Below are 62,578 nucleotides of genomic sequence, written 5' to 3' on the forward strand. Positions count from 1 at the left end.
GCGACCTCTTCCGGACGTTTTTATTTTTTATTTATTTTTGGTTGGCTTAATATGCTTTAATGATACTTATTATAAACTCTGGGTCTTTTATCTTTAAGTTTGTATATGATTTTTGTGAATTAAATGACTGTACAACGTTTTGTTGCACATTCCCGTTGATGATTGTGAAATCTAAGCGTTTTACTGAAAAGTACCCAAGTTCTAAAGGTTACTAGCAGTCTTAAAGATTTCTAGGAAAATGAAATACCAGTAATTCAATATGCCCAAATTCAGAGAACTCATACTAAAAAAATAATTATTTTATTTGGCTAATGTAACAATGTTTTTTTCTTCCTTTTGCGAAGTCTATTTTTCCGCGTGCTGACGTCTATCGACAAACTCAAAGTAATCAAGGATTCTTAAAAATCACGATCTACATTTTCGATCGTTTATATCACATTTTAATAAGTATAAAACAGGTTTTGATATCATGTATTTTTTATTGAATAAAAACCTTTATATACAATTTTATCAGTTAAAGCATTTGTGACAGAACTTTAGGACCGACTAAGTATGTACTGATATTTCGTTAAACGGAGAATACTATGATTCGGGCACGTCCACGACAACGCTCGTGAGATTGCATCGATGTTATTGACCCTCAGTGATATGCTTTAAAAACCAGTCCGTACAAGAACAATTCCAGAACAATCTGATTCAATTAATGAGGGTTTTCTACTTGTAAATATTTTTTTCCGCCAAGCGGCGATCCTGAGGTCTTTCTGACCGTAAACTTAACTTACTAAATAAATGTTGATTTGATATACGCAAATATGTGTCTGAGTAATACTTGAACAGCCCCCAAATAATAATAATTCGTTCTCCGCTACGGCTCCTGTAAATATATGTAAACTATCCCATTTGGCCATTACCATCCACCGATTATTTCTGATCCAGTTATACTAGACTAATCCTATTTTTTTAAATAACTGGCACTCTTTTGGTCTTAAATGAAAGTTAGTGAAATTTTCTACATTTTTATTTTACAATTTATGTAATAGCCTGAGTTGTTTTGCTGATATCTGTCTCAAAATATTAGCAAAACGAATATTTTCATAGAAAGGGGAAAAATGCTCTTTATTTGACGCTTCATATCTCAAAAAATATTTGACGGACATTGATAAAAAAGATGTTAAACTGTTTGGAATTTAATGCGCTTTCAACATTACACAGCAACTTTTGACCAAAAATGCATAGTTTTTTAATAAAACGACAAAAACCAAAGAAAGTATGATTTTTTTACTTTTTTTTTTAAATTACGAAGTTAGCACACCATTTTTTTGCTTGCAAAATATAGTCCTACATTCCCCCAAGGACCCCAAATAACATACCAAAAATGCAGCTTTACATCACACTTTGTTTTTTTATTTCTCTTTTTGACCAGTGTAAATTAAATACTGTGTATTTTTTGTGTGTTGTGCTGTAAAACTAATTTAAATCAAATAAAATACTTATTTACTCAGATATACCAGCATTTTATAAAAAATATTAATTTAAAAAATTGTTAACAATGCATACATTGCAAAAAAAACCTCTATGAAAACACCTAATTTGACGCTATTCTCAACGTTAGTACAGTCGACTACAAAGAGATGTATCCACTTTTTCACCTTTTTGCATTTAAGTGGATACCTACCTACATCTCTTTGTAGTTGACTGTACCTGCAAAGGAAAAACCTGAGTCACTGATAATCACAAAAATATATTTAAAAAAACTTACCGAAAATTTTGTATGTAATATTCATAATTATTTTATTGGCTAGTAATTACGTATTTTATATTTATTTATTAAAGCTGCGCCCGCCGTCGACCTTTGGGTTTTCATTTTGTTTTCCTGTTTTATATACATATGTTACGCTAGGAAGTAAATAAAAATAACCTAGTGCATTTTTTCTTATTTACAATATTATTTCAGTAAAGTTTAGGTATCGGGGATAAAATAATGATAACGAATGCACAAGAATAATAAATATAATTAAGTATTACTGTCCGAATGGTTATGGTGTTTTCTTAATCTCCAGCACATTGAATTGTTCGCATACCTGTTAATAGTCTTTATAAGTATTAGGTATTTACTAAGATTTATTAGTATTTATTTAAAAATTATTCTGTTGTGTACAAATTGTATATATTATAATGAATGTGTGTTAAATATACTGATACCTGTATAGTTTTAGGAATAAGTTATACATTGGCATGCTGTCTTGAGATAGCGGATAAAGGTGGAACAATTATTAACCTAATTTTAAGACCTATACTAACCCTTTTTCTGCAAATAAATCATTGAAATTGAAATAGGTATTTACTAGTATTAGGTATTTACTAGTATTTAGACCCTATGATAATATTTATGATCGTAATGTAAGTTTTGACTGTTTACTAATTTAACGGTCGTCAAAATTTTATTATTTTGTTTCATTTGATAATGAAGAGATACATTTTTTTAAGAAAAAAAATACGTTGTGTTAATTGTAGGTACGTTTGACCATTGGCCTACTAAAGCTTCTATGACTAAACGATGACTGGAATGCATGGCCACATGCGCACCTGCAAAATGGCTTGGACAATTAAACAATTGGGATCTTACAGCATAAGTAGATGTGAAGAAAAAAGATTTTCCGTTTCAGATAATGAAATGACAACAATAGTCGTTTTGCGAAACGTTCGCACGCCGAGGACGCGAGTGGGGCGATATTTTATATAGGGGACCGGCGTGTGCCGGCGCAGCCTTAGCGACGACATGCCGCTGTTGGTGTCCTCACGATGCACCTCCTCGTGATACTCGCGTGTCTCGCCGCCGCGACTGCCACCAACTCCACCAAAGATGAAACTACTGAATTACCAACCACTACTACTACTTCTACTCCTACCAAAGAAATTTTAAAGGCTAGCGAAACGGCTGATCCTTCGAAAGTTGAAATTGTCAAGCAAATTAGACGACTGAATGATGATGGCTCTTATACTATAGGGTACGAAGCCGATGATGGTACATTTAAAATTGAAAGTAGAGATGTTCGCGGAAACGTGAAAGGGACGTTCGGGTATATAGATCAGGATGGTGAAATTAAGCGTGTGACATATTCCTCGTCGAGTGATACGCCTACGCCTGTTCCTGTGACAACAAGTACGACGCCAAGTGTTCCTACAATGATTGTTCGAATGAACAAAACAGTGTCTTCAACCACACGAAGACCGTTAGCGACCGTTGTTTACCCAACTCGGAGCAGTTATACTACCAGAGGAACAGTGATTCAACCTATACCAAAACGGAGATTGCCTATCACTTCATCGCGATCTAGTGTTGATGAGACTACGGATAAGCAAAAACCTGAGGAAACTACTAGCAGCATTTTAAATCTTTACAAGCCTAAAACGGAAGATAGTAAAACAAGGACGCAAGTGTTGAAACCTAATTCGGATGTGAAGGACGATCTTGTGACGAAACAAACGACTACTAAATTACCCTCAACTGTGAAACCGGTTTACGAAAACACCAACGAAAAGGAAAACGTGGATCCTTTTAAGGCTAACACTATCAGGCGAGAGTTGACTGGAACCAGTCCAAATCCTCACATGATTAATTTGCAGCAATCAGCTGGCGACGATTCCACTGATGTCTATGGAAGTCATTTGTCATTAGGAACTGCTCGGCCGCTATTTACTACAACGACACCTCGACCTAGACTTATACCAATTCATTCGTTAGTGGCAGCACGACAAAAGATACAAGAGCAGTACCAAGAATTGCCGGAACAAGAAACGACAATAGAAGCAAGTACTGGACGTGTATTTGACCAGCAAAATGTAGTGACATCTAATCCAGTGCCAGTGGTACATATACCCCAGAGGGAAGATGACAGGATTTATCAACCTATTTACCGAAGACCAGAAGCAACAGTGCAATTTCGTACGAGAGAATATTTGAGAGACAATCCGGGATCGCCGGTACCCATTGGAAACCAGCGGCCCTTTCTCCAATACGAGTACCAGAACAAAATACTGGACCCACAGTTTGTGAAAGATACCACTACCCATGCTCAGATCAAGGGGACTGCGCCTGAGGCAGTCACAGCTTCGCCTTATGACGTACGACCTGTCACTAGAATAATTCCGATAGCAGTTGACGAAAGAGGTATTCCAATCCAGCAGTATCAACCCCAACAGCCAAGATACATAAACCCTTACAGACCTCCACAGCCTCCTATCTACCAGCAACGGTACGAACCTATTATCGATGAAATGAACTCGATATCTGCTCCCGTAAGTACCAGAGATCTTAAAAAGTTACTCCAAATTCTGATATACAGGCAGAATAGATTGCAAACTTTGATGGATCAAGTTGTTGCACCGGGTCCCCCGTACCAGCCACTATTCAGGCAAGAACAACCGCAATACGATTATAGATATCAAAACGCCCGTCAATACCAAGAAGACGATAGGTATGACTATAGGTACGATCAGCAAAAATATAGACAGCAGGAGGTATATTCAAATCAAGTAGCAAGTTACGAGAACCCTCAATACGAGAGCCAGCGATTCGTCCCAAGGCGACGATTATACACTAGCACTAGACCTTACGATGCTGATGGAAGTTCTTCAAACAGAGTGGAAGAGGCTCCAGAGTATCTCCCACCAGATATTAGGGAAGCTCTACTTTTGAAAATGCTTATGCTTGCGATTAGTCCTGACTTCATGCCGACGCCGGCGCCCGCAACAGAATTAACAACTGCAGCTCCAACTAGGAAACAAGTAAGAAACGTTCAGATACTAGGCGAAGAGGGTTCTATGGATAGTATGAAGCGATCCATGAGACATTAAGGGACATATTCATAATTTAGCTTAGGTAAATTACAGGCAAGAAATAAACCACACATCGGAAGGTGGTTTGAAGTTGAAGGTATTTTTAGTTTAATTTATGGAGTGGTCGTAATACTCAGTTATTGTAAATATTTCTAATTTTTGTATTAAATTGAATTTTCTTATTAATAGTGTTTAATTTATATATTTATATCTCTTCAAACAGCTACTTGCCTCCAATTTACTTAGATAGGTATGTTTACCTGTTATTATTTTGTGCATTATATTGCATGTATCATAACGTCGTCATTTAAATCACTATACAAACTCGTAGGCGTAAAAAACACCCAGTTGTGACAAAGACTTATGATAAGAGTGGTCCAATTTTAAATTTAAATGGAACCATTGTTTCAACGTCTCAGTCACACACGCCTATAATATGAGGACATACTAAAAATGCATTAACATTGCTACATTTTGAATAATAATTCTGTGGCAAATTTCATCTTAAAAAACTCTAATTTTACAAAGATTCGAGGCAACATTTATCGTTATGCAATTAAACATCAATTTCAACAACCTTACCACTGTTCCATTTTATAAGTATAACTGTAACGTAAAGCATTTGGCTCTCAACTAGGTTACCCATTGACATCATAGTCGTAATCTGTTTAAGTGCTATTACATGCTTTTCTGCATCTTCACCTAATTATAGTCTATTCGCTATTGTCCATAAAACGGTTCAACTCTTTGTGAGAACTATTATATTACCATCTCGCCGTGATTTAACATTCATCATATGATTTTACAACGAGCTATAACTATAACCATAACTGTGGTCTACCTATTAGGCAACTTGTAATAAGTAGGTACTACTTATTTAGTTCGATTAGTAGGTAGTTAATTATTATTAGATACATAACTTACATAATAAGTATGTCAATTAAAAACATGCTGAAAAAAATGGTTGTTTTAGGTAGATTGATGGAGGTTTTCATCATCATTCTTAATCCATATCAATATACCACTGCAGTCCTCAGGGTAATTTTACAAAACAGAAAAAAGTACTTAATTATTTAGGTTTAAAAAATCAGCCAAGTGCGTGTCGGACCAAGCATATAAGTATGAGTCATTCCGTAGCTGTCGATAGTGTCAATCGATATCAGCTTATTAGTTACAGATCGAGTTAGGTACCTACGTGTTAACTAGTATGCCATATTTAGTCCTCTCAAAACCATCAAAAGTTATGCGATTCTAAATAACCATAAGCGGTAAACTTAGCGGGATCGCAGTATAACCAAATAATATGTAAGACATAATTATTTAGTAATTATTATTTTTTTACTTTTTAATGGATCCGTCAATCGTATTGAAGTGCTTATCAAGCTTTATGTTCTAATTTTTTTTCATATTTATTGATCTCGCTGTTGAAAAGTTAGAGGGGGAGGGGCACATTTTAACAGCTTCGAGAGCGATTTTCTCCAAAAATATACTGAATAAAATAAATACGGAGCCCTAAAAAGATAAAATACATGTTGGTAAACCTAGGCTAGTAGGTATATTTAAACGTTATGAGGTAACAGTGTCGCCAAGCGTGTCAGTGTCCAAGGCCCGCAACAGATGAAATGGGGCACAATTGAGAAGCCTTCACGGCGGGGAGACTTGATAATAGGGGAATTAAATGGACGACTTTGTTCTTGTTGAAGTACTTTACCCAGTGCGTACGAATCACCATTAAAATTGTGTGGAGTAGTAGGTACTACATACCTAGTAGGTATATGTTGCTAACCTAATGGTAATAGATACTCGTAGTTATTTGTTTTACAAAAGGGAGCAAAGTTGTTGTTTAACCGCACGTGCCAATATTGATACCCGAGCAAGCGAAAGATTCCAATATTGAAACGCGAGCGTAGCGAGTACATCCGCTGCGACTTTGAGGAGCAGTCCTACCCGTCATAGGAATCATCATTTGACGCGTCTGGTAATATAGTCTGGTACAGTCTGGTTAGTCGATAGCGTAGACGTCACGGAATCACGGAAAATGACATTCATTGTATGGAAAAAGAGTACAGCGCCTCCAAATGGTTAACTATCATAATTCAAAAATTACATACATTTTCTAGTAAAGTACCTATTCCAAAACATAAATCTCACTGTAGAGGTTCTGTCAAATTATCCAGTTGTGGTTATCAGCTGTTACAAACAAATTCCTCCGATAGTCTGTTTTACATTTATATAATTACTCCATCTCCATTCCGATCGAAATTGGCCACCGTCCTTTGGGAATTCTTTAAAACATTTCAATGGACCTAAACATAGGCAAGTGCAATTAAAAAGTCGTAGCTGGTCTTAATTAATTGTTTTGGTGTTTAACCTTGGCGTCGTGTAAGAATATTTAAACAATAGCTATTGTTATCTAAATGGATTTGTAATCCTAGTTGTTAAAAATATTTATTGGTTTAAAAAATAATGAATATGTATTCTAATAGCACTATTATGTAAATAATTAATAAATAAAAAAATAAAAAATCCATCTTATTTTTATAAACCTTTGCTCGACGCCATCACAATATTTGAGTGTTTTAGACTAGCGTTTTAATCGAATGTAGGGAAAAATACCGCGCGTATAAAGTTCGTCAAAACCATAAGAACTAGGAAAATGAAAAGACAAAAACGATATCATACGATATTACAGCGCGCGTGATAAAAATATGCTTCTTTGAAATTCCCAACATGAGATGATAACAATCGACGAAGTGATATTTTTGAAATCAGTTCATCTGAAAGCCGTAGATTTTGATGCTTGTGTTTTTTAGAAGGAATAAAATTTCCGAAAGGGTAAAAAACATGTAGGTAAAGCCGCTAAATACGCAGCCAGTTACTGTATTTAATGCAACTCTTGCATCAAAGTTATATTTAGGTAAAAAAAACATGCAGGTAAGGCCGCTAAATACGCAGCCAGTTACTGTATTTTATGCAACTCTTGCATCAAAGTTATATTTAGGTAAAAAAACATGCAGGTAAGGCCGCTAAATACGCAGCCAGTTACTGTATTTTATGCAACTCTTGCATCAAAGTTATATTTAGGTAAAAAAACATGCAGGTAAGGCCGCACATAGGGGTATTTCACTAAAAAAGCTGGCCATTACTAGATACAAATAAGAAAAAATAAATAGTTATTTGTTATACAAGGGGGCAAAGTTGTATTTTAACGCCGAGTGCGGAATTGAAAAACGAGCAAGTGAAAGGATTCTATAGTTGAACCACGAGCGAAGCGTGTGGTTCGAAAATAGAATCCTGAACTTGCGAGTTTTTTAACACACGAGAAGTAAAATACATTTGCACCCGAGTGTAACACAAAACTTTTCGCCTCACTATAGCGAGGAAACTACAACGCAAAAAATGCGTTTATCACTGCTTCCAGTAGTTCCACAGGTGGTAAATCATCTTTATTACTAGATTAACCTACTTTTATCAATTTTAAAGCAGTTAATTTGACTTTATTCAAGGTCAAATTACTTTACCCACTAGTGGATAAAATGCGTTTTTACCCGCTGATATTAAAGGACAAAACACGTGTTTCCGAGCTAGTGAGGGGAAAAATAAATTAAAATAGCATATTCGGATTGACACAATGGAACTACTTATAAAAATGTTTATAAATGATTTCGGCCAGATTTTTTTGTCAAATACCTCTATGTGGGCCGCTAAATACGCAGCTAGTTACTGTATTTTATGCAACTCTTGCATCAAAGTTATATTTAGGTAAAAAAACATGCAGGTAAGGCCGCTAAATACGCATCCAGTTACTGTATTTTATACAACTCTTGCATCAAAGTTATATTATTTGTGCCGTTTGTATATCCGAGGTCTTATATAGAGAGTACGTCGTAGACGTCGCATCGGACCGATAGATGGCGCCATCGTTCGTTGTAAGTCGCTCCGGCGTCACACCGCCGCGATGTTGGTAGTCCCGTTTTCCCCACCTGCAACATAAGGCTCCAACGCGCCCCGACCCGCCACCAGCCACCCTCATTGTTTCGTCGAACGCCGAAGTGACCGGTTGTCGCGTATTCCGTTCGAACATTTTTACAGCATGGTGTCTCGAAATTAATCTTTTAGTTTCTATTTCCTTGTTACTCCTGGTCAAACCAGAGTTATTCGTGTTTTTATTTAAAAAGTGGCTTATAACGTTTCGGAATTATGAAATTTTTCAATTTCAATTTTCACCGTCAATTCTTTCTCCCTTTTAATTTACGCTCGTTCGTCTTGAATAATGAGATATATTATGCCTCGCTAGCGATCATTATTCGTCTTTCGGGGTTCTCACGATAGAAATGAACGAGCGGTGCTTTATGATTCTACCCACTTTTTTGTAAGAAAGTTCCATGCTGCAAAAATCGTTACCGTTAATCAGTTTTCTTTTTAAACTATTCGCATTTCCGAGACTAAAGTAGGAAGTGTTATCCGCGTATTAAAAGTTTCGCGCGAGAATATAAGCGGTAACGTAGGTAAGTTGCTCCGCCGGGGACCACGTGCTCCGGGGACCACGTGCTTCGCGACCGCGGGCTGCGCGACCTGCGGGCTGCGGCGGCGGCGGCGGGCGCGGTGGAGGAATACCGCGCTCCAAGGAGGTTTGAATTTCTCCGACGAATGGGTGAGCAGATTCATATTATTTTAGAAAGAACATGTTCGGTTTCCGATTCGGTGCGGAGGCCCCAAGCCACGTGTCGGCGCCGGAACTTACTGTAGCGCTGCGATAGCGCCACTGACCGCGGCAGTGTTGTCCGCCGCGTCGGCGCCGCCGAAGTTGCGTAGAAGTTGCCTCCTCGTTAACGATGGCCATCTCTGCGGTGCCGCCGAACAACGTTGTGGCCGCCACATAGGCGTCGCGTGCGACGCTGTAAGTATGTCTGCTGCTGCCCCGACGCGAGCGCCGTGCCGTTAGTGATCTGTCGTCAATACGCAGGCTACCAGCGCGGCCACCTTATGCCCCCGCCACAACGCCGCGAGCCTGCTGAAGCTGTCCACCAATATCGTTGGCCGCCACGCTTATGCTGGCGCCTCGATGGTGATGCAGAGCGTTCGTCTGCCGTGACAACGCCGCGATCCTGCTGAAGCTGTCCACCAGTATCGCTGGCCGCCACGCTTATGCTGGCGCCTCGATGGTGATGCAGAGCGTGCGTCTGCCTTGACAACGCCGAGAGCCTGCTGAAGCTGTCCACCAATATCGCTGGCCGCCACGCTTATGCTGGCGCCTCGATGGTGATGCAGAGCGTTCGTCTGCCATGACAACGCCGCGATCCTGCTGAAGCTGTCCACCAGTATCGCTGGCCGCCACGCTTATGCTGGCGCCTCGATGGTGATGCAGAGCGTGCGTCTGCCTTGACAACGCCGCGAGCCTGCTGAAGCTGTCCACCAATATCGCTGGCCGCCACGCTTATGCTGGCGCCTCGATGGTGATGCAGAGCGTTCGTCTGCCGTGACAACGCCGCGATCCTGCTGACTGTCCACCAGTATCGCTGGCCGCCACGGTTATGCTGGCGCCTCGATGGTAATGCAGAGCGTGCGTCAGCCCTGACAACGCCGCGATCCTGCTGTAGCTGTCCACCAGTATCGCTGGCCGCCACGCTTATGCTGGCGCCTCGATGGTGATGCAGCGAGCTCATCTGCCGTGACAACGCCGCGATCCTGCTGAAGCTGTCCACCAGTATCGCTGGCCGCCACGCTTATGCTGGCGCCTCGATGGTGATGCAGCGCGCTCATCTGCCGTGAAAACGCCGCGACCCTGCTGAAGCTGTCCACCAGTATCGCTGGCCGCCACGCTTATGCTGGCGCCTCGATGGTGATGCAGAGCGTTCGTCTGCCGTGACAAGCCTCAGTGGTGATGCGGAGCGTAATACTGTTAACCGCTGCACAGGCGTCGCAATCCTTCTGCTGCGTCTGCCGTGACATCGCCGCAAGCTACTTGAAGTTTTCCACCGGTGTCGTCGGCCGACACGCTGATGCTGGCGCCTTGATGTCGCCTCGATCGCACGAGGTAAGATTGCAGACGCGGCGACCTTCATCGCGCCACCGAGCGCAATACTGCGGCTGCCGCGAAGGCGTCGCTAATTTTCCTGCCGCGTCTGCCGTGACGACGCCGCGAACTCTGTTGATGCTGTTCACCGATGTAGCTGACTGTCATGCTGGCGCCGGTGCCTCCCGCGCTGACGGCGGCGACCTCGAGAGGGCCACCGAGCACGATACTGCGTGACGCGACAGGGGCATTGAAGACGCCTTTCGAGCTGACGACGGCCGTCTCAATCTCACCGCCGAACGTAACATCGTCTGCTGCAGTGACAAGCTGGTAAGATTGCTGATGTGGTCCCTTGGTACTGCTAGCCGCCACGCTGATAACGCCCGTCGCGCCTAAGATGTCACGCTCACCGCGAGCACTGTCTTCCCCTACAATGGTGCCACGACCATATCCGGGCTCCGTCTGCTACGGTATCGTTGCAGACTCTGTTGCTGACCAGGCTGATACTGCCCTCCAATGTGACGCCGGGCGCCGCTATCAGCTGACATCCCGTACACTATGGTATCCACTCTTCTCTTTCCAGTTCCCGTGAAGTACTTCGACAGTATTTACACTCTATTTTGACCAATGACTCCTCCGTCGCCGAAGTGAGAACAGATAAATTCTAAAGATGCTACGTCCTAACGTGGCTTGGCCACCCATAGTTGAACGAGGTAAGACGTCAATAACCGGACGAGGAGCCGCACTGCTGCGAGGGTGTCCTGACGATGTTCGCGAGCTATCTAATCGGAGAGGCGCCTCGCGAGACGACCCTGTGATTCCTGTACGTCGCTCATTGTGTAGGTCAAAGGTTTGCGGAATAAAAAAAAAAAAAAACTCTTTCAGAATGTCCAGATCTGAATTCGAGCCAGCGTGCTGCATCCTGAGCGTGCGTCTGTTTACCGGGCGGACACCAAAACCGATCGGTAATCTGGCCGCGGGGGTTCCAAGTACACGACGATTTCCCGGAGGCTTGTGGCGCCCCCTGTCCATTCGAGAGATTAACTTATTCGCCGAGCCTCTAATAAACAAATTGGGAAAAATAAACCCGCTTCGCCTTAGTGAACTTGAGATTCCAGCTCAAAGCGAAAGGGGCCAGGAACTCAGGAGGACTTCAGTAGTTATCATCTGGCTCGACTATACTGAATTAATATAGTGCTTGATTCGATCGTAGAACCTGATTTCATCAATTTCACAACTTTCGTAGTCTACAGAGGGAGGTTGGTTTCCAGCATTACCTCGTACAGCTGCCGATAGCTGTGCCAATCGCTCCTGTTTTGCTTGCATTTGCAGCCCGATAAGACCTTCAATAATCGGAATATTGTACAAAGTAAAGCTCTTCCGATGGAAAATAATCTTCAACAGGCGGTGGCGCTGGCGACTGAAGTGACATGCAGCCGGATTAAGGTTCGCATAGCACTATATGCTATGCACAGTTCGGTTGTATGTTATGTTATGCTGTACGATGGCAGGACTACATCTCTTCTGTTACGAGTAACTATGACAGTAACTGCTGACTCCAACAGACTGTCGTACGAGGTCAGTATGCACCCCCTGGGAGCCAAGTAAGTGACCTTCGGTGACCTCGCCTTCTTCTGCTTCGCCCGTCATCGTACCTCTTCGTCTGCGAGAGCCCTGCATTACGCCGTACAACGGTACGTATTAAGCCCCCGCCACACATAAAGCGCATTCCGCTTCGCTAACGCTACGCTATCAGCGCGCTGAATGCGCGCGCATTCCACTCGCGTCCCGCGCGCTTTGCGCTCGCAATCCGCGCTCGTTAGTTCCCGCTAGTGCCCACTGGGCGCAACGCCAGCGTTTGTGCGGTGCACCGCCATTATTGCGCTCCGCCTACGCTCTCAAAGCGCGCATGTGTGGCGGTGTTTTAATTCACCCCTTGACCTGCTACCACGACGTGTTCAGCAACCACCAGCAATGCGACACGGACGTCACCTCTCAGTCTACACTGTCGACCTTCATTGCACGAAGTAGAAATCCGTCGCATCGGGTTTTGGATTAGGTAATGGATTACCCTAAGAGTCAATGACTGACTTGAAGAAATAGACTGATACCTCCGTCCAGTGTAGTAGCAATCGACAGCGCTCGTACTTTTCATCTTCTAGGCTAGTTTTACCGAGCAATCAGTATCCTCAAATGCCCTCACTAAAAAGAGTTCAGAGTTCAGGAGTCTCGCTTGTAACCGCGCTCGCTTGACGCGAAATAGTCTGATCGAAAATACCAGTATCGTAACAAATAGCCCTCGGGCGCGTGAGTGATGACCTTTTTCTGTGTTTGATATGGACGTAAGACGTTGGACTTTAAATAGTCATATCAAAGCTAATATTGATTTAGATAATTTTTACGAAGGGTTGACAAAAGCAGTATCAATTACGTTACCCTGCTACAGTACAGATAGTTACACTACTTTTACAGTTAATTTCCACACTTTGTGTCTGAAATTGGGTTTATAATAACCTGATAAAATAACGTGTCTGTTAATAATAAAAGTGTATCTAAGGTTTTTGTATCTTGTTCAAGTCAGCCTCGCCTACAATGTATGATAATGTCATGTTATATTTTGCTACAATGGGGTTGGCTTGTCGAAATATTTTTCAGGTGACCATCATAGCTTGGCCTGTCCATCCCAAGATAAGCGTATTTTTTTTTAATTTTCAGACGATTTCGCCTTGTTCCAGCCCTTTCAGTCAGATATTATAGAACAAAACAATATTTTCTCTGACTATTACTAACTGCCTATATTTACTATTTAGTATCTGCACAGGGTGAATTCGCCAATGTCAGTGTTGTCTTTCACAGGTGAGGAGAATGTTCGGTATAAATAAGTAATGTTTGTATTTTTAGGGAGAACTTAAAAACAAACCAAGGAAAAGCTTTGACGGCTTGGTGGCGCCACCGGATGGCTTTCAAATTAGGAATATGGGTTAGTATGACTATTGTAAATGGTAATATAAAATAACAATACTTGTTAATTATATGCATATTTAGCCAAAGCATGTAATATGAGTGAAGAATGTGATACACACATCATCTCCGACGCATAATACTTGCACAATACCCCTGGGAATATGTGTGTAACCGGTGGAATTGTGGCTGGCTCCCACGGCCTTACTGCTAAAAACAACAATGGTGGTGCGTTATTAAGGATCCGTTGTGAAATACGAGTGTGTGGCGTGCTAATGCTGCTTGATGAGGTTCCGGGCTATGACACCTGGCGTGTAAATTTTTGTAATTGCCTACCTTTGCAGGTGCTAAAATAATTAAGTCATGCGATTGGATGAATTGGCAGGAAACAGCGTAGGACCGAGAATTTACTTAGCTCTGTCTTGAGTCGATGGCCAAGTCTCATTTCAAGTCGCTGAGCCAACAAAGTACCTACCTAAGTAAGTTTGGATAAAATGGGAAGTGATGATTTACTAGAGTGACCGATTACCCGGGAGTGTATGTTTATGGGAGTTTACGGTGAAGTCAAAGGCAAACTTTTATCTTTCAAATTTTACTTTTGTATTTTTAACCGCTGCCCAAATGTCAAGGAAGGGGGTTCTCAATTCGTGTGTATTTTTTATATGTTTGTTACTCGATATCTCCGTCGTTACTGGACCAATTTTGTTTTTTTTTTGTGTAGGTTCTCACACTTTGAAAGTGAAATGTTTCAGGTTTTCTCAAGACGTGGATTCTGACTTTAATAATAATAGATACTAATGGAATTTATGTAGATTAGATATAATATAATATAAAACATCAGTTTGTTTTGGATTAGATATCTACATAAATATATTTCATGCAATAGAACTAAAGTCAGAAAACGCCCGATAGTAACAAATCGTTCCATCCAACTTTCAATTGTCTTATACAATATCTTATAAGTAACTTTAAACGAGTCAATCTCGTCCTATGTACGTATGTTGGTTTCTAGGGATACTAATAAAAATAATTTGGAATGTACTACTCACTATTCAGTACTAACTTCAGGGGGGTTACCATGACGTGCTAAAGCCGTTCAGTTTAGGTTGAGAGAGAGGGACGGAGCTATGTAACTGCTATAGCTGTGTCCCTTTCTCTCAACCTAAAGTGAACGTCTTTAGTACGTCATGGTAACCCCCCCTGCTCTATCAAATGGTACCCCACTAATTTACCCAATTCCTGAACCTCTTGTATCCGAATCTGATTGTAATGTATACGATTGATTACTGGCTGAAAAGTATTGTGGGAATTTCTTTTATTTCTCGTATTGTTTTTCGTCAACTATTACATCTGGATGCGATATGGATGGGATTTGTTAGAGTCAAAACTGTCAAAAGCGACGTTTATCCAACAAAAGATAAGAAAACTTAATTTTAGTAATCATAATTAATTACAGCTTCAACTCCATGGGTTCAAATAAAAGCAAACTTAAATTTTCAATTTTTTATATTGTTTTACAAAACTTTTCCTATTATTTACAAAATTATCTTAGCCTAATAGGATCCGAAGGTGATATCATGAAGAGGGGCAGCGCCTCCCTGTGGCAAAGCGTATTCTTTGAGGAGCTGATCCAGCATGGAGAAGGGTTGGCTTTGACTACGGGGTTGTTGGAACTGGTTGTTGTACCTGGGCTCGGCGGGGGCGGGGAAGTCCTGGGAGTACTCGACCTGGGGCTTGGGGGCGAAGGCCTGGAACTGGGGAGCCGGTCGGAAGTCCGGCTGTCTCTGGGGCTGCGGCCGCGGGGGTTGCGCCTGCGGGGCGGGGTTGAAGAAGCTGTCGCGGTCGATGGGGGCGGGCGCCGCGCCGGCGAAGAATGCGGGCTGAAATTAACATACAATTTATTGAATCTGGAGAAAATAAAATTACCCAAATACACATTACAGAAAGCGCTAACGGGCATAAGGCACTGGTCCCACCGCGAGCTAGTAAACTATGAGCTATCGGCTACAAAAACGAACAAAAGATAAGAATTCCCGCGTAAATAAAAGAGACACGGCGATGTTTATAGTTACTCGCCCAGCGGTGAGCTATCAATATCGCCGTGTCTCTTTTATTTGCACGGGAGTGCTTATCTTTTGTTCGTTTTTATAGCCGATAGCTCATAGTTTACTAGCTCGCGGTGGGACCAGTGCCTTAAGTACCTTCATACCTATTTCAAATGCTGTTTCAGTAGGATTTAATAAAAATGTTTTCAATTCTGAAAAACATCTAATCAGAAAAGCTATCAGTTGCAAGTTCTTTCAATTGAAAACATCAGTTACCTACAATATACCTTTAACTTTGTTTATAAATCTTGGGTAGGTATGTTACATGAACACATTCTTAAGTATATGTATATTATGTTACGAGTAAATAGTTTCCATGGCAGCAAACACAATTTTTAACTTGGGCGTTAACTCTTGAAACCTTAGGCCGTTTTCACATTATCCGATCCGATATCGGATGTCGGAAAGATTTCAATGGAAAAAATCCAAAATGGTGCCTGTAACCGTTACGTCCCATACGTTACAGTGTAACGTATGGGACATCGGTCCGACATCCGATATCGGATCGGATAATGTGAAAACGCACTTACGCTTACGCTTAGGATTGAATTATATAATCCTGTGAGTAGTTCAGTGTAAATGAATTGTTTGACCAGAAATATAAGGCCTGAAACTAAATCCGAAAAAATATTACTAAAAAATGGGCATAATGTGGTGTGCGAATTCAAAATCTTCGCTGGTCTCAGGTCTTCGTATTGATGGTGAAATAATAAGCGGACTGTAGTTTGGTGCTGGTTTTAATCCAAATTGTGAAAAGACAAAGAAAAGTGGTACAGTGAATGTCGTTGGAGGCGGAATAACCGTAAGTTTTTAAAAAGCTCTAAAAAGCTGTCAGATTTGAATTTTGAATATTGCCATTCGTAAATAGTGATTTTAGTTATACATTCCAATGAATATTTTACTTAAAAAATAGTCAAGTAGTATGTGAATGAATTAAAACATTACCAATAACATGAAATTAAAAATTGAATAAATTAATACTGAAGATTTATAAAATGCATAATGTCGACTCGAACAATACTGAATATTTTAGTCAAAGAATATACAAATTGAAATGTCAACAGATACATGATTATTAATTAAAATTAAATTGAATTATTATTATTAAATTGATAAAAATTGGAAAAATTGATTTTAATTATAGAAAATAAATGCGTTAACCTAAACGAAGAAAGGATCGAAAACCAGGGTGGTTTTCGAACGTTTCGTAACATGCTCCCGGCCTCAAGGGTGAGCAATTTGATTGTTGACAGGCAGAGGGCAGATGTTGTTGAAAGCCCTGCGGATGACTCCTTTCTTTGTTTTTATATCCGCCACCCGTGCGATGCCATCACTGCCAGGAATAACTCGGACGACTCGACCAAGTTGCCAGAGAAGGGGAGGCAGAGTTCTGTCTTTGACAACAACCAGAGCACCTTCCTGAAGCTCTCCCGTGGATTCGTGCCATTTTGTCTTCTGTTGAAGCCAAAGGACATACTCAGTGGAGAAGCGATGCCAAAACTGCTGCTTGAGTAGCTCGACGCGTTTCCAGCGCTGAAGCGATGAGATGTTGGTTGCCGTAATCTGTGGATGTGGTACGAACTGTGTGGATCGCCCATCAGGAAGTGGGAAGGACTTGGACTTTTGGACTGATAAGCTTACTTTTGGCGACGTAGGCGCTGACTGCTGTGACCTATATTGTTGTTGAGACTCTGTATTGTTATTGGGGCTCTGGCTTATACTGTTGCTGCTGCGGCTCTGTTCTGTACTGTTACTACTGAGGCGCGCTGTACGCGACTTGCGGGCATAACGTGGGCGTGGATTCATCATAGTATTAATTAGGGATGTCACGAATGTCGCATGTGTCACATTCGCGAATGCGAATGCGAATATTCAGAATGCGAATGTGCGAATGCGAATGCGAATGCGAATATCGCTGAATTTCATAAAAAATCAAAATAAAAACCAAGCAATCACCAACAACCCGCTAGGTAAAAAATTTAAAATGCTTACTATTGGTCAAAATGCCGAGTACGAACTTCACGCCGTACGAATTTGACCTATCGGCGCATGCGCGAGTCGACAGGCGACAAGTAGCAATTGGAGCGGCCGGTGCGGGCGAGGAACAAGCTGCGACTTGCACACATTCGCATTCGCAAAACATTCGCATCGTTTGAAGCGAATGCGAATGTCAATGCAAGAATGCGAATCATTCGCATATGCGAATGCGAATGCAAATATTCGTAACATCCCTAGTATTAATATATGGAACGTAATAAGTTTACTTTTGGCGGCGCGGGCGCGGACTGCGTTGTTGAGGCTCTGGCCTGCACTGCTGCTGAGGCTCCGGCCTGTACTGTTTTTGCGGCTCTGGGTACGTAGCCGAATGGCACAAACGCTCACGAAACGAAACGCTCGTAGATATCTATCTCTATCGCTCTTGCGTATTGGCGCGACAGAGCCAGACCACCTTTCGCGGCGTTTCTTTTTCGTTTCGCGTCGCAGAAATGCCATTCGGCTACGTCACCTGGTCAGTACTGTTGCTGCTGGGGCGCTCGGTACGCGACATGTGGACGTTCATCATAGTCTTACTATATGGAAGATAAGCTTACTTTTGGCGGCGCGGGCGCGGACTGCTGTGGCCTGTATTGTTGTTGAGGCTCTGGCCTGTACTGCTGCTGAGGCTCCGGCCTGTACTGCTGTTGCGGCTCTGGTCTGTACTGCTGCTGCTGAGGCGCCCGGTACGCGGGCTGCTGGCGCGGCGCGGGGCGGGGTGCGGGCCGCGGGGCGGGCGCGGGCTCCTCATAGTCGTAGTCTACGGACTGCGCGGAATTGCGGCCTCCCTAGAAAAGTAAAGTTTAATATTTTAATTTCTCATTCTCCGAAACTGGGATTTCGATTTTGATATGGTGGGTCGGATTAATAGAGCAGGCTCCAAGAGGATGTTCGTTTGCAAAAATAGCGCACCTCATTCTGACTTCTGATATATATTGTATAGGTCCCAGACATCATATAAACAGATGTTGCCAAGCAGTTTTGTGGTCCCCGTCCCCCCACCCCGCCAATTAAAAATTGCATACAAACAAAAAAAAAATTTCATTAAATCATGCCGTGTAGGGTATCAAAAGAAAGGGCTTATTGAGTAGTTTACGAATATATAGCATACTATAACATTTCTTACACTTTCTCTAAGAATTTTTTTGAAAATTTACGAAAATGCTTCATTTTGGAGTTCACTTTAAACCACTGTAGATTAAGAACTCATGAGTATATTTTTATAATTATTATTTTAAGTAACTAACAAGAGTCCAATGCCTACGAACCAATAGTTCGTACAGTGATCTTGTGAGAACACTGACATTTGGTGCAGTGGAATTGCTGATGATAGTCAGAACCGAACTCCTCAAATCTGAACGGCACGCTTATAGTGACTTTGGTATTTTTATAAGAACAGCATGCACTTTCGTCCAGAACAGTGACATTTGGTGCAGTGGAACTGCTGATGATGGCCAGAACCAAACTCCTCAAATCTGAACGGCACACTTATAGTGACTTTGCCATTTTTAAAAGAACAGCATGCGCTTACGTCTAGAACAGTGACATTTGGTACAGTGGAACTGCTGATGATGGTCAGAACCGAACTCCTTAAATCTGAACGGCACGCTTATAGTGACTTTGGTATTTTTATAAGAACAGCATGCACTTACGTCCAGAACAGTGACATTTGGTGCAGTGGAACTGCTGATGATAGTCAGAACCGAACTCCTCAAATCTGAACGGCACACTCATAGTGACTTTGGTATTTTTGTAAGAAAAGCATGCATTTAAGTTCAGAACAGTGACATTTATTTAGTTATGTTTGTTAAGCATATTGAGTTTTCAAGTCAAAGTTTGTCAAGCTTCGATTTCTTATAATATAATCGGATTCATGAGGAATTGAGGAAACTCCTCAAACCCTAACGTTATACGTATATTCATTTGTGTTGCCATCTAATAATTAAATCATTAAAAGCAGTTTTAAAAAATACTTCCACATTTCTACATAATCTAACATTCGCAAGTAGCTTTCACCAGAACCCGAAAGGCGACGGTTTTTAGGGTTCCGTAGTCAACTAGGAACCCTTATAGTTTCGCCATGTCTGTCTGTCCGTCCGTCCGTCCGTCCGTCCGTCCGTCCGTCCGTCCGTCCGTCCGTCCGTCCGTCCGTCCGTCCGTCCGTCCGTCCGCGGATAATCTCAGTAACCGTAAGCACTAGAAAGCTGAAATTTGGTACCAATATGTATATCAATAACGCCAACAAAGTGCAAAAATAAAAAACGGAAAAAAACGTTTTATTAGGGTACCCCCCCCTACATGTAAAGTGGGGGCTGGTATTTTTTTTTATTCCAACCCCAACGTGTGATATATTGTTGGATAGGTATTTAAAAATGAATATGGGTTTACTAAGATCGTTTTTTGATAATATTAATATTTTCGGAAATAATCGCTCCTAAAGGAAAAAAAAGTGCGTCCCCCCCCCTCTAATTTTTGAACCATATGTTTAAAAAATATGAAAAAAATCACAAAAGCAGAACTTTATAAAGACTTTCTAGGAAAATTATTTTGAACTTGATAGGTTCAGTAGTTTTTGAGCAAAATAAGGAAAACTACGGAACCCTACACCGAGCGTGGCCCGACACGCTCTTGGCCGGTTTTTTTTTCTTAAAAACTATGATAACCTACACGGCATGATTTGAGGAAATATTTTTTTTTGTTTGTATGCAATTTTTAATTGGCGGGGTGGGGGGACGGGGACCACTAAACTGCTTGGCAACATCTGTTTATAGGATATCTGGGACCTATACAATATATATCAGAAGTCAGAATGAGGTGCGCTATTTTTAACCGTCGCCTCAAATCTCTCAAGAAGGACGGTTCTCAAGTCGTTTGTATGTTTTTTTTTATGTTATGTAGTTATGTTTGTTAAGCATATTGAGTTTTCAAGTCAAAGTTTGTCAAGCTACGATTTCTTATAATCGGATTCATGAGGAATTGAGGAAACTCCTCAAACCTTAACGTTATACGTATATTCATTTGTGTTGCCATCTAATAATTAAAGCATTAAAAGCAGTTTTAAAAAATACCTACACATTTCTACATAATCCAACATTCGCAAGTAGCTTTCACCAGAACCCGAAAGGCGATGGTTTTTTTTTCTTAAAAATTATTGCAAACGAACATCCTCTTGGAGCCTCATCTAGAATATCACTAGTTTTGTACTCTGACTGCGATTGCTGAGTCAGTGGTAGTACCTGTAATGTACCTGTAATTTCGGTGACAAGTCAACATGGGTAAGTGGCGTCACCGTGATTTCCTCTCCCGCAGGCTGGAATACGTACATGTTTGTGATGTTTGTATCCTCATTCAGACTGCTGAATCAGTTAGTAAGTACGTGTTTCGTTGGGGAGGTTTCTTAAGACTCCGTGTACAATTTTTTGTACCTGTCCAAAAACCTAAATTTGAGCTCTTAAGATTCATTGACAGTTATAAATTCAAAAACAATAGAAATGCTGCTGGGTCTTAGGAGGCTTAGGGTTGTAAATAGAAAAAAAACCAAATGTTTTTTTTTTCAGAATTATGAAAAAAAACATGAAAAAAAACCAAGCACCATGGTTTTTTTTTCGAAATATGTTTTTTTTTCAGGTGAACAAATAACACGACTATAACGGTTTTTCGTGATTTGTAACGTTTCAATAACAATAACGTACATTTTAATTCGATAAACATTCAATATACAAACATTTATTGGGGAATCCCCGATGCAGCGTGGAGCGTGGAGTGGCGGTGGTGTTGCCAATAGTAAATAGCGATAACTACTAACTACAGATTGTCTAAATGTTAGTTTTATAAAACCAGAAATTAAAGTTACTAAATTAAATTTGTTTAATAATTAACATAAAGTCTAAAAAACCGTATAAAAGTTTTAACTGTTCTGCAAATTTTGATATTTCGACTTTTAGGAAAAAAACATACTCCAGAAAAAAACTGTATTTTTTCACGGTTTATTTCATGTTTTTTTCAAGCCAAAAAAAAACCGTTTTTTTTTCAACCCTAAGGAGGCTATTACGATTGCTGAAACAATGGTAGGTACCTGTGACTTTAGGGGTCGGTCACGAGTAGACTCGTCGACAAGGGTGGGCGGCGCCACGGTGATGCCCTCTCCCGCGGGCTGGAACCCGTACTTGTTCGCGCCGTACTCAATCACGCGCAGCTGGAACCGGATAAAAAAATGTTTAATATGTTTTCGTTGGTGTAAAAAAAAAATATTAGTTAATTGATTAAAACGGCTATTTAAATATTTCAATTAGTAGGTAACTAGGAAAAAATATCGATAATTTAACCTTTGATTAAAGTAAACTTTAATCAAAGAATTTAACTGAACGGATATACATATGAACACATAATTTGACGTAGTTTAGGAAAAAGGATCCAACCCACAAAAAAGTCCATTGAAATAAATGACTTGTCGTATTGACAGAAAATTTAAAATAAAATGTCAATTTTGTGTAGGTTACATCAGCCCGTCGTCACTCCATTCCATAGTATGATAATATCATCAAGCAATGATTCCCAACATTACGACACAAAAAAAATGCTATCAAATCAAAATGACATCTATTATTAATAGTACTAAGTCCATTATATTTTGGTAGCAAAAATACATAGATAATAGAGTTTCATATTTCCTTAGTCTATGGCCTGACCTACGTGTTTTTTTTTCAAAACGTCAAGTCGTCAGCGTCAAATTTGTCGTAACTTGTTTGAATTTTGTAAGTTAAGTAAATAATAAAATAACTAAAGTTATTATTAAAATTTCGGGCAAACCAATAAGAAAGTGTGAAATTTGTGATGGTGGCTTGTTTTTGCCTAGCTTTGCACTGGATATATGCAGGTCGGTAACTAGTATTTTATTATATTTTCGTTTCGAGTTGCTAACAATTACCTACTCATTCAATCAATTTAAATAGTACTTATCATGTACAGTCTACGATTTAAGCGAAAACATTCTGTAAATAAGTTTTTTCGTAAACAAAGAAATAACCTAAAATACCAATAGAGTGTGACCAACTTATCGATAATATCTTTATTTCAGATGACGATTATGGGTAATTTTAACAGGTAACGAAGAATCGGCATATTTATCCATCTCCTGTATGAAGATAATGTTGGGCAAAGGTTTTCAAGGCTTTTTGCAGTAAATATTAACTTTCCCTGGTAAACATGCAAGAAACACGAAGATTGAAGCAACAAATACTGGCTTATAACAAAACTCTTAATTAGGAGGCAGTGCAAAATATGAACGTCAGGCAAACGCCTCAAAATTAGTTCAACTGAGAAGTGCTGTAAAGTAGTTGAAAAATTACTTCATGTAAAAGAAAAGTGATAGTATATTTTGCTTTTGTTTTATTCATTTTATACAGGGGCGTATTAAAGGCGGCAGGCTCTTTTTAGAATAGCGAAGCAGCGTTTTTTCTTAAATTTCATACTTTATCGTCACTTAACGGGGCGGTAATCCTGACTGGCTCAGGATGCCAACGCCAAATCCTTGAAATACGCCTCTGACAGCCATCCCAGACATTTTTTTAAATATATGTGACAAAGGCGTTACAGGGCCTCGGGTCGATGGTAGCCCAGGACTCGCAGTAGGAACCCGTTCCTCGGGTATATTTTCATCAGAGTTCATATTGGTGAAATACACACGTGGGCGATGAAATAATAACACGTCGTGATAAAGAATGATAGACTGTATTGTGCACTAATGATCAAACACCAAAATAACAAGCGATTGCTTTAATTCGACTGGATTTACAAAACCACAACAAAGAAACGCAGTGATCCCAGAGATGACGTCACGTGGACGACCGCACTGTTTGTCTGTCAGAATCATAATGGCCGCTCCGGCCGTACTACCCTACTGAATACCAGTTTTTAGGTACGCAACGCCATCTCTGATTCCACTCAGGCAAAACTACCTGACGTTTCTTTCTTCAAATAGTCAACTGAGAACCCATCGATCTACTTAAGCTAAGTGTATTGCGTCTGTAGTTGTTTGACGCCTGTCTGATAGATGGCAGCACTCCGACATATGTATAAATACTATAAATTTACTGTTAAGTCGCCAGACTGCAAAATATCGCAAATTTATCGATATCGATAAATATTAGGGACTGGGTTGGTCGAGCCCTAGCGATTTTTTCTTTGTGTTGGTAGCAGTGACATGACCTCACGACCGTCGAAAAAACGCCTGCATAAATCGATTCGAGGGTTGTTCGAGAGTGCCGACTCTTAAAACGTAGTGATTCAATGCTCTTTGGGTTACATTACATTACATTAAAATTCCTGTAATATGTTAATTTACAATTTTGCCTAACAATTACTGCCGTTAGCAGCAGCTTAAAATACTTACTTATATACGAGTACTAACATGGCATGAAATTTTAAAGTAGTCCATTCTATTTTTAGATGTTAGTTTAACATAGGTAATAATTTACCTTGCCCGTGTCATCCTTGTATCCATATTTGCCCTTCACCTCTCCGTTCTGAGTTTTGGTCTCGATTTTGAAGGAACCGTCGGCGGCTTCATACCCATATGTGTACGACCCGTCCTCGTTGTGCCTGTAATTTTATATAAAATCATGTAAATAGTCATATTTATATAGGTACTTAGAGATTATTCGTTAATCTTATTTAAGTTTCGTTATTTTTGAGAAAATTCCTAAAGTTAAATCATGGATCTCAGATTCCGCAATTATATGTAGTATTGTAGATATAATTACGAAATCTGAGATGTACCTAACAAATTTAACAATTTTATTTATTTTTGATTTTTATGACCGTGAATGATTTTGAATTTCATAATGTACTTTTTTGCGCTTTAACATAATTTTCGGTATTAAGTTAAGCTACTGTGGCCACTCAATTGCTGGTCGGTTCCAGGATCGCAAGACTACCATGGAGGACTGAACTTGGGGGTGATAAGACTGATAATGATAATCATTATATCGCGCGAAGTGCGCTGGCTTAGGGACAACGCTAGGATCAACTGCATGGGTCTGGCCGCAGGTGTACGCCACTCACCTGTTGAACCGTTTCAGGATAGTCACGAGCGTAAAGGTCTTGGTCACTCTTGGTTGTCACGACTCGATGAATGGCGGCGCGCTCGTAGTCCACCAACAAGCATGGAGATGAGGAAACGAACTCTGCGCTCATGCACAACGCCGGGATCTATAGGTAAGTATATTCCACTCACCTGATGATCTGCTTTAGGATAGGCAGCTAGACACGGGCGTGGAGGTCTGCTTGGGCTCGGAGGACAAAGAAAGCGAAGCGCGTGCGCTTGTCCAAGATCAACGCATTCATGCACTTCACGAGAATCTACAGGTAGATGATATGAGGTGCCGGTGTAGGCCACTCACCTGTTGATCTGCTTCAGGATAGGCACGGGCGTGGAGGTCTGCTTGGGCTCGGAGGCGATGTAGCGCGGCGCGCGCTCGTCCGCGAACTGCGCGCTCGCGGCGCACGCGCACAACGCCAGCATCGACTGCAAAATGTAACGTACACATTACATTCGTTTCATATGAAACTAATTTACAAATTCAGTATTTTGACATATACATTTTTCTTGTTTTCTTTGATTGTTGCAGAAATAGCTACCATAAGGCAACTAGACAGTATGTTGCAAAACTAAAAAGTAAAATGATTCATCAAAACGTATATACACACTGTAAGTGGTCGTTTAGTTACCAAACAAAGCATAATGTTTTTCAATAACCGAAAATTGGTTAAATAACGAAACAATACCAAACACTGTGTTGTAACGGCTATCGTTCAATATAGTATTGTGTAAGGAAGGGGCCTTGACACTGTGCCGCTGCAGCAAAAACTCTAAATATGAAATAAAAGTAAAAAGTGTTGTGGTTTGAACCACGAGATCTAGCGATCTTATAGTATGATTTCGTTTGAAATATAATTTACATGACGATTTTAAGTACCTGTAGCTAATACATATATTTATACTAAAGCTCTAGCTGTAGATAATGTACTAAAACTTACCTACTAGCTATAGCTTAGATTCCATTGATTTTATTTTCTTTTAGACTTTTTTGCGTTATTGGTGCTCTAAGTCAACTAAAAACTTTATCATATTAACACGAGGATTGAAAATTATTTGTGATTTGAAAAATATTTGGTAACGTTTATTAAAATATAAAAATATTATTGTTATCATTTAAACTCATATTATTATCAAACACTAAAATACGACACAGCTAAAATACTATAAATTAATTAAATTACACTGGTTACTTAAACTGGTTTTCGGTAGTGAAAAAAATAAATGTCACTGCCGGGTTCTCTAAATGTTAAGGAATATTTTGTTTACTTACAAAGGTACTGTTTGATATTTTAAGGGCGGAACTCATTCACTCAATTATTGCGATTACAAATAAATTAAAATGGGTATGTCATATCAGCGCAGCGCATTTAAGTCACTTTATTGCGAATTGTGTTATCAAAACATAATATTTAAAAAATATTATAATTACAAACACAAGATTAAATATAAGATATTTATATGTATATTTAATCTTGTTACTTGCGCTCAATCTCAACTACCTAACTATAAACTACTATAAATACTAACTTAACATAAAACCTTGTTATTCTTACTAAATTTAGCGTATTTCCGGTCGAGATAGCAAAAAGATTATAAGCGTCGGTAATGACATGAATTAACAAGTATCTTTAGTTCTTATTAAATCTGATTACTTTTGTTTAACAAATTGGACCTACAAAATGTACTGTCAGATGAATATTATTTTCCTTACATAAAAGGAAAGTTAGCCAGATAAATAATGTAAGAAATATATATTTGATTCGATCAGACAGACAAAGGGCAGGCCCGCGAGGTCGCGCACCGGTCCACATTCACTGCCGGACTCGGCAAAATGTGACGCTCCAGGCATAAAAGGTCTTTACGCTTCATCCGCTTGAAGGACGAATTCCTATTGGAACTTGATATGAACACACCCTTATTGCAGTTAAAACATAAGATCCCTTTTATGAAGGACACCCACAAATGACATTTATAAATAAAAGTGACATAACTCAAACAACAATACAATTCAATATCATTCTTATCACTACGCGATTAAGAGTGAAAAGGAAGTAGATAGCTCAATGACTATATGAAAATGAATATATTAAGTATAGGCATCTTGGTAGACATGTAATAAAATACAACCTGAAGATACTTACAGGTGCAGGTAATTGGATAAGGCAATATGTCACTAAAACCGAATACAGTAACAAAATACGAAACGAGGTAATTATTGTTTGACAGGAAATCTTTGTGCCTTGACCACTTTAAATTTATATTAAGATGTAAATTTTGTAAGAATATTTTTTATATTTTTATTGTCAAACCGATCCTTACAACATCGTTCTATTACCAAATATTAGTAAGTATAAAAGCTTTTACAATGGGTTTTGTTAATATATGCAACCGTATTTGAAAACAATAAGTAAGGCTAAGATAAGTATATTGTGGGCCAAGATAGCCACGGAATGGGAGCCCCATGAGTCGAACAGAGGATCCGGCAGACCTCGCCGGCGATGGCGGGATAACTTGGACTCCTTTTTGACAGACTGGCCAGTTTTAGCTCAAGATCGAGAAGAATGGAGAAAGAAGGGGGAGGCCTTTGCCCAGCAGTGGGACACAATAGGCTCATAATAATAATAAGATAAGTATAAGAAATACTACACAGATATCCGGGCGGCCTGTAATAGTATCAATACTATCAATATACAATTATACACTAGACAAGTAACATTAAAAACAAAACAATATGTATAAGTAACTTCCTAGTATGAATAGCGGTGCAACAAGCAATTAAATTAATAAATTGCTAACAAAGAAACTGGTTCACCGTGGAGACCTTATCACTGCGACTTTCATTTTTATGTCTAAACGCACTCGGAACTGAACATTTTGATATTCGATCTATTTAGCGGTTAATATTGACAAACTGTAACATTATATTATATAATACACGTATTAGTTACAGTCTGTAAAGTAAACTCAGAGCTTTTGCACTTGGATTATTAGTACCTATTTGTTTTTAATTAAAAAATATAAAATTATACGAGAAAGATTGATACAAAAAGTTGTACAGTTATTCTTCAAAATATGATATCTTATTCAAATGGAATGCACCAAAACCTGAACTTCCTATCAGTCGTTCGTTACACCGTAGGTAAGTAGGTACGGTGCCGGCAACAAGTTGTTAGTCACGACCGGAGTATGAAATCTTGCTAATACACTGATAGCGTATTGACGGGAAACCTAACCAATTGGCAAACCGCACCAGAAAAACTACAAATCCGTATCCAAAACTTCCCCATTTGGCTTGCAATTTTGAAATAGACAACCCCGGCTAAGAAATAAATAAGAGCGATAGGCGACAAACCAACTCTATGTAACGCATAGTACACATCTATTAGGACATTATTCCAAAGTAATAAGAGCTAGTTTCCTACAACAGATTTGTCCTTTTGAAGTGGAGCAGGTATTTTAAGGTTTAGATAACTGCCCACGTGCTGGTATTGCACTGAATGTATTCGCAAGTTTTTAACCTAGATTATGGTTCGATTCGTTTTTAATTTATTTATAACTTAGGTACATACACTCATTTAATTTATTAAGTATATTTAGCTACACTATATGGAATGTAAAATTAACACTTTAAGAGTTTTAAATAATACTGTTTACAGTAACATTGAACAATTGTTTTCCGAAATGAACCAATTATAAGTAAAGATTTATAATGTGTACAATTAATTAGTACTCACTTTTCACTAACATAAACAAAAGGTCAATTAATTATATTTAAATTAATTAGCGCAATCACTTGAAACTGTCAATCACAATCAATCAATACAATCGATGTCCCATCCTTATCCCCTAAAAATTAAAAACAAAATGTAGAACGGAGTGAACGTACCAATCGCACTAGAGCCGCCATCTTGCAAATACTGTCCGAATGGCGGCAAGTTGCTTATATACGGAGTGCGGGGCGGCCTTTCACCGAGTTACATATTTTTAGAGGGTGAGAATAAGAGGACATCTCTGATTTATGGTTAGATATGCTTTTTTCATGCGGTTAGGCATACTTATCAAATTGATAACTGCTATAAGGTTTATACAAAATACGTAGATTAATTCCATTATAAAGACAATGTTTACTATCAAATCATGTAATCAATTTACCTATTTAATCACAAAGTAATAGATTATTAAACCTCTTACTTAAAGCAGAAAAGTTGATATTTTACAACAATTTTATGAAATAGATAAATAAAGAATATTATGAATAAAACCATGAAAATTATTCTAGCGGTCTCAATAAGGGTGAGAGGCACCCGGAGACTCATAAGGGCCTTCGAATGTGAGGACGGAGCAGGGATCCTGTTCTAAAGAAGGATTCCGAAGAAACGGCCTTAATAGTCCCATAGCAAGGCGAATAAGTCTTCATCATGGCATCATGGCAATCATAGGTTCCCTTAACTGTTCCTCTGTCAAAGTAAACATCGTCCACGTGCCATACACACCGGCCCACAGAAAATGCACCAAAACGAGAATTGGAATATGGTCTTGAAAAGCGTGAGCAAAATTGTCTTTTCACCGACGGCCACATTGTCACTTATTGCTGGGATTGTTTCAGTTTTTGATTTCATCATTTTATATTGTTTTGTTTAAATATTGAATTTACTTGGACTATGAAATGTAATATTTTAGTAAACCATGAAAATGTTTGATCAGTTTAGAACTCCCCGTACTTCGAAGATAGCCTCTGAAACTCTATTTCAGGAATTTTACGAAAATAATAACGTGGTTTTAACTGAAATTAATTTAAATGACTTTGCGTTTAGTTTTGATTTTTATTAAAAACCCTACCTAGTTTTCACGTTTTGGATAACAAGTTTTTACTAGTGAATGCAATTTTTAAACAAAGTGTTATGAGTAGGGTATGCAAACCGGTTAACCGGTTAACCGAAAAACCGGTTAACCGAGACTTTTCGGCCTCGGTTAAAAACCGGTTTTCATAGTCTCTAACCGGTTAATAACCGAAACTATATTTATTTCCCAAAATGACCAAATTAGGCATAAAAAAGGGTCAAAAGTGCATAATTCTTCAATGTTTTGTAACAATAAAGATTTATTTATTACTTTTCATTGACAACATTACGCACCTGCACTGAATTTCTTAAAGTAGTCATAGTATGATCATGATTTGGTAATCTAACTAAACGTGAAGATTAAACAATAGTCCCGAGTCCACTCAAATATACATTTTATACAGTAAAGTCCGGTTAGTATTAAGACTCCGCATGCATATATCTAACGTCCAACCGCTTACAATAACGGAATAACGGAAGCACAGGTATTTGTTTGGTTTTCATATGTGATATTATGAAAGTACATCCGTTTATTACGACTCCGGTTTTAACGACCAACCGCATTTTACGACGTAATTTAACGCAAAATCCGTCCATCAAGTCCGGTTACAACGACAAGCGACAACGTTTTTACTAGTAAATTGAGGAACCAAAGCTATTTCCGCCCCAAGCCCGGCCCCCTGTCTTGCCTACAAGTAGCAAGATGAGATTGTGTTGTGGCCATGTGACTTTTTGGAGCATTGATTTTAATAATTTTAACAATTGGTTCGCCTGGGGTCTAATCTTATAAGCTCTAAATAAAACCCACTTTTTATTTTTCGATTGCGTATAAACTAATTTTACTTAATAAAAAAAATCGATTGTCATATTAATTATTTACGTAAATCGAGGTTCAAGGAATGCAACTATTTATTATTACGATATACGACAGTAATTTGCCGGTGATGAGCAAGCACGCATACTAGAAATGACATATCTTTAAACCGAAATGAATTTCGTTTTGTACGACATCCCTTGGGCGTCGTTATAACCGAACTCTTCTGTGTATTTCAAATTATATTTTTAAAATAAAGGGAAATGAAGATCTTGGTTTTCTTACGTTAATTTCTTGTATGTATTACTAGTGGCTCTGGGAGCTGTAGACCTCCGCGACATGCTTAGAAAGCGCAAAACTGACAAATACTTAAAGTGATTATCACAGTAAATTATACACTAAACTTGCCTCCTTTATGGCCTTCTATTTTACAAAATTCAATTTGCTTCATCAGATCAAAATTATAAACAACATTTAATTTAATATTAACCGTCGCCTCATATCTCTCCGGTTTTTAAGAACCGGTTTTTGCACGGTTATCAAGTCGTCTGTATGTTTTTTTAACCGCCGCCTCATATCTCTCAAGAAGGACGGTTATCAAGTCGTCTGTATGTTTTTTTAACCGTCGCCTCATATCTCTTAAGAAGGACGGTTATCAAGTCGTCTGTATGTTTTTTTTTTATTTATTTTTTTATGTTTGTTCCTCGATATCTCCGTCGTTACTGGACCGATTTTGAAATTATTTTTTTGATTGAATGTATATGCATACAGATTGGTCCCATTTTTCTCAGAACCCAGTTCTGATGATGGGATCCTGGAGAAATCGAGGGAACTTCTCGAATCTGAAAGGCATACATATGGTGATTTTTGTCTTTTTAAAGGAACAGCATGCATTTAGGTACGGAACAGTGACATTTGGTGCAGTGGAACTGCTGATGATGGCCAGAACGGAACTCTTCAAATCTGAACGGCACGCTTATAGTGACTTAGGCATTTTTATAAGAACAGCATGCACTTTCGTCCAGAACAGTGATATTTGGTGCAGTGGAATTGCTGATGATGGTCAGAACCGGACTCCTCAAATCTGAACGGCACGCTTATAGTGACTTTGGTATTTTTATAAGAACAGCATGCACTTTCGTCCAGAACAGTGACATTTGGTGCAGTGGAACTGCTGATGATGGCCAGAACCAAACTCCTCAAATATGAACGGCACGCTTATAGTGACTTTGCCATTTTTATAAGAACAGCATGCGCTTACGTCTAGAACAGTGACATTTGGTACAGTGGAACTGCTGATGATGGTCAGAACCGAAGTCCTCAAATCTGAACGGCACACTCATAGTGACTTTGGTATTTTTGTAAGAAAAGCATGCATTTAAGTTCGAACAGTGACATTTATTTAGTTATGTTTGTTAAGCATATTGAGTTTTCAAGTCAAAGTTTGTCAAGCTTCGATTTCTTATAATATAATCTGATTCATGAGGAATTGAGGAAACTCCTCAAACCTTAACGTTATACGTATATTCATTTGTGTTGCCATCTAATAATTAAAGCATTAAAAGCAGTTTTAAAAAATACCTCCACATTTCTACATAATCCAACATTCGCAAGTAGCTTTCACCAAAACCCGAAAGGCGACGGTTTTTTTTTTCTTAAAAATTATTTTTTTTTGTTTTTTTTTTTATTTTTATGTTTGTTCCTCGATATCTCCGTCGTTACTGGACCGATTTTGAAAATTTTTTTTTTGATTGAATGTATATGCATATAGATTGGTCCCATTTTTCTCAGAACCCAGTTCTGATGATGGGATCCTGGACAAAATCGAGGGAACTCCTCGAATCTGAAAGGCATACATATGGTGATTTTTGTGTTTTTAAAGGAACAGCATGCATTTAGGTACGGAACAGTGACATTTGGTGCAGTGGAACTGCTGATGATGGCCAGAACGGAACTCTTCAAATCTGAACGGCACGCTTCTAGTGACTTTGGTATTTTTATAAGAACAGCATGCACTTACGTCCAGAACAGTGACATTTGGTGCAGTGGAACTGCTGGTAATAGTCAGAACCGAACTCCTCAAATCTGAACGGCACACTCATAGTGACTTTGGTATTTTTGTAAGAAAAGCATGCATTTAAGTTCAGAACAGTGACATTTATTTAGTTATGTTTGTTAACCCATTCAGGGCCAGCAACTCAGCCTATGAGTCATGGTGGAACAGTTCCGCAGGGCCGATGACTCGCATGTGAGTCCTGAATAAATTCTGATTTAAACATAAACAAAACGTAATATAACGTAATAATGTAAGTATAGTTTGAGCTAACAACCATTTTCATAAGGTAATAATGAAAAAATATTCAAGTTTGGTTTACTATAAGTGTAATATAGTCAATATTCTGAAATTCGAGATACAGTATACGTGTTCCAAGCAAATGGATGAATCCACATTTCAAAAATATTATTAATATATATATGCCTGAAGTTATAGACCCGACTCAAGGTATGGGTCACCGTGGCCTGGCGCTACTTGTAAAATCTACACATATTTTCATAGCACGCAAAAATAAACTTTATTGCATTGTTTTAAAGCTTATTTCATGACGAAATTCGTTGCAAATTGTACCATTTTACAACGGATAACTGTTTGGATGGCAGCAAGCAACATTTCTAAGAACCAAACTTATTACCATGCTATATTTTTTGTTTCATTACAAAAACAGGGCGGCTTAAACAGTCACAAACTAAATAGTAATTATTGTATTATCATAAAAGTGTGTGACAAATATTTACAAGACAAGTTTTTTTCTAAACATTTGCGTGGTGTTTATAACAGTTTTTAAGTGCTCTATTGTTTCTATTATAATGACGTTTATCAAAACAAAGATCATGACAGGCCACATGTAAGATTATCGGTGACACTTGGCCAATAAACAAAGAATGCACCTGAGCGGCGGCGGATTAAGCGGTCGTCTCATCTTTCACGTGGTATTTTTGACAAAAACTCAAGAAATTAAATATTAGGATGTATTTTAGAGTAATATGGGAAATTCTATTTAGTCATGATTTATTCGTTGGCGACTTTATACTCGTCGCAGTGCTCTTCAGTGATTTCGTATTTTGTGATTTTTGTGACCTTGGCTATGGATGACTAGAAATATACATAATCACGCGCTAAGTTGCGGAATTTCATTATAAATATTTTTTAAATACTTTTCTGAACCGTATTATTAATTAATTATATGAGAATAACAGCATCCTCTTGACAATCATATATTTCTGGTCAGACTATAAAATGTTAATTCTTACAAATAGCAACAAATTAGTAAATACATTTATTTTGAATATAAACAGAAAACAGTTGGTTCGTAAAAATGTTGCATAAGATTGTTCAGCTAGCCGGATTCATAAGCGGCAATTTATTTTGCGTTCGCGCCAGGCCAGAGACCCATGAGCTGAGTCACGCGTTTTAGCTAAAAACGGTTTGTATGGTGGCCCGGCGTGATGTGTACGCTCGACAGTCCTTGGCCATGAATGGGTTAAGCATATTGAGTTTTCAAGTCAAAGTTTGTCAAGCTTCGATTTCTTATAATATAATCGGATTCATGAGGAATTGAGGAAACTCCTCAAACCTTAACGTTATACGTATATTCATTTGTGTTGCCATCTAATAATTAAAGCATTAAAAGCAGTTTAAAAAAATACTTACACATTTCTACATAATCCAACATTCGCAAGTAGCTTTCACCAGAACCCGAAAGGCGACGGTTTTTTTTTTCATAAAATTATTTAATTATTGTTTATTTAACATGTAACCCTAGGGTTATTTATAGGTATTTTATTATTATATAGGTATCTTTAGACATTAAAACACCGTATATAATATTATCACACAAAACACGAGTTTAATTATATTTAATTACAACAATTTTCGGACATAAATCAACCCACCAATCTCAAAAATATCACCATCAGTGAGTGTTTAAAATCGTCATAATATTAAGTAAACCTACAGTAGAAATTAACTTATGCAAATTACGTAGCTTTAAAGTGACATTTAAATGTCGCACTTCTGAGTGTTATGACGTCTTACAACATTGTATCATCCCTGACCCCAGACAATATACATGAAGTTAGATCAACGATAACGCTACGCTAGTAGCATCACTGCGTCTGCGCATCATCGCAGCTCTACGAGTGCTACGACCACTACGCCGTAGCATCGTAGCTAGCGGTTGCTAATTTATTATTATCGGATAATTAGTTATGACGGGTAGTATCAGTAATCGATTAATTAACAAACGTTTTACATAACTTATTATGTCGGCCACAAAAATATCTCGGATATTTCGATTTCAAAAACCTATATCTACTAAAATATCTCAGTCTATGCTTATCGCACCGCTGTCAAGTGTGATTAATTTAAATATACTCTAATTATCTAGGTATATGTGCCATAACATGCTTTACGTTCTTACTTGTATTATAATTACGTAAATAGGTAAAAATATAATATAAATTTGCTAATTGCGATCATGCAAATAAAATGACCAAGGTTTTGAGCATTACCAGTTTTAGATACATTTACCTACTTTAAAAAACAATGCCAATCTTAAAAGCCACGGTAATGCAGTTTAGGGTGTTATTTTTGTTTTGTGATGGCCTGCATACAAACTCAAGTGCAATGCGTTTCGGCGTGGACAGAATATATTGTTAGGTTTCCACACTTACCTCACTCTCTTTACACAGGTCACCTAGGTACTGTAGGTATGTAAGGCACCGTTTACGAAACATCTTGAAATCTAGGTTATTCTAATTTAGTTTGGTTCCTGGCCTGTTAACAATGATGTAATCTTATTTTTAACCGCCGCCTCAAATCTCTCAAGGAAGGAAGGTTTTCAATTCGTCTGTATGTTTTTTTTTTTATTTTTTTAAGTTTGTTCCACGATATCTCCGTCGTTGCTGGACCGATTTTGAATTTTTTTTTTTTGATTGAATGTATATGCATACAGATTGGTCCCATTTTCCTCAGAACCCAGTTCTGATGATGGGATCCTGGAGAAATCGAGGGAACTCCTCAAATCTGAAAGGCACACATATGGTGATTTTTGTGTTTTTTAAGGAACATCATGCATTTACGTATGGAATAGTGACATTTGGTGCAGTGGAACTGCTGATGATGGCCAGAACGGAACTCCTCAAATCTGAACGGCACGTTCATAGTGACTTTGGTATTTTTATAAGAACAGCATGCACTTACGTCCAGAACAGTGACATTGGGTGCAGTGGAACTGCTGATGATGGTCAGAACCGAACTCCTCAAATCTGAACGGCACACTTATAGTGACTTTGGTGTTTTTATAGGAACAGCATGCACTTACGTCCAGAACAGTGACATTTGGTGCAGTGGAACTGCTGATGATGGTCAGAACCGAACTCCTCAAATCTGAACGGCACACTTATAGTGACTTTGGTATTTTTGTAGGAACAGCATGCACTTACCTTCAGAACAGTGATATTTGGTGCAGTGGAACTGCTGATGATGGTCAGAACGAAACTCCTCAAATCTGAACGGCACGCTTATAGTGACTTTGGTATTTTTATAAGAACAGCGTGAACTTACGTCCAGAATAGTGGCATTTGGTGCAGTGGAACTGCTGATGATGGTCAGAACCGAACTCCTCAAATCTGAACGGCACACTTATAGTGACTTTGATATTTTTATAAGAACAGCATGCACTTACGTCCAGAACAGTGACATTTGGTGCAGTAGAACTGCTGATGAAGATCAGATCGGAACTCCTTAAATCTGAACGGCACACTTATAGTAACTTTGGTATTTTTATAAGAATAGCATGCATTTAAGTTCAGAACAGTGACATTTATTTACTTATGTTTGTTAAGAATATTGAGTTTTCAAGTAAAATTTTGTCAAGCTTCGATTTCTTATAATCGGATTTATGAGATATTGTTGAGGAAACTCCTCAAACATTAATGATATACGTATATTCATTTGTGTTCCCGTCAAATAATAAAGTATTAAAAGCAGTTTTAAAAAATATCTACACATTTCTACATAATCCAACATTCGCAAGTAGCTTTCACCAGAATTTCTTAAAAATTATTCTGCCATGAAATTAGGACACAGTAAAATAGGGATTAGTCAAATACCTAGACCAAAATTACAAATGTTTTCGGTATATTTTTGGCACATCTAATGAGTTGACAATAAACGCCAGTGTGTAACTTAAACATCAAATTAGTGACCGTCAAATATTGTACCCTAATCTTAAAGACAATGCTACGACCGGTCTGGCGCAGTCGGTAGTGACCCTGCCTGCTGCGCCGCGGTCCCGGGTTCGAATCCCGGTAAGGGCATTTATTTGTGTGATGAGCACAGATATTTTTTCCCGAGTCATGGATGTTTTCTATGTATATAAGTATTTATATATTATATATATCGTTGTCTGAGTACCCACAACACAAGCCTTCTTGAGCTTACCGTGGGTCTCAGTCAATCTGTGTAAGAATGTCCTATAATATTTATTTATTTATTTATAATGCTCTCAATGGCAATTTGTATAGAAAATTTCCCATGAAAATTTCCAGTAATTTAGGGAAATATTGACAATGTTGCAGACAACTTGCATATTGCTAATAAGGATCAATATTGTATTTGGTGATAGGTCAGAAGCATTTCGAAATGTATTATTTATCATGGGATTGCGTATCGATAATCAGCAAGAGCTTCACAACGTACATATATGCATATGGCAGACCAAATTAAATCATCGGTGGCCAACCATAAACTTATGAAATGAAAATGAAATGAAATTTTTTATTGCAGGCGTAATCCCATAGACTTATGTCGTTCTACATATGTATAGAATATAGATGGACAATATACCTACTCGTACTTGAATGCAAAAAATATAGCTAAGTACCTACACTACATAAAATTTCTTATTGCATCAATAACAAAAACTGACAAGTTGAACCCCTTTATATCCTTGACTTGATTTGACAACCGGTCTAGCATAGCGGGTGAACCAGTCAGTGAAGCCAAAGGTACTAGATTCGTATCCTGACAAGGGCATTTATTAGATGAACACAGTTATTTGTTCCTGGGTCATGGATGTTTTCTTTGTGTATTTATTTACGTATGTTTACGTTTTTACAAAGTTGTGTGAGCACCTACAACACAAGTAGGTGTGTAAGAATAAGTAGTGTAAGAATGTCCCTATTATATTTATTTATTTCATTTTATGCAATAGAACATGTTATGTTAGCTCACTAACCAGACAGAATTTTTAAGGTCGCCTACAATACAGCATTCCTCCTCTGCAGAACAGATAGGCACGCTAGCTCACTGCCTTTGTATTAAGTTGAAGGTAAACTCATAAACTTGATTTTAGTTTAGAAATTAGCTCTGACTCACAGATCTGAATAGTAATCGTAAACGAAACACGAATTACCTGAGTGTAATTGTCTGTCGAAATAAAATTACTCACTCTAAAATTTTAAAGCGTAAAAGCTCGTCTAAACTTAATGAAAACTCTAATCGTAAACAAAACACGATATTATATATATATATATTTATTTGGTATGTATAGTTATATGTATGTATATGTATTTGTAAATTATATCTTATGTTTACTTTATTTAGTAATTTCCTTTGTTTTGATTCTACTGTTGAAATTGTAGCACTCACAGTCTCTAGCCTTGAGGTTGACTTAGAGAATGCCTTAAAGCATTAAGTCCGCCTTTTGTACTGCAAGATTTTCTTTTGTGCAATAAAGATTAAATAAATAAATAAATAAATAAATATATTTATTTAGCTATTTTAAAACACGAAGATGATTAATAGATCCATTGAATTAATTTAGCTTGTGACACGGCCTTCGCCGTAATTTCTCGCGATCTAGATGTCACAGTTGGCAGCCCTTGCGGCCTTGGCAGGGCGATGTGCGATTAGGAAACCGTTATGTCATGTCATGAGACTCGGAGATTGTGTGTGACCACTTCATTTGTTTAAATAATTACCTTAGTTATGTAGGGGTGGCTTAGGTGAATTTAAACAGAGATAAGTTGAAACAACGGCAATTTACGCTTTTTATCATTTTGTGACTAGGACGCACATCGAAGGAACAGGGGAATGAACGTCGTGGCTAAATATCGATTTTTCCAGCTCAATAATATAGTTATAGTATTATATACTTAGATGTCTAATCAGCTTTTATTTTTTATAACCATTATATCACTAGGAAACATAGTTTTCCTCTCCACCCTGTCTTTAGGGATACGGCCGGGGTCTTTGGATATAAGTATGTTAACCTTAACAAGCTAGCGCAAATAAAATTACGACGTCAAAAGTTTTTTCCTTGTATTTCGCATACCCTATTATTGATTGACCTATATTATTTTTTAAAAGAATTGATGACTCGAGCTCGGAGTAGGCGACATAAAAACATCGCTGTCGTAAAACGTCGCAAGTCAATTTAAAACTTAACTTTACGCGATAAACCTCTTACAATGACCAAATTTAAAATCATTGTTATTCTTACTCTTATTATAATCTGGTGTACTCGTGGTGCATTCATCACATTATACCTACGAGTATAAAACTTAAAAACATCTCTCAGACTGACCGCAGCAGAATGCGTCCTAAGAATACAGTATTGGGGTGTCATGTCGGTCGGAGACAAGGTCCCGGCCCGCACGCGCTTCCGCGAAAGCCTGCGCCTGCGCTTGCACTTGTCTACAGACCTGGCCCCGTAGCCGAATGGCATTTCTCCGACGCCAAACGAAAGCGATACGCCGCTGGCTCTGTCGCGCCAATACGCAAGCGCGATAGAGATAGATATCTACTAGCGCTTCGTTTCGTGAGCATTTCGTGAGCGATTGGCCACCCTGGTGCGTAGCCGAATGGCACAAACGCTCACGATACGAAACGCTAGTAGATATCTATCACTATCGCTCTTGCGTATTGGCGCGACAGAGCCAGACTACGTTTCGTTTTCGTTTCGCGTCGGAGAAATGCCATTTGGCTACGGGGCCTGATATATATCAAGCGTTGAATCACGTGCAGTCGTGCAATGTACATGGCTATTGTAAAGCTACAATAGGTAAGACATTATATAAGTAGGTAAACATTTAGGTAGTTTCATACCAAGACCACATTGAGTTATACGATTGTCGATTTGTTTTGTACAATACATACATACATACAATAACGCCTGTTTCCCAGAGGGGTAGGCACAATATAATAGTAGTAGCATAGCCACCGTTTCCCAGAGGTTAACTTCGTTAATCGTAGGCACAATATAATAGTAGTAATCCGTTAACACGTTTTACCGGCAAATCATAGGATTTGCCGTACTTCGGGCTTTTATAGTAGCGTTCAGAACGTGTTTTTCGCAACGCAGATGGCGCCTGTGCCCTACTAGATTAACGATTAACGGACTCGGAGAAATTTAACGGAAGTTAACGAGTCCGTTAACATTTTTTCAAGTTAACTTAAAAGTTAATCCGTTAATCGAAATGTTAACTTCGTTAATTAACGATTAACGGATTAACGAGTTAATGCCCAGCTATGAGTAGTAGTAGGTTGTACAATATAATAGTTATTTCAAAAATGTTCACCACACCAACACGAACAAAATACTGACTATAAAACATGAAACTTAAATTTCATCAATTAATTCAATATTTATGATTCAAAATCATCATTTATATATAAGTAAAATCTGTATATCGCTTAAGACATCAAGTTAAAATTTGTATGAAATTACTTTGCACTCTTGTGGATAAAATGCTATTTTGCTATCTGTTTTCGAATAGCAAAGTGAGCCTTTATATATTCGCTGTCAACCGGTTAGTCTTGGTACGGTGCGAGAAAGGGTAGCTAGAAGCTATTTCCTTTCGAGATACAAACAAATTATGATTTGATTTGACTTAACTACTTACTGACTTAAATACTGTAAGTATCAAATTTTATTACAAACACTCAAATATATATCGTCACAAAAATATGTATCGTCTTTTGTAAATATAAAATATACCTAAGTATATGAAAAAATTGATTAAAAATTTATTCACTATGGAACTAGGTATTCACTGTATTAAATATATATTTATAATAAATGGCAAATCTTTATTGTCCCGGCTTGATTAAGTAACCTTAAAAACAAAATGTCTCCTGCAGTCTCTAGATAGCACCATTCCTCTATAAAGCGGCAGGCTATAAGTGCTGCGACTGCTGCGCATGCGCAAGTCGCCGCAGCAGCCACGAAAGCCGTCCTTGACGCGACCTAGCCTCAACTAGAAAACTAATTGAGCTTGTAGATATAATTACCAGATAGCATTGCAGCTTAATATTCTAGTTTATTCAAACATACCGGATATACTCTGCTAAAACCATGGGTCCCGTTTTATGTGTGTATAAATCTCAAGAGTATCTTATTTCCCTGTAGTAAAGGTCTTCAGTTATGAACCTATAAATCGAAATAATTAAAAAGGTAACAAACCGGTTCGGCAAAATGGTGGCACTTGCCTTAAACTGTCGCTCGAATTCCGACCTTGCGCGACTCTACACTTGACATTTCAATAGACGGCTTTATACAAACATAGACAATTGTTAATGATAATGAAAATATTATTTAAATTAAGTGTAATTTTGCCTTTATATCTATAAGAAGAGCCTTAATAATTTGGCATTTCTGCGACGCGAAGCGACGCGAAGGAGCAAAACGAAAAGCCGCGAAAGGTAGTCTGGCTCTGTCGCGCCAATACGCAAGAGCGATAGAGATATATAGTGCGTTGATGCGATCGATCAATTACATTTTATCTAATTTTTATTTAATTTTAAAATTTCTTCTTGGTTACTTCTCGCATGCACTATCCAATTAAGGCCACCCACTCACAAGCGGACGCGCCTGCGGCGCTTCCGTTCATCAGACAATACATGTTGCCCTTTATTTACGATCGTTTCCTTTTACCCAAATATGTCAAGCAAGATTACCCCAGTCATTGACATGACACGCGTTTTTTTCAGGAACTTGCGGATTAAAGGTCGTGAGGGTAGTTAGTAATTACTAATTACACTTTATTTCAGATATGTAGGTACTTTAATAATTTTATCATTATAACAAAAAAGTATTTATTTACCCCGGACCTAGTGAGTATTATATTCTTTTCCCCTCACTAGCTCGGAAACACGTGTTTTGTCCTTTAATACCAGTGGGTAAAAACGCATTTTATCCACTAGTGGGTATATATAAAGTAATTTGACCTTGAATAAAGTCAAATTAACTGCTTTAAAATTGATAAAAGTAGGTGAATCTAGTAATAAAGATGATTTACCACCTGTGGAACTACTGGAAGCAGTGATAAACGCATTTTTTGCGTTGTAGTTTCCTCGCTATAGCAAACACTATAGTGAGGGGCAAAGTTTTGTGTTACACTTGGATGCAAATGTATTTTACTTCTCGTGTGTTTCCACAATTCCACACTCGGCGTTAAAATACAATTGTATAACAAATAACTATTTGTACACAGAGAACAAACATTCGACTGAATTGAGTACTTTTCGTCTTTTTTAGGGTTCCGTACCTCAAAAAGGAAAAACGGAACCCTTATAGGATCACTCGTGCGTCTGTCTGTCCGTCTGTCACAGCCAATTTTCTCCAAAACTACTGAACCGATTCATTTGAAATTTGGCACACATATGTTATTTGGCAGACATATAATGTTAACCTGTGACCCAAAGACACGATATTTAAATTAAGAAAATTTAATTATAGGGGCCACGTTTGGGGGGGGGGGGGTAAACGTGAAAATTAAAAATCAACTGAAAATTGAAAATTAAAAACTGTATTGTGTTACATATCAAATGCAAGATCTTTTTATAAGTATTTCTAAGAACCCTTATCATCCGTCCGTCCATCTACTTATGACCATCAGCGATTTTTTTCTCGGAGAAGTAATTCTCTGAAGCTGCTCATTTGCATTTGGATTCATAAATTGGTAATTTATTTTTGCCATAGTGGTCTAGCGAAAGGTCTATCAAAAGTAATTCGAATATTTCGGAAAGATATGATTGTATTTTCAAAATTTTACTTTTGTCCTTTTTTCATATTGTCCATGTCCATAGCAGCATTGGGGACTATACCAAATTCAACCGGCCGATCAAATACCGCATTGTAATGAAAATCGCATGCAAGATCTCATACTCGCTAAATTAGCCCTTAATTTAGCCGAATTACATTTTTATCTGAAACAATATCTATGACATTGCATAACATTTAGTTTCACTGTTCCTCAATCGGAAAAGAAAACAACAAATACACGTAACATTTATTTAATCGATATTTACAATCGGCACGCGTCTCGTCGGCCATTTTGCGTCATGCGCAAACGCAGCGTAGAATAATTGATTGTTTATTGGTTATTTCATAAGAAAGCGTTGCAATGGGAATGTTAGCTTGTTACAATATGCTATAATATATGTGCTAATAACAATAAAAGTTAATGACAAGCCTGGTTTACATGCATGAGAATAAATTAAATACACGGATAAAGATTCTCCCGTTAGTTATACAACATAAAGCAATTATCTTTGAAATGTAGTTAATTGCTGGCTAAGAAACAGATGTAAAAATGCTTGTTTGCTCACTCCTTTTTGGTGTAAATAGAATAATAACAAAATGAATAATAAAGTAAAGTGAATAATAAAATTGTATCGCTTAACTTCAAACTTGTGGGTAAATCCATTCTGCTTTAAGGTTGAATATATTTATATAAAAATATAATATGATCTGAAAGATAATCAACTTTATAGCAGAATGGATTTACCCAATTTTGAAGTTAAGCGACACAATTTAGGTTCTTAATTTGAAGCGTGCAATAATTTAATTAGTGTGTGAGTGTAAGCTGAGTGTTGGAACTGATGAGTTAGGTTGCATCTATATTCAACGCTACCCTCTACATTTTACGTTTGTAATACAAAATATAATTGATTACTTTACATTAGATACAATTAATAATTAAATTAAAACTAAAATTACGTCTAACTCATTATAATTGACTAGCACTAAATATACAAAAATACAAAAAATACGTTCATTTCGCTTTGGGTAGGTGTAACATCTTATAACCTATAGGTAGTGTACAAATACAGCGTTCATTTACATTTATACATATACGAGAACGAGGCATCTGACCAGTACTCTAGTCTAGAGTCTCTAATATTTATGTTCTCGTAAGTGTGTGAACGTGCCTGTACCTAGAATGATAATTTCGATTACTCACAAACCAACCAAGTTTAATTGATGACCCTTTCTTCATGAATAGAGAGTGAGATGATCACATGTCTAATATAATTTACATTTAAATTTGATTTTTAAAATAGGTAGGAAAGAACATTACTCATGAGTGAAAAACAGCAGTGATTATAAATAAATATATTATTTTCAATAGTTCACTTAACCCTTCCGAGCTTCCTCTGAAATATTTTGTGACAAACGCTTTTAATACCGGAACATGTGTTTACTCTGTCGTGCTTCACATATTATGACGTAATTAATTATCTAAATTACCTATTTGTACAGACGCGTCATTTCAGATGTAGTGTATTTACAACCGTTCTCGAAATCTATGTAAACAAACCAGCCTAACAACCTGCCAAACTTGACTATTAGGATGCACTATTAGGATATCTCCTACGAAAATTAACCAGTGAAGTCAATAGTGTAAGATCCCGTGTTAGGGTCGAAGTTCTGCGCCGGGTGTCCTGTGAAAGGGTTGTAGTTCTGTGGCTGATAGTTCTGGTAGTTTTGCGGTTGCTGGTACTGCTGCTGGTACTGTGGTTGGTACTGGTTGTACTGGGGTTGTGAAGTGACCTGGTAAGAGAACTGGGGCTGCTGGTGGAAGATTTGGTTCTGCTGCCTTTCCTGAGGGAATGCTTGGGGAGCCTGGTTGAAAAGACTGGTCTGCTGGGTGAAAAGTGGACCCGAGCGGAAAGAAGATGGCTGTTGAGGTTGGTACTGCTGTTGCTGCTGGTATTGCTGAGGCTGCTGATAAGTCTGCTGCTGGTATTGAGGTTCGGGCTGGGACGGCTTCAGGAATTGCCTGATAGCGCTTGGGCGGGATTGGGAGCGGCCATTATACTTCGGGTCTTCGTAAATTTTCGGGTCTTCTCGGTACTGTCCGTCGTCCTCCTGGCCGTCGGTGAGGGCGTTGTGGGACGACGGGTCGTTCAACGTTGGCGGGGGCACCATGATTCCGGTTCCTGAAATTGAAGACAAAAGGTGTGTTTTAAATAAGATATTTTTACGTAATCATTTGAAAGCCAGTTCATTTGATTATCTAAGAATTAAATTGAACATTTTATTTACAATAAATTATACCTATCGACAATTTTACAAATAACCTTCACGGTCTAAATATTTGAGCTTCCTTTTGGATGAGTAATTAGTTTTGCAATGTCTTATATATTGAATGAATCACAAGAATCACACTACCGATGCGAAATTGCATCAAAGTAAAGCACAAGCATCCTGTAACGGCTGCAACTAGTATTAAGTAAGATCTTTTTGTGCGGATATAAACTCCATTACTATCTCGTTAATTTGTAAAGTTTCATAGTATTTTAACACCTTTTGTGTGCAAGGTAAAAGTTATTAACTTGATTAAATCACGATGGGATCACCGGGCGTGAGATTTTTTAATTGGTTAATTTGAAACTTCTAGGTAGATTCGTGATAATCTTAAAAAAAAACTTTTTTTTCCGTCTTAGGAGGCAAACTAGCAGACGGATTGCTTGGTATCCCTTAGGACGACGAGCGTAGCGAGTCTGTTACGAAAACCGAAAAAAAAAATCTAATTTTTTTTGTACGTCGTCCGATTTTGACAAAACATGCTTCAATTGAAAGGTATTGATTTATGTAACTTAAAAAAAAATATTGAAAAAAATTGGGAAAAAAATTTAAGATTTAAAAAAAAACTAAAATTTTCGTATCACACTGAATAACTGCAAAAAACGGTAGACACGATGTATAATATCTATATATGAATTTTTGAAATTAAAGACAAATAGATTCATGATTATAAACTAAAAACCGAATCAAAATCGGATCAGTAGTTTTTAAGATACGAGTTGTTAAAGTTGGCTTAGTTTGTTTATATGGTCGCTTATAAATTCCTTAGCTAGAAAGTCAGAAACATTATATTTTTCTTACAGTTAGAAGTATGCATTGGTAATAGACATCATAATAAACAATTTTTTACGAGGATATAAAAATTTCGTCTCTTAGAAAGCCGAGCGTAGCGAGGTCTGTTACGAAAAACAAAAAAAAACAGTTTTTTTTTATTGGATCGTCTTTCTAAGGGATGAAATTTTTATATCCTTGGAAATAATCGTTTAATATGATGTCTATTACCAATGCATACTTATAACTGTAAGAAAAATATAATGTTTCTGACTTTCTAGCTAAGGAATTTATAAGCGACCATATAAACAAACTAAGCCAACTTTGACAACTCGTATCTTAAAAACTACTGATCCGATTTCGATTCGGTTTTTAGTTTATAATCATGAATCTATTTGTCTTTAATTTCAAAAATTCATATATCGATATTATACATCGTGTCTACCGTTTTTTGCAGTTATTCAGTGTGATACGAAAACTTTTTTTTTTAATCTTACATTTTTTTCCCAATTTTTTTCAATATTTTTTTTAAGTTACATAAAGCAATACCTTTCAATTGAAATATGTTTTGTCAAAAGCGGACGACGTACAAAAAAATTAGATTTTTTTTTCGGTTTTCGGGTAAGATTACCGCCACGTATGATTACCTGCAACACTAGATAAGTTGGAAGTGCCGGCCTAGATACCCTATTCTTGAGGGTAATTTAATATTTTTTCTCAAACAAATACTTAAATAGATGAAAATAGACATCACTACAAGCCAATTATTGTAAAACTAGGGACCGGACGCTATAAAAATTCAGTGCCGTTTAAAATACCGTCAATTAAACTGTAACACATTGCTAGTTCGCAGCATTCCAACGAGATCAATACTCTACCGATTTCCTAAGCACTCCAAGAGCTCCAACTATGCGAACAAGTTTCTAAGGATAACGTTTTCATTTTTACTGACTCGTATCTCCTTAGTGTTTTAAAACAAACTTGAACTGTAACTAGGTACTTACATGTTTGAGATTTGCATTTAAATATGTGATGTGGTTCAAGGTATGAAGTTAGTAAAGTAAGTAGCCGATATTATGCAGTAATGGTGCCCTAGATTCGTTTTACTTGTTTGGTAACTGCCATAAACGCGTAACCCGTAAGTCGTAACGGTCAGTGCCATCCAGTGTAAGTAGCGTGCTATGATAAGCAGATGCGAAATTTTCGTCATTTTGAAGTATAACATGGTAATTACAAATATTATATCTTGTTGACCTAGTTTTGCACTTGTTACTTAATTTGTCACTGCGATGATTTAAAAATATTAAAAAAGTAAACAAAAGACTGATTTCAATAATTTTAATACAGAAATTAAGATATCAATTTATATGTATTAAAATATTTTTATTAAATTTTGACTTGATTACATTATGCAACTCTAGTTACAGTGTAAATTTCACTATAGTTAGTAAGTACGTCTCAGTTATTTCTTAATTTCCATAACTAGAGTAGGTAATGAGTTACGACATAATTTTCTTTCGTTAACTTTGTTATGTTATGGACAGTGCCATACAGTTTTACGGTAAATTGTTGGGTAACTGGCTCCTTAGGATAGTTTGTCAGTTAGTGTGTTTGTTTATCAAGCGTACTTCACGCTCTTTTGCTCTCTTTTGAATATGTGCGTGTGCGTATTTAAAATGTTAATTATGTTAATTAGTTTTGGTCACGGAGAGTAAACAATTAGTTGAGTATTAAATAGATCTGTAATATCCATATGATACTTCTACATAAAGGTTGAATCAATTGAAACCTACAATGAACAGTACCTATTATGTATATATCGCACTATGCAACTTCAGTTTATGCGTAGGAATAATAAGACCAAGTCGGGTTCTAGTGATCAAGTCGAACTCAGTACTCATGTAGATACGATCCTATAGGGAAATACGTAGGTAGGTAGATAACAAAGATTGTTTTGTATAAAACCTAATTTCTAGAGGTACTACTAATTCATAATAATGATCGTCTTACCTTGCGGTTCGAATCCTCGTTTACTGCTCGCGCCATAAGAAATCTCCCTCTGCTTTCCTGACTCGTCAACGTATCCGTACTTCCCGGCGACGTCTCCGTTGGGGTACTTGGTCTCAATCTTGAAGGAGCCGTCAGCCGCTTCGTAGCCGAAGCTGTACGATCCATCGTCGTTTTGTCGGTTGATCTGCTTGAGGATGGGCACGGGCGTCGTGGTGGGGCCCTGCTGGCTCGCGGCGCAGGATAATGCCGCAAGCAGGAGTGCAGCCTGGAAACAAATAGAATTATGTATTCAGTATAGCTGTTTACGTTACGTTATGGAACTCGGTTATTATCCAGCTATCCTCCTGTGGATATGTAATTAGTCATTCCAAACATAATTTTGCTTTAACAGTGGTAAAATGTCTTGATATCGAGCTGACAATGACAACAGTAATTACTTATGCACCTCGCTCACTTTTCAATGACTACTGTGATATCAGAAAAATATTAAATCAAGTTTAGATTATCAAAGTTCTGATGACGTTATAATAGTGCCGAACACCTATTAAATTTCATACTTATTTGGTATCAAATGAAACCACAAACCACAATACATATAACTACCCATATTGTAATAAATCTTGTCACATTTAATTTATTATTTATGTCCTAAAACTTTATTAAAATTATATAAAGTAAGTATAAATATAATTTTCGGTTTTTTAGGTAGGTAACCTAATAATAGCATTTGATATTTCTACACAGTACACAAGTATTCCATGGCTACCAAGTAGTACACAAGGAAAAAATGTCGGCCATCAAGTGTACCGAGGTGTTTTATTATGCAAGTGGCTGAAATGCGAGCGACCTTGATCTTGCTCGCGTGCCGCTCCACATAACGCGCGTGTATCAAAAAACACTCATTTTAATAATTGTTTTTCTACACTCTGTTCTTGAACGATTTATTAAAAGGCAACAAATTGTGTATCTATTTGGCCTGTTGGTTGACTGACAGGCAATGTTTTGTGGCATAGAGTCCACCTTTTGTACATTACGTATACGTGTCGTCCTTTGTGCATACCCGTATCTACATTAAACTCATTATATGTTTATAGATAATATAACCATATATATTTGATTAATACACTATGTACGATAAGAGCGTGACCAGTGAAAATGACAAAAATTGTTAGTCACTGGGTATGTTTTATACATATTATAATTGCACATGCACTGCAATGTCACAGTTTCGTTTTCTTTTAACCCTTATTTGCCAAGAGTGGCACTGAAGCTTTAGTAGTTTCATAAGCTCTGCCTACCCCTTTATGGGATACAGGCGTGATTGTATGTATGTATGTATGCACATGCATGCTAGTAGAGTCACCACAGAAAAAACAGTCTGTCTGACTTAGGTATGCTGTATCTGCATTTAACGACAATGTATCTTATCGTAATTATGGAAATCAAGCTTCAAAGAAAACACAAGACGGTGCACGCGCATTCGTAGACAAAATACGCAGACAAGAATACAATTTATCTACTATCTTGTCAGGAAACTAGTACAAGACACATAATACCGGTCTGCAATGCTCTATGCACCGTGGCCATTTTAAAAATAAAAATACAATTAAATACCTAATTAAAGGCGCAGTAAAACGATCCGGCGCGAAAGTTATTACAATTAAACGAACTTAAATCATTACCTACCGAATGACTTGTCAACTTATTGATCCTTTATCTATCCAATTTAATAAATCTAGCTATATCCACTCAGTTCACATTGAAAGTGTATCTGATATAAAAAGTGATACACAAAGAGCCGATGTGGTGAATGTCCACAGCCTTGGTACCTATATCACACTTATACTTGTAGCTACGGCCGGTGGGTGCCAAGTTGAGAGGCTATTTTATTCACTTGTTTGAGTCAAATAATGGAAAGGTCAATGCACCTAAGAATTAAGTGTTTGAATTCTCTAGTAAAATTTACTTGCTGTGTTGTTACGGCCTAAGCCTACCTTCTTTTGTTTATCTAATAATGGCTGGCTTAATGCTGACTTGACATTCTGATGGTATTAGTGCGAGAGCGATGCATTAGTTAAGATTAAAATCAAATCAAGATTATCTTTATAAAGTTGGAGAGCCCCTGGCTAAACTCATTGATTAAATAACTAAGTAGACAAATAATAAGTACCTACCTTAATCTCTGATCAGATTGGTATAGATTTTAATTTATTTTTGGAAAATGGTGCGTAAATTTCATCAGCGATTGCAACAATCGAGAGTCAACTTTTCAAGTCAGCTAGCTTTGCAAACCTGTGTAATTTGTGAAACATAAATAATAAAATATGATATTAGCGGATGCTTAGGAAGATTATTGAATCTTGAATTTCTTACATTCTGTTGACGAAATATTTCCTAACTTAACTTACCTCATTTATACCAAATGATACTTTCAAAAATTATTCAGACTTTACGTAAAAGTACATTACACACTTAGGTATCTAATTTTGTTACATGATGCCAATTAAATCTCTACCTGAGTGTAAAAATGTAATCATTAACCTGTTTAAAACATGTCGACCTTACTTAGGAATCAATTAAATTGCCATTGCAAAATAGACCTTCAGAATTTGAAACTAGAGCATAATTGTAGATATCTGTTTCTGCTAGAGCCGCAATGGAATGCGATGTCAATTATTGAAACAAAAACTGATTTAATCAAACCATACTTTGTTGATGAATATGGCCAATCGCTTTGACTTTTGAACTTAACTAGTATGTAGGTATATAGTATAATTAATTATAAGTAATAATTTATCGGTAGTATCCGTATCGGTATCGGTATCAATCAACAAATCGGTATCAAATTAGGTGCCTACACCTAATAAGTATGTATTTATTTGTTAATAGAGATAGGTTTTTTTACTCTTTGTCTTAGGACTGAGTATGTACGTCCACCACTTGGCATTATTATTTATTAAGTACCAATGCCTGACCAACCATTTATTATATTTAGTAATATTTACTAAGTTGAAGCAGAATTAATATAAACTCCATATTGAACAGTAAAAATTCTTTTTCAAACCCTTTTTCTCGGCCTAACAGAATCCACTTTCCGACATAATCTATCCACATTATACCCGGTCTTCGGCATCCTCAGTGTGAATTGTTCTTTGTCACATTCGCTTTCACGGCATCTAGCCAACGCTTCTTAAGCCTACCGCTTGATCTAGGGCCTTGGACAGTGAGGTCATCTATTCCTACAGAGTACAGACACTGAACAGTGAACTTATGTATTCATATTCATGAGGGCTGAAGTTACTCAAGCTTCTGCTACCAAATCAAATTGGAGACAATGCGTTGCCAAGAAGTCTCATTACTATGCCAATGGCCGGACTATATTTCCATTAGCATTCCGTCATTGGGGCGCGTGCCCTACTTGTGTTGCGCAATCGGGTGTCAATTGCAATGTTTATGAGCATTCCGGACTAAGCACTCTAAGCAGAAGCTTATCGATAGTTCACTTTTGCAATCATTTTTCGACACATACCAGTGAAGTATAATTTTTGATGCCTTGGTTTTACGCTTTGAATAAATATTTACCTGTATTTGTATTTATTCTTATTCAAAAATGTGTCGCTGTCGTATGTGCTGACTGCTGAGTTTGTGACAAATAGACATCAACGCGCGGACATAAATTAAAAACGTTCTCTTATTGTGAATGCGTTATTCTTTTGTAGCTCACTAGATAGATTTAGCACTCTCAATCACATTTTTTTACGTTTAAATAAATATGTATCAATCAGATACATATACATTTCACAGATCACGGACTGTGCGAGCAAAACATGTTTGTCGCTAAACGGTCTTCCACGTAGCTTTTCAATTATTATGTTGTCGACATTTTCTCAGTTTCACACAAGCAGTATTATCTACGTGCAATACTTAATACGCTCTCAATTACCTGCCTTTATGCTATCTGTCCACATTTCATACCTCAAGTAGCTAAGTAGTTATATGATAATACTTATATGAGTTATTGTATATCATTCACATGTCAAAATGTTCCAAGTATAGGCATTTATGAGGCGTGCGTGAAGCTGAAGCCAACTCCTAGATGTAAGGGATTTAAGGGATACAGCTTTACTATACATATTCTTATCCTTTTGGAAATCTTTCGACAGACACTTATGGGATTAGGGTTTGAAACTAACGCAAGTATCTGACTTAATCTGGTTTAAATTTTCAGCAAACAGCTGTTCAAAAAGAAGAGTTTTCATTTCTGTTGGGCCGAATCTAATATTAGGTAGGAAGGACTAGTCGCATCGCATCGCATCGCAATCGCATCGGAAATGTAAATGTTTCTTGCGGGTTTACGTTAATTTCCCACATACTTAGGGCCATTATCAATACACATAATCAAAAGACACATCATCGTAAAATATCTTTAGAATTGTCTTTGGAACTTCTCATAGAATAAAATTTAGTGAACGTTTTGACGGTGACAGACGGTTTGGTGCAACCGACCCTTAATCATGTGCAATACTAAAGTTAAACCGTAATCAACTAATTGAGCGTGCGATAAAGGCATTGTCGCTTGAACAATAGAATACTATTACTGTTTGTTTATTGTTCGCGATGTTTATAAAGATTCCGGTAAAAACTCGGAAGTGTTTGCTTTTCCAAATATTTGGTATTGTGATGGATAGGCTAATGTTCAGAAACATAAATCATATTGTATGTCAATATTAATAATTGGCTAATATTCAAACAAAAACGTCCCTTTGTCACTGACATATCCGATCCATATCATATCTAGATCAGAGTCAATATTTGACGTATCCTAACAATATCTTAAAGTTAAAGTCGCAAACAGTAAAAACACTTCTAGGGAATAATTCATAAACTCACAGAAGACGTTTGTGAGAGGTTTTAATATTTTTTTATGATTAAATGAACGGAGCCCCAAATACAATTAAAATTTTGTTTGGGACCTAACCACGTAAATTTGATTTTAGTTCAAATTAAATACCAAAACAAACTGCTTTTCTCGTCTTATTTGCGGACATTGCTCAGAAAGTCGGAACTTGTATTTGATAATAGCTATGAATATAGGGCTCCTGGTTACGGGGACACGTTATTCTGGTTCTCTTTGCTTCCTTGACAAAGTCTAGATCCAGTCCGTTCGGCTCGCGGGCCAAATTAATATTTCTTCCTAGTCCAATCTAGAGCAATGGCTTTCGTAACGCCACGCCCGCTACCTGTCTATGCATTTTGCATTCCAATGCTTGCTATAGGAATTCCTTCAAACCCTACTCAAATAATTTATAGATTAAGCTTATAATAATAGCTCCAATGCCTTTGCGATAAGGCTATTGTTGATATAATTTATTTAATAGGAACTGATTGAATGTAGTCTTGTTCTTGCAGTGATCGCTGTTATCGATAACGTTATTTTAAATGTGTTACAATTTTCGTGGCATTGTGTTACTTATAATATAGCAATAGTTATTTGTTTTACAAGGGGGCAAAGTAGTTGTTTAACCGCACGTGCCAATATTGATACCCGAGCAAGCGAAAGATTCCAAAATTGAACCGCGAGCGTAGCGAGTGGTTCAAAAAGTGGAATCTTGAGCGTTGCGAGGGTATCAAGGCACGAAGGTTAAACAAACTTTGCCACCGAGTGAAACACAAAATTTTTCACCACACCAACACGAACAAAATACTGACTATAAAACATCAAAATAAATCAAATTCATCAATTTATTCAATATTTTTGATTCAAAATCATCATTTATAGGGTAAAATCTAGCAGACATATTAAGACATCGGGTTAAAATTTGCATGAAATTACTTTGCCCCCTTGTGGATAAAATGCAATTTTGCTATCTGTTTGGTGAAAAATGTTTTAGTATACTTAGTTATTTCCTGTACCTACCTAGTATACCTACACATTGACTATAAATGTATTTTTTTACCAAAAGGCGTTATACACAATAAAAAAAAATAGTTTTTTTAACCTAATTAATTCATTGGACTAACCTCTGTTCTTAATTAGATTAATGTATTTCAAGGCATTCGTTTAAGATTTTTTGCGATGTTTTACTATGACGTCTATGACCTTAATAATATAAATGTAATTGTTAGATTATCACTGATAATTTATCAGATTCATTTCAACTAGAAACTTTGTATTTTCCAGGCAATTGTTTCGCTAGCTGTCAATTAGCATTAATTGTAACAAAAGTAAAAGTACTTGGGTAGGAAAAAAAACTTAACCAATTAGTTTCCTGCTGACACTGCATGGGATAACACGAGCCGTTCAGAGACGTTTGACAGTAGGTATACTAATGCAATTTTATGTTTCGCTAACTTCATTTTTCTGTGTAAAAACCCTCATTAACGTGTCACAGACGTCACAGTCTACTTAAAAATAATATTGTAGTAATTTATGGTAGAGATTTCAGTCACAGTGTAATGACACCGCTAGGCAGTATTAGATTCCGAAACCATAAGGATGTGAAGCAATAAGAACCAACATGACTGTAATAAACACATTTAGCCGCTTATAATTATGTGTTTTTCCAAGTCTGAAGCCTTATGCTTTGTGTCCAAGAAAAGCATAAGGCTAACGCAGAATTTCGATCGTGATTTTACTTTACAAAATTTACACTTAGATTATTGTACTTTAAAACATAAAGGCGCTTCTGAGATAGAAAGCCTGATAGTAGATTATACGGAATAAGGACTTATTCTAGCCTCCTAATTACGTTATTTAGTTGTGATAAGAAATAAATGATAGATAATCTTCCTAACATTGCAAATTGGTTACCTAGAAAAATTGCCTATATGCAAAGTATTTTTTATGGTTGTTAAAATATTGAAAATGAAAATGAAATGAAATATTTAATTTTCAAGTAGGCATATTACAATGCGCATATGAACGTCAAATAAAGCAACGCCGGCTCTAACCCTACGCCTCAGTATTTAATAGTATACATAGTATATCATATGAACTTGTTTATATATTAACTATATTATGTAAGTAGTTGGTCTGGTCTGATTTTATTTTTATCTAAAATCTTTGCAACTCCCGGAGTTGAATGAATCCATAAGCTATAATGACTGCTTACGCTGAGGAGAGCCTTATACCTGGTTTCCGCCAATGAGGTATATAAATAAACCGCAAGTTCAAGAACCTACCTATTTAATCGTACTACAAAAGTATAAATTGGTAAAGATTTGACTTTAATACCGTCTGTTCTGTTTAGCGAAGGGCAACCAGTGGCCAGTACCCTCTTAGGTATACAAAGGTTAAATACTTAACTTGTTAAGTTGAACGTTTATTTTAAGGTTAACAGTAACAGTAAGTGACAGCGTACGTCACAGAATAAATGCAATGTAAGGAAAATTGCATCCGGGTATTTTTACAGACAGGTAGCATCGGATCAGATATAGTTGTATACATGTAGGTAGGAACATGTGTTTCTCTACAATTTAGTACTTTGAAGTTGTGACTAATTGAGGCTGGAACGAGACTCTGGAAAAGACAAATCGGTTTATGCCGTTAAATACGTATATTTCAACACTCCTAATTAGCTCCAACTTCCCGCTAAATAAATAATATGAGGAAACAAATCTAAAAACTCTACAAGTTTTTATCGCTGACTGATTCTTTCCATACGCAACTAATACTCGTCGAATAGTTATTTGTTATACAAGGGGGCAAAGTTGTATTTTAACGCCGAGTGTGGAATTTAAAAATGAGCAAGTGAAAGGATTCTATAGTTGAACCACGAGCGAAGCGAGTGGTTCGAGAATAGAATCCTGAACTTGCGAGTTTTTTAACACACGAGAAGTAAAATACATTTGCACCCGTGTGTAACACAAAACTTTTCCCCTCACTGTAGCGAGGAAACTACAACGCAAAAAATGCGTTTATCACTGCTTCCAGTAGTTCCACAGGTGGTAAATCATCTTTATTACTAGATTCACCTACTTTTATCAATTTTAAAGCAGTTAATTTGACTTTATTCAAGGTCAAATTACTTTACCCACTAGTGGATAAAATGCGTTTTTACCCGCTGGTATTAAAGGACAAAACACGTGTTTCCGAGCTAGTGAGGGGAAAACAATTTTAACAACCCTGCATTCACAGAATCTGATGATCAATTTCTGTCTCCATCATCAGATTACCCTTCCATGACTCCATATCATCCGATTTACACATGAATGCAAAATTTCAACTGAGTCGGGAAGTGGACCTTGAGCTTCCAGGAATGGACAAAACTAAGTAGGTATTTTGTCCGGTGAATAGTGAATACTCATGAAACTTACATTGCGAGTATCTACGCCCATGGACCTAATTAATTTTAGCTAATATAAAATTAATGTAAATTGCATTTTTTGTGGTGAATGAAATAAACAAATATTCTATTCTATTTTATATACGTACCTAAAGCACAAAAAGTTAAGTAGGTATTGAAATATTTCAATAGTAACGGCGGCCTTTTCTTTGACAACAGTGTCAGCACTTTACAAGTTTACATTTCAAAAAATAGAACAAACTTGCCTTTGTTATTGCTTATTATTAGTCTTTGGTTTAATTACAATCTAAGTGATGTACTTAAAAGATTTCATCAATATGTAGGTACTTATTTCTTAAAATATAATTAGTGATAATATCTAGACAAAGCAAATAGCACTATGTTTATTAGGTATAAGTTGGACAACGCAATTACCTACTGTATACCTGCCTGATATAGACTTGAAATAAATAAATACTGATAAAGTAATTATTAGTAATTAGAGATCCGATTTAATCAATCAATATCGTTTATTACAGATCATAGTAAAATAATAGACGTTACAAAGAAAAAAAAGGTCACATGGCACCCCGATATGGCAATTATCCAAAAAACTATTATCTAGATCGTAACTATTCTACGAATTTATCGTAGTTTGAATAAATTAAAAAACTGACCTTCAAAACAAACATGGCGACTTTTCTGGAAACGTCAAACTTTTCCCGCCTTAGCGTGCAACAGCGCGCAATCGCAACAGACTTATGCGCCGCGCCTTCGGCCACTTGTATTTATAATGTCGCCGGCAAACTGAAGTTACAACAGTCACAATATTGTTATTCGGCGTAGGCCCTGTGTGGTAACGAAACGATGGGTGATACGAATTTGTTTTGGAAGATGCTATTGTTATGAAAAAAAATTAGGCCACCTCGGCATTGGGGTGGTAAAACGTTGCTAACATTAGATTACAATGTTTGCCTCCGATTACATTTCTAACAAGAACAGCTACAGACATGCGTCAGTAGAGGTAGGGGCGAATTTATATTATCTTTAAGACACAGTACCTACGTATGTATAATAATTATATTTTTCATAATATTCGGATAATATTACTATTCAACAGTATCTGCAACAACAGTAATAATATATATGGTGTTTTAATTCAGTACATATAGTGTTTTAATTCCCCACTAATTCGCAAAGTACCTAATACCCACTAATTCGCATAGTACCTACTTTTTTTGTCAGGTCGAAATTTCAGAGCCATATGTGCTACTAAAAAACGTCGCAAGATACACGTGCGAAGAAGGAATTCGTAACTCGTGAGGATTTACCTTCGATCGTGTTTTAATCTATCGCCACTCGTTTCAAATTTCCCCTTTTCCGCACTTGTATCGTAATGTACTATTTTCCTTCGTAAAATATCAGACCTAAATTTTTAAACGATGTAGGTAACAATTTGATTAAACACCTTTTGACGAAGCTTAAACTTGAACCACATATAGTTTTTCATCAAATTTTTGATTTTCATCTTTGGTACGAGGAGATAAATGTTGACAGCCTGCATTTTTAGGGTTCCGTACCAAAAAGGTACAAAAGGAACCCTTATGGTGCCGCTCTGTCCGTCTGTCTGTCTGTCTGTCCGTCCGTCACATTACTTAATATCTCAAGAACTACTTATGCTATCGCTTTGAAATTTTTAATACTTATGAACATCGTTAACCTCTACAAATTGAAAGTATTTTTTTTTTTATTTATTAATATTAATTACAGAAAATGGCCAAAATCAAAGTGGGGCAAAATGTAAATTTCAATTTACTAGGTCAAGGGGTATCGTTAGAAAGAGCTCAAACTGTACATATCAAAACTATTTTTTATAATTTTTTTGTTGTGGAAAACAAAAATTTTTTTTAAGGTAAATGTAAAAAAAATACCGCCTCCCCGCCTTATCTCCGAAGTTTACCAAATATAGCTATTATAATGAATAGTACCTGGGCGACCGAGCTTCGCTCGGTGTTCTATTTTATTATACTTCTTGTGTTTTTTACATGACAGACTTACCACTTCCAAACAAATTTGTATGAAAAAATCAACAGTAAATCACTTAAATAAACAAATAATTGATACACTATAGTTGTATAGGTACTTTATTTTACTTTAAACATAATTATCTGACAGTTTACACAATCAACATAACGCATAATAGCACTTCTGTTTGAAGTATTGAGTTTTAAAATAAATAATACTGAGATAACGGAAGAAGCTTAAAATTCGTAATAATAATTAAAACACTTAATGAATACGTAAGTTTTATAACCCGAGAATCATAAGACATAGAGTATATTGAATAGTATATATTTGAACGCTAACTTATTTGCCAATAAAACAGGACATTAACAAAATTTACAATTTAATACATGTAATTGGCCATAGAATGCCGTTCGCTAGTTTGCGGGTGGTACAGCGACATCTAGCGAAAATTTTGGACATCAAAAAATACTTATACATTTTACGATAACAATCATTACCTAGTTTGCGGGGGTAACAGTGACATCTAGCGAACAACTTGCACTACGGCATAAAATTGTTTTTCACGCCCTCTATCGTTAATTTTCCTAAACATATACAAAGTACATCGGATTTACTATTTCCTTTGACTGAAAACACCGTGTCATAAGATTCATAAGTTAGTCAATGTTTGTTGTTTCGTATCCTTGACCTGTGTCGCCATCTAGTTTTATCATAAATAGTACTTACATCGAGCGAAAGAATTCTGTCTTAACAACTCAACTACTCCACACGAGATGGCGCGCGTTTTGCCACGAAAGCTCAAATAGAGATGGCGGTATGTGCCTATTATTTCCGGATAATTCTAGAATGTAATAGCACATCTGTTTGAAGTATTGAGTTTTAAAATAGTACTGAGATAATACAAGAAGCTTAAAATTCGTAATAATAATTAAAACACTTAATGAATACGTAAGTGTTTTCACCCGCGAATCATAAAATTCATAAGTTAGTCAATGTTTGTTATTTTGTATCCTTGACCTGTGTTGCCATCTAGTTTTCTCATAAATAGTACTTACATCGACCGAAAGAATTCTGTCTTAACAATACAACTACTCCACACGAGATGGAGCGCGTTACACCACAAAAGCTCAAATAGTGAATTTTTCTATTCGTGTTAAGTATTCTTTTCATTAATATAAAGACTTGAAAATATTATAACACCTCGCCCGCGAATTATAAGTTACCTAATGTTTGTTGTTTCGTATGCGACGCCTTGATCTGTGTCGCCATCTAGTCTTTATAATAAATAGTACTTACATCGACCGAAATAATTCTGTCTTAACAATACATCTACTGCACACGAGATGGCGCGCGAAGAAAAACGCATGAAAACTCGAAAATTCGCGTTTTCCGAGACCTAAGGATAAGTTAGATCGATTTTTCACCTCCGAAAACCCCCACATAACAAATTTCAGCGAAATCGTTAGAGCGGTTTCCGAGATCGTCGGTATGTATAAATAAATAAATAAATAAATAAATAAATAAATAAATAAATATACAAGAATTGCTCGTTTAAAAGTATAAGATTAGAGGAAAAATAAAATCATACACGTATCTTGAAAACTTTTTTTTTTATTTATAAAAAACCTTTCAGATTTACATTTTCAATTTCAACACCCTTGCGGATGTTTATTGTACCTATATTTTTTACGGAACAATAATGAAAGGACCTGCTTTCAAATAGAGGAAAAATGTTTAAAATCAGTTCATGCAATAAATAATTATCCCATAAAAATCATCTTCCACACTAGCTCGCGCACATTAGTTTACTCAATTTGCCGTTAGATGTCGCTGTACGTTGAACGCTCATTTCCTACATCGCGTTTTTTTCCTGATATGTATAATGAGGTCGGTCCAGGAGCATACTTTACGACATGTCGTAAACTATTGAAGTCGAATAGTCTTGATTTTCTTTGGACGTTGTCTAAAAATAAAATTGTATATTAAAATATTACTTGTTATGTGGGAAATTGAGTCTTGACGGATTTAATCAAGTCTGTAGAAATATATGAATAACATTTGATGATTCAACTATTGAAAGTTTTTATGGAACCCTCGGTGGGCGAGTCCGCTCGCACTTGGCCAGTTTTTTTTAGTTTAGGTAGGTACTGACTAACTTATTCCTTTAAAGTCTGACGCTCTGCATAAATAGTGGTGGTCCAATTGAAGGTATGTGCGGCATGTATCATAATTATGTATGTATCGAAGACACCCACAGAGCGATGCAAGGCCAAGCAACCAGTTTACAGTGTAGTCTACGAGCCAGACCCTTTTTTGTACGAATGCGACTAACACTACCTAAAGCTTCAGCTTTTAACTGCAACTTTGGCATGAATTCCTCAAATAAGTTGCAGTCTTTCAGTGTCGGCACTTAGAACGTAGGAATGTCACAGATTTAAACTCATACTAGTAAATAGCAATATAGTCCTACTAATAGCTCGGGAATTAAGACGTTGACTGACCAAACCATTTTCTATGATAGGTCTCATGGTTGGCCGTTAGGACCCAAGGATGCATTTAAGCTCTCTTGCTCTTAAATCTATTGGAAATAGGAACATTAAAATGGAAATATTTCGAAGAAACAATATCTAGGTAAGGTACAGTCAGCCAAAAAAGTAGTTTACCACTTTTCGACCTTATGTGTTTGAAATAGAGCCGAAAAGTGGTAAACCATTTTCTTGGCTGACTGTACAGCGGGGCAAATCTCGACGGGGGGCATTTGTAACTAATAAATTTTTTCCATTATTACACTATGATGTTGAGTTCTACATGTATCCACTGAACACGCCTACCATATATAACAGGTGGACACTATTTAATAATGCAAACATTCTAAAACATGGAAAAAATGGACCAGTTACATTTGTCCCCCAGCCGAGATTTGCCCCGCTGTACCTTATTTATAATATTTGAGATCTTGTAAAAACTGATAGTACCAGTTCATAAGATTAGTTTCTTTGGGGTGTAGGGTAAACTCGTCTCATTCGGTGACACGCCTAATTCGGTGAAACAACCAAAAATCGTCTTTCGGAATAGTGCTTCAAAGCTTTTATCACCGAATTAGGCGTGTCACCGAATGAGGCGAGTTTACCCTAATGCAACGGTAAAATTGATAAGGTAAGGAAGAAGCGCGTATTACTAGATTCAAGTCAAATCAAAGCGAACTAGCTCTTGGCTTACAATGCGCGATCGTATATTCAGATAAGTTACTGCGTTACAGCGATGTCATACAACGGTGGGCGGTAAAAGCATTCGTCTTTTTCTAAGCGGGTGCTCATAGCACTTCCAAATCCATTTCTCCATGCAACTTGTACGTAATGAGCTTTTTGCCAAAGTTTTTTCGAAACACTAGGTACATAGGTACCTACGGGGTTCGTCAAAAAATTAGTGGTTTTGGTTCATACAAGCATATACAAGTCATACAACATCTTTGCAGTTGCAGGCCCATAGGTTAAGGTGACTGACTGCTTATCATCAGGTTGGCCGTGTGCTTGTTTGCCACCGATGTGGTATAAAAAAGACAAAAAAGAGCAATATACATACAACTAAAACCTGTACTGAGCGGTCTAGGGGTTAATCATAACCAAGTACCTAGGGTAAGTAATAGATATACCTAGGAGGATACGAGGCATTTATGTTTGAATTTATAACGACAAAATTTGTGTCTACTTATATCTATGTAAATCGTCTTGTATATATTCAGGTTATTCTATCAAATAAGCCTAAATGTCGATTTCCTTGCCTTAGGGCTTACGACCAGTCAGTTCGCAGTAGGTACTTACGCAAGGTCGGTGATAGCATAGTTCCGCGTAGAATACCAATCATGAGTAACACTGACTCATTGATAGATGTTACGGATTCAATTAGGCTTCGAATACCTTGCCTAGATATAATGCCTAAAAGCCTTGTTTAAGGCCGTTTTTGTTGACGCCATATTCAATATGGTGAAAATAATCTGGTCGCGTAAACAAATCGTGTACGATCTGTAGCGAATCGCAGTTTTCTATCTTTCGCACAAATATGAAAACACGATAGAAACTTAATTAAGGGTCCCCCCACATCTAGCGTCTCGCGAGCGTCGCGTCGGGCCAACTGTATGGGCAAAGCCTGAAGCGTTTTTTTCCATACAGTTGGCCCGACGCGACGCTCGCGAGACGCTAGATGTTGGGGGACCCTAAGATACCTACGGAAACTGAACGATTGATCGTTTGACTAAGGGTCCCCCCACATCTAGCGTCTCGCGAGCGTCGCGTCGGGCCAACTGTATGGAAAAAGACGCCGCGTCGACGCGGCGTCAGGCT

General features: G+C 37.5%; 2 protein-coding genes across 2 annotated transcripts; both read right to left on the bottom strand.

Moving 5' to 3' along the window:
- Window positions 1–15,304: 15,304 nt before the first annotated feature.
- Window positions 15,305–28,965, bottom strand: LOC125229582 (altered inheritance of mitochondria protein 3-like). Its single transcript, XM_048134460.1, has 6 exons — window positions 28,941–28,965; window positions 25,356–25,480; window positions 24,432–24,555; window positions 22,031–22,150; window positions 18,513–18,743; window positions 15,305–15,696 (listed from the first exon to the last, which is right to left on the bottom strand). Exons 1-6 carry the CDS (start codon window positions 28,959–28,961, stop codon window positions 15,370–15,372), a joined length of 948 nt encoding a protein of 315 aa, XP_047990417.1. The 5' UTR covers window positions 28,962–28,965; the 3' UTR covers window positions 15,305–15,369.
- A 14,086-nt stretch (window positions 28,966–43,051) lies between these two features.
- On the bottom strand, window positions 43,052–56,966 carry LOC125229601 (activating signal cointegrator 1 complex subunit 2 homolog). The gene is made up of 3 exons (XM_048134485.1): window positions 56,888–56,966; window positions 47,926–48,190; window positions 43,052–44,996 (listed from the first exon to the last, which is right to left on the bottom strand). Exons 1-3 carry the CDS (start codon window positions 56,900–56,902, stop codon window positions 44,437–44,439), a joined length of 840 nt encoding a protein of 279 aa, XP_047990442.1. The 5' UTR covers window positions 56,903–56,966; the 3' UTR covers window positions 43,052–44,436.
- Between the last annotated feature and the right edge of the window lie 5,612 nt (window positions 56,967–62,578).

The sequence above is a fragment of the Leguminivora glycinivorella genome, chromosome 1 (assembly GCF_023078275.1).
Source record: "Leguminivora glycinivorella isolate SPB_JAAS2020 chromosome 1, LegGlyc_1.1, whole genome shotgun sequence".
Lineage (NCBI taxonomy): Eukaryota > Metazoa > Arthropoda > Insecta > Lepidoptera > Tortricidae > Leguminivora > Leguminivora glycinivorella.

Coding starts and splice junctions, on each gene's coding strand:
- LOC125229601 (XM_048134485.1), bottom strand. Junction 44,997..47,925: donor ACGAGGATTCGAACCGCAAG/GTAAGACGATCA, acceptor CTTCAATTTCAG/GAACCGGAATCATGGTGCCC.
- LOC125229582 (XM_048134460.1), bottom strand. CDS start 28,961: ATGGCGGCTCTAGTGCGATTG. Junction 24,556..25,355: donor ATCCTGAAGCAGATCAACAG/GTGAGTGGCCTA, acceptor ATAAAATTACAG/GCACAACGAGGACGGGTCGT. Junction 18,744..22,030: donor ACCGACCCCTAAAGTCACAG/GTACCTACCATT, acceptor TTACTTTTCTAG/GGAGGCCGCAATTCCGCGCA.